Here is a 72,089-nt window from a genome sequence, read left to right on the forward strand (position 1 = left end):
AGGCGGAGATGGTGTGGACAGAGGTAGAGGTAGCTTCTAGATCATGGCTCATGGCCACACCCCTGAGGCTCAGGTTCTTGGGGCATCCAACCTGCTCACACCACGTAGTTGTTTGAGGATGGTGTCAGAGGCCCAGTGACACAGGTGTCTGCTGGCAGGCTCCTCAGGTGGAGGGACATTTCAGCTAAAGGCAGAGGTCTTCGGAGGAACTCTCACACCCGGGGTAATGAAAGGACAGAACGTGTTTGAAGCTAGCATTTGCCATGATATGAATCAAGGCCTGTTTGTAGCAAGTTATTGCTATGAATGGAGAACAGCCTCTTGTGTGTTTCCCTAGAGAAATTAGCAGTTAAAATCATTAAAACTCTTTATAAGAGTCTATTGGGTCGTCATCTGGGGCCCCAAGAAGTAGGGGTGAGGTGGGGAGTTGAGATGGTGGCCCTCTGCTTCCTAAAGGAGCTGGGTGATGGGCAGTGGCAAAGGCTGGAGCCCAAGGGGGCCCCAGGGGGAGACCCTGACACGAGTGCCCCCACCTCTGCTGCTTTGGCACAGGGAAATCCTAGGCCCTCACGGCACCGGTACTTGCATCTCTTTGACAGCATTCCCTCCCTTCCTGTTCTCTTCATCTCACTGAACTAGTTCTTAGCTCCCCAGTCCACTGATGGCTCAATTACCTCTCTCAGCCCTTCTCATCTTCACCCCCCCTGAGATGCTACACCCACCCTATCACTGACCCCATCTTGTCATCCTCAATCCCATCACCCTTTGCTTCCCATCCCACTTGGCATGCAAAACCCCGGCCTATGCCAGGGCTAAAGAGCTCTGTGGAAAAAAAGCTGTATGACTAGCCTGCACAACCCTGCCTGAGGTCACCTGTAGCCCCCTCCATGCTTCCCGCCAATCCCAGGCTCCACCTTTCTCTGCCAGCATTGGGCCCCCGAGATACTGCTTAACACTTGAGAAGCACCTTATACCACTATATCAAGGCTTCACAGCCAACACTGGCACCAGTGCCCCACTTTTCCACATGAGAAAACTGAAGGTCACACACCCCTGGGCACACCTCTAGCCCAGGCTATAAGGCTTATGCTGCCTTGCCATAGGGGAGAACACTGTCCACTACATCACAATGAGGGAAGCACCACGCTCAGTGCTCAGCAGTCCATTTTAACAATGACAAGCTAAGACTCAGGAGGAAGGAGGGGAAAGTATCTACAGAATTTTCAGCAGAGAACCCTCTTCTCCCTCACAATGAAGGGGATCAGAGTATCAAGAACATAATCTACTTTTCGGTAACAAGATAAATTCTGCAGCCATACTGCCTGGATTCCAATCCTGGCTGCACTGCCACTTCCTAAGTATGAGACCTTGGGCAGGTCACCTAACTTCTCTGAGCTGGCTTCCTCGCCTGTAAAACAAGACAGAATTCCTACCTTGCAGAATCACATGCACATTACATGATTATACAAATACTTATTTATTAAGCATGGCAACCGATTGGCATGCAAGAAAAGCAACATCCAAGAAAACCATTCAACAAACAGCAATTATTTTTATCTCTAGCACCAAAGATAGTATATTACCCACCGCAAAAGCCAAGACTTTAGAATTAGACTTGAGCACCAGATCCTCTTTCTAGTTGTATAACATTGAACAAATACCCACCTCCACGAGTCTGTGTCCTAGGGAAAAATGAATACCCACACTTCACAGGGTTGTTGTGTGGGTTTAAAATGATGCCTCTAAAGTATCTGGCATATAGAACAGGTTAACTACGGTTATTACAACAGTCTGAGAAATTATGAGACAAGCCTATCCAGGAACACTCAAAAGTAGACTGGTGGGAAGGGAGACTGAGGTCAAAGTGGTCTGCAACCAACCAGGCCTGTGAATGGTGGGGGCGGGTGGGGGGCGGCTATTGGATATTCCCTGATAAGACATGCTGGACAGTCTGCCTTCAGGCTTGTGCTTCTTGGCACCAGCTGCTGCTACAGTTCTATGCCCATTTCTCAACCCTTTAGCTCCTGCCACAGTGAGTCAGTGACTCCTGAGAACTGAAGGCCCTGTGATTGGAGCCCAGCTTCCCAACTCGCCACACCAGAGGGCTCAGAGAGGTCCGTGATGTGCGCAGTCACCTGGTGGGCTTGCAGCCACCTCAGGTGGGATTCAGGTCTTCAGACTTGTCCAGCATCCTTTCCAATGTTTTTACTGCATTTTTGTGGTTGTTGGGGATTGAAACTGCACTCTAGGGAGGGGAGAGGGGTGACACCGGGAGAGGCCAGGGGCCTATTCCTCAGGGGAGTGGGCACCAAGAGGTTCTCCAGAGAGCAAGGGAAACGTGAGGTGACCCGTGTGTCCCCAGAGGACACCAGCCTACGGCAAGCGTGGAGGCCGGGTCAGTGTCCAACACCTCAGAGCTGTCAGGAGGGTGCTATATTGGTGTTTTAGGTTGTGTGCTTACCAAGGAATGCCCTGGTTCAACAATCCTAGTGCATGGCCCGGCACGGAATGCCAAGTGGGGAACAGCTGCCACTATTCTCAAAGCACCAGATGCCACAGATCAGGGATAAACAAGGACCGCACCTTTATCCAACACAAAACCCAGTGGAGTGGAACATGTTTCCAGAGTAGAAGCTAAACATTTATGGGCAGATCCAAACAGCGGTTTGGCCACACACAGTAACAGTGATGTCATGTGCGTGTAACAGAGCACAATGACTGCCAGAGCACACACGCAGACTGTCAAGAGCAACTGTGTTTTCCTCGTGTGGCTCACCAGATATGAGCTTTAAAAGGGATGCACAGGGGGGAATGGGGAGTGACAGCTTAAGGGTCCTGGGTTTCTTTTTAGGGTAATGAAAACATTCTGGAACTAGGCAGCAGTGACAGTTGCCCATTTTAAATGTACTAAATGCCACTCATGTAAATTTTACCACAGTAAAAAGAAAGATACTTTAATTACTGGCCTCAAATATAAGTCAGAGCCATCACAGGCAGGAGTAACAAGCACTGAAACAGGTGCAGGGAGAAAACCAGAGTTCGAAATTCACACCTTAATGTCGCACGCGGTGGCACACTGCCAAACCACCAAGTGGCTGCAGAGGGGCATCAGAGGATGTGATGACTATTTATTAAACATACTGCCTGCCTGTGTTCATAGCTTGGTTACAAGCTGGTGTCACCTTTATACCACCTTCAGTATGTTTTTTGCTATTAAAACATGAAGAAAACTTGCTTTACCTGCAAAGTTTATTGCATAGAGCACACATATGAAGGTTTAACAGTGTTTCAACACGTGAAATTTGCGCAGAAAAATATCAGAAACACGTTTTGTTACAATGATTGTCTCTGCCTTTTATATAAAAGAGATTGTGTATATAAAGTTTTAAAATCTAAGGCACCAAGCTCTGATCTATAACAAAGATAACAGTACTCTGAATAGCAAAGAACTAGGGAATCAGAAAGAATAACTACTTCCTTTTACTAATTCAAGACTGGTGGCTACAAAGGAAGATGGGCCTGCTTCATTTGTGACCCACCAGAAAACTCATTAGCATTAGGACAACTAATCTGAATTCAAGTTTTAGTCAATCATTTAAGCATGATTCAGTGGATTTCAGGAAACATATACCCTGTGTACACATGTGTATATACATGTGTGCATGTCCACTGTGTACGTGCTGTGCCTATCTACAGTGGGGACCGAAGAAAAACATTGCTCCTTTACACACTTGCAGCTAGTGGCTAGAGAAAGGCAAACCAATTTTGGTTCCACATCTCAAGCCTGAGTGTATACTGAACGGCAGGCCTGGAGAACATAAGCAGAAAAAGATTATACATGGTAAACATGCAGAGGAATTGAACAAACCCCATCAGACAACAGCCAAATACTGTCTTATGTACACAATAAAAATAACAAATTTTTATAAACCTCAATATGTACTTCCAAAATGAAATGCTGACAAAAGCAGGAAAGATGAAAAAAAAAAATTACACCTTCTAGGACCGCCAGCATTTGAAGGTAACCAGTGTCTGTGCCCAGGACTGGCAGACTATGGCAGTTAGAAACAAACATACATTAACGATAAAATGTGATTTACTCTATCTTGCAACTTTCTGTATTTGTATATTAAGAACAATCCAACAAACCTTGTGTGAGGAATCTTGAGACCCTTAAGACCCATTATGTTCTCTACCAGACTGAATGTGAGTTTTTACTGCTAAATTAAAGCAACTGTTGGGGCTTCCCTAGTGGCTCAGCGGTAAAGAATCTGCCTGCCAATCCAGGAGACATGAGTTTGATCCCTGGGTCGGGAAGATCCCCTGGAGAAGGGAATGGTAACCCACTCCAATATTCTTGCCTGGGAAATCTCATGGACAGAGGAGCCTGGTGGGCTACAGTCCATAGGGTTGGAAAGAGTCAGATACGACTCAGCAACTAAATAACAAAAACAAATTAATTGTTAAATGCAGTAAACATGATTTTAAGATTTCAAATAGGTACTGACAAAAAACTTTTGTTTTGGTGTAAGATTCTCTTAGCATTTTATATATGCTTAAGAGTGAACATTTTACAAAGACACACTTGATACACAAATGTGTTGGCACGAAAATACAAGAATGACAGACAATGGAGATTTTTACAGCAAAATGACTCTTTACTCAGAACCCTTGCTTATGGGCAAAACTCAAGATGATATGAGCATCTTCTGAGATATGTTAAGATGATATTTTTTTCTGAGAGTCATTTTCTTTGCTGGGTTGATGCAGAAAGCAGACAAATTCTAAAAAGTGGGCCCAGAGGTCAAAATCCAGAGTGGAGAATGGATTCTCTTCTAGGCTGGAAAAGGTTTACATATCTGAACAGAGGGAAAAAGAAAAGAAAGGTTTATTAGTGAAGATACTGGTTCCATACCAAGTGGATCCTCGCCCCACACTGAGGCTGGCCTGGGACCCTCAGCAGCAGGCCCTCCACCCCAAGTTGCTGCCATACTGGTGCTCTTATAAATGCTCCCCAACCTCCAAATGGGTCGAAGCTGCCTCTCAATTTCAAACAGAGCTTCTCAAGGAAAGAAAAACCTAGGCCTTTTGGTTTTGGATACACAAACTGAGGGAATAATTCCAAAAAATTCACCAACCCTCTGTCCTAAATTGGAGAAGGCAATGGCAAAGCACTGCAGTATCCTTGCCTGGAGAATTCCATGTACAGAGGAGCCTGGCGGGGTACAGTCCATGGGGTTGCAAGAGTTGAACATGACTTGCAATGGCACCCCACTCCAGCACTCTTGCCTGGAAAATCCCACAGACTGAGGAGCCTGGTGGGCCACAGTCCATGGGGTCTCTAAGAGTTGAACACGACTGAGCGACTTTACTTTCACTTTTCACTTTCATGCATTGCAGAAGGAAATGGCAACCCACTCCAGTGTTCTTGCCTGGAGAATCCCAGGGACGGGGGAGCCTGGTGGGCTGCCATCTATGGGGTCGCACAGAGTCGGACACGACTGAAGTGACTTAGCAGCAGCAGCAGCAACTATACCACCGCCACCGCCGCCCTAAATGACCTGAGTGCTGAAGAGCAGCCAGTGGATCAGGAGTGCAGAGGAGTCCACTGTTTGAAACGAACCTACTCTGTATATTAACAATTGGTCATGTCATGAATGTTCTCGAAACTAACCAATGGGGGGCTCTTCAACCTAGCTTTAGACCCACCACTGTCTTCTCCCTCGCCTCCAAAGTTACATGGTGCCAAGCTCTGGCACAGCTGGAAACAGAGGAGGGTTGTGGAAATGGGTGAAGGCCTTACCTGATGGAGCAGGCACAGATTGGCTCCTGTTTTTGTTGTCTACGGGTGGCTGGTGTTTCAGGCAGGATGTCATGGAGCCTCTCGGCTGGAGTTTTGGGCTCTCAGGAGGGAAACTGGACCCAGGTGGTTTTGCCTCTCTTGAGAAGTCGATAATTTGGTCGCATACCCACTTCTGTGCCTCTGAACGGGAACTCTTGGTAGGTTCCACAGTGCTGCTGATTTCCACCTTTCCAGTTTTTGCTGCTCGGTTGGTTGGTCTTTTGGTGGAGGATCTGGAAAGAGATATTTGGTTATAATCCTGACTGTCCCCAAACCAAGGCTTTGCCTGACAGAAGCTTTATTATTTTAATACACTAAAACTCATATTCAGAGGATAACTGTGGTCCACAAAATTGATGATAGAAATAACTGAAGTTTAGAAGAGTTTAACCTTCAAGTCAAATTTAGCTAGATCATGAATTATCTGAGTTGTTTGGTCTCTGGGATTTAAAAAAAAATCAGTTTCCCCTTCTGAAATGGTGGTATTTATGGCAGAAATTGTAATGTCACTTTCAAGGTTACGCTATAAAATGGCTCCCAGATATCTTTCCTCAGTGGCAAATAACACTCTTTTTCAGGCAATCACCCAATGAGCCTTCCTTTCTAAGAATTTGGTCCTGTTCTTCTGACCTTACCTCTGACCCTCAGTTTCCCAAATGTACAATGACGACTTTAACATCATGCCCAGAGTTGCAATGGGAATTTAGACAGATAAAATGTCTGTTACACTGCAGTCACTCAACGTCCCCTTCCCTGATTGTATGAGACAACACTAACCAGTGTGAATAAAAACTCAGAATGGAATCAGGTATTTCTGGGTTGAATTTACGTTCTGCCCTTGAACTGTGGGATGCTGGGTTGAATAAGGCTCATAATCTCTCCATTTCTGTTTTCTTTCATTAAAAAATAATTTTGTTTATTTTTTAGATGTGCTGGAATCTGTTGCTACACGGGCTTTTCTCTAGTTGTGGGGAGCAAGGGCCACACCCTAGTAGTTGTGGCAAGTGGGGCTCATTAGTTGTGGCTTCCAGGCTCTAGAGCACAGGTTCAATAATTGTGGTGCCTGGGCTTCGTTGTTCCAGGGTTAAGGGGGATCTGCCAGATCAAGGATCAAACCTACGTCTCCTGCACTGGCAGGTGGATTCTTCACCACTGAGCCACCAGGGAAGCCCATGCCTCAGTCTTCGAGTCTGTAAGGAGGGGGATGCTCATCCTTACTGAGTTTGTTCCTTTAAGTAGAGCACTTGACATAGCGTTTGGGACAAACTAAGAGTGCAGTCAGTAATCTTGTGCATCATTCTAAGGATGCCAATCATAACCCCTCCCAGGTGTATTCTGATAAACTCATTGAGTGACTCACCTGGTACTCTCTGTCTGATTCAAAGGGTCTTTCATTCCTTTTGGTCCAAAGGTTTTCATGTCAGTATTTAAAAATGCTTTTGTCTCTTTATGGATGTGGCTAGAAGTCACATCTAAAAACTTGCTAGTGTTCTTCACATGTTTAAAATGTGTTTTTGGTTTTGTGGATGAATCCATGCCATTTATAGTAGCTAGAGGTAAAAAAAAAAAAAGGCAGCAAGATTAAAATTGGAGTTTCAACAATAAAGACAAGCAAAGTGAAGGCTGTGAGCCTGCCAGTCTGGGCAAGGGATGTCTACCTGAAGACAGGAGTTGTCTGGAGGCAGGACTCTGGGGAGGCAGGGTCAGAGCAAAAGCCCACTGTGCCCTGAAAGCACCAAGGGCCACCTTGAAGGAACGTGCCCTCTCTCCTCTGCCAGCAAGTCATGATGGCTAGAGGGCAGGACAGCTCCGTGCTTCTTGTCCCTCTTTCTGGTGACCCTCTCATTTTAGTCTCACCTCTGATCTTAACCTTTGTCAATGGCCTAAGGCCCAGCCTACCCCTCTGCTGCTCCTGTTCCTGTTCTAATGACATTCTGGCCTAACTCCTTTTAGTGCAACCAGCATGTGGCAGCACCACCATCTGCTCATGTCTGGCACCCCATTGGCCCCAGTAGCTAGCAGGGTTCCCATGTGCCTGATACCCACTAAGGCATAAAGGGTGGACCAACTGTGTTTTTTCAAATGCCATTACTGTGGTTCACACTCACCTGGGAATGAGACTCAACAATGTACCTTAGGGGCACTGTAATGCCAGGATCCTCATTTTCTCTCTGTGAGGCAGGGAGTGGCATTCTACCTATGGTCAGTCATGAATGCCACACGGGGTCCTAAACTGTGAGATGCTAGTAAGCCTCACACTGAGCTGAGAAAGAGCTGCCATCTACAGTCTCTCAGCACAAAACAAAAGAACAGTTGTCGTAGCAGCTAATATTTATTGAGAGTTTACTATGTGTCAAGCACCATTCTTAGTACTTCGGGATCTCACTGCAATCTCATGCCCACCCCAGGAGAATAATATTAGCTTCCCCCTTTTCAGATAGGAAAACTGAACACAGAGAGGTTAAGTAACTTGCTCAAAGTCAAACAGCTCACAAGCAGAGGAAGTCTGGATGAACCTAGACAGTCTAGCTCCTAAATGGTGACGAATACAACTCAAAGGGAAGGCCTTGTGGCACAATGGTAGCATGTCTGACTCCAGATCAGAAGGTTGCGTGTTCAAATCACGTCGGGGTCACAGTGTTATTTTGAACTTCCCTGGTGGCTCAGAGGGTAGAGTCCGCTTGCAATGCGGGAGGCCTGGGTTCGATCCCTGGGTGGGGAAGATCCCCTGGAGAAGGAAATGGCACCCCACTCCAGTACTCTTGCCTGGAAAATCCCATGGACAGAGAAGCCTGGTAGGCTACAGTCCATAGGGTCGCAAAGAGTCAGACACGACTGAGTGACTTTACTTCAGAACTCAAAAGGCAAGCAAACCTGATGGACGCATGTCATCAAAGGAATCACTGTCACTTTCTGCCTCGTCCTCATCATCTGCCTCGTCCTCCTCATATGCATCACCGCTCAATGTTTCTGTAGCCTGCAACGAGAGAAGAAAGTCAAGACTGCATCTACCATTCAATCATCCTGACAGTTATTTCAGAGAAGACAGATTTCATGCCTGGATTGATTGCTAACTTTTGTCATTTCAATTAAAAGGTAAAAAAGGAATCTAACCTCTTTAGCCCCAAGAATCTACAAAGGACAGGACAGGTGACCCAAGTTGTGTCTTTCAGCTACAGAAAGACAGCCAAAAATGGTAGACTTCCCTGAATGAGAGCCAAGGGACAACAGCTCTGGGATGGTGTAAAGGCTCTGCCTCCTTGGAGCCCTAAGCTCAAGTGGGTACCATGGCTAAAATGTTCTTGGCTGCTGCTTGAGGCAGGACTTCTCAAGTCAATGTGCTACCTGCTCTCTGAGAGGGTAACTGCCATCACTTTTCAGAAATGACGTTTCTATTCTAAATTTTCATGATGTGAATGACCACAACTAGGCAATTTTAAATAGGCAACATAGTTTTGTAGCTCAGATGGTGAAGAACAAAGAATCTGGGGATAAAAAGACCTGTTGTTTAGTTTTAAGTTGTATCTGACTCTTTCACAAGCCCAGGACTGTAGCCTGCCAGGCTCCTCTGTCCTTGGGATTCTCCAGGCATGAATACTGGAGTAGGTTGCCATTTCCTCCAGGAGATCTTCCTCACCCAGGGGCTGAACCCATATCCTGCATTGGCAGGCAGATTCTTTACCAGTGAGCCACCAAGGAAGCCCCCCAAAAGATCTGAGAAGAATGCAAACCATCAAAAGACAAGACATTGGGGGAGGGATAAACAAATACTTATGAGAGACCCTGAAAGCACTAACCATAAAAGAAAAAACAATGCTAAATCTGAGTTCATTAAAATAAGCTTCAGTTCATCAAAGGACATTATGAGAGTGTGAGGCAAACTATAGCCTGGGGGCTGATACCTGCAGTACAGATATCCAAGGGGCTCAGAAGCAGACCTTGTAAATTCTCCCACAGATCAGTAGGAAAAATGCGAGTGACTGAATAGAAACAGGGGCAAAGGACTTGAAAAGACACTTCACCAAAGTGAATCCCCAAATGGCCAATATGGGACTCAACTCCATTAGTCATTCAAAAATATTGATAAAATTCCACGATGTGAAATATCAAGAACATCTATGTAGCAGCAAACAGCAATAAGAAAAGATAAGCCACAAACTGAGAGAAGGTATCTGCAACACATACAAGCAAGAAAGGAGAAGTATCTAGAACATTTAAAGAACTACCAATGAGTAAGAAAAAGATAAGTCAGCCAGAAAGTTTTGGGCAAAAGACTAAACAAAGGATTCCACACAAGAAAAAACATGAAAGCTAACTAAAGATGGGAAAAAACATGCTCAATCTTTTTAATAATCAGGGAAATGTGAAATGTTATTTCATTAGCACCAGAGACTGGCAAAAATTAAAAAGTTGGCAAGAATGTAAAACAACAGGAATTGTTATACACTGCTGGTAGGAACACACGGACTACCTTTGAGGCATTCGAATCTGGCTTTCTCGTCCGCTTCATAATTTCCTCAATTCTCTATTTTTTTAAAAAATAAAATTCAAACATGAAAACATTAAAAACAAAACACTGGTCCTGAAGAAGTTGATTATTTCTGTGTTCCAGAAGCAGACAATACTGCTGTCTGTGCCAAAGTCAATGCAAGATGTTGGGCCAGCAGCTGGGTGGGCACTTTCCTCCAAGCCCAGTTTCACGGTCGGTCATCTAGAAAACACTCTGAATGGTGACAAGTGTACTTGTTACCCTAACGCAGAAATCCAAATGACTTCTCACTCCTGATTTTGCCAGTGTGGAAATTTATTACTAGACCAAGCACATATCATTGCAAACCAATCAGAACTTGTGAACATGATTTTTGTCTCAACAGATCATGAGTGAAGCTGATGTTAATGAAAAGAATGCATCTCAACAATGCAATGCTGTCACGGGTTGTGTTACTAGAAAGAGCACACGCAGAAGGCTAAGAGTTCCCTTCTTCCCTGAAGGTAAGGAGAGCTCTAGCTCTCTGGCCTCCTCAAGGTGACTGATCTCCTGACAGAGAGGCTGGGAAGTCCCTCACCCTGGTCTGAGGTGTTCCTTACTCCCAGATGAGACACATGGGTTATACAAATTGCAGTCCAACCTTACAAAGAGCCTGCATCTTGGCCTCTCTTAGAAGCCCCCACCTTCTGCTTCTTCAAGCTCAGTTATTGCAATTTCCAGTCCAGTTTAGAAAAAACTCAAACTTCTACCAACCCCTACCATGACCCAAGGGATTCTGTTCAAAGGAACTTTGTTCCCAGCGGTTTGCTGTACAGAGCCATCCCTGTGATGGTCATCAGTGGTCCACAAGGAAGAGCTATGGTTATTAAGAGGAGCCCATTCTAGGGAGAAGGGGTCAGATCCCAAGATGAGAAAGTATAGAGGAAAAACATCCCCAGCTAGCATATCACTTGTCATTTTTAAAAACATAGTTTGGAATCATGTGTCCAACATTGTTTCAAACAAAGAATCAAATCCCCCCAACAGAGAGGAGGCATACCTTTTTTCTTTCTAATCTCTCCTGCAGATTCTGTAACATAATCCTCTCATGCTCCTTCTTGCGTTTGTCAGCCTCCTCCTGAGCTTTTATTTTGGCGTCACTTTTCTAGGAAATTTGTATAAAAATATCATTGACTCTCAATATATCTGAATGACAACAGTGCAACAGTAAGATGTTACCCAAAATAAAATGTAACCTTTGGATTGAGAGTACTCATATATATAACATTCATGGATCATCAGTTTTCAAAGTGTTAGCAAAAATGTACAGAACTAGGCTAACTATTATGGCTAGAGATTTAGAAGGCATGTTAATCCCCTTCAGGACCTCAAGGTTGTCAGACCACTATCATTTTGAAATATGTGACTGTGTAGTCTTCCACTGACACAGGTACCAGGAGCCAAGTCTTATACTTCAAAAGCACCAAGAGGATTCTTACAGATACTTTCTCAAGGAATGCAAATGCATAGTCATTTATGAAACATATAACTGATTTTGATAAGTGATACACTAAAACTGTTATATAAATTAGCTATAATAATAATTTATGCTGAATATTGTCTGAGCTCAGTTTGGGGATTTATTTACTAGGTGATTTAACTTACAGTAGTGAGACATTCTAATTGGTGAATTGCTGAGGCATGCATAATTTTCAACTGATCTGTTGGGGGGTGGTGCAGGTATGTCACCACAGAATGCAGGATTAGGAAATATCACACAGGATATTTAATCTCTGTGAGCACTGTGGATTTCTTGACGCCAACCTGTAATATTATTTATGTAGATAAACTAGAGGACTACTAATCTGTAATCTGCTGCTTTCATTTCACCTGGAAAACATTCCAAGATTCTGCTAATGGTAATGGAGGACTGACAGCAACACTGGGTAAAAGCTAGACTGTAAGGTAAAAATGCAACCAGAGCATGCAGCATCTGGTCATTTTCTTTCTTGGATAAACAGACTTTTGCTTTGGGTTTCTATTGAATTTTACAATCTGGTTCTCAAGGAGAGCCAGCAAACCTGGAATTCTACTTTTTGGTCTTCTTGTTCCTGACTTTCTTTCTTCTTCATCTCCTTTGGTTGTTGCCCATCTCCAAATTTTGAAAACTCGTCTTCTTGACCTTCATCCACTTTCTTTGCTACATCTTTTATTTTCCTGATGAAAATGAAATTAAATAATAATTCTTTTTATGTGCAGTTTTATAGTGAAGCTGCTTGTGTATAGTAATACAATTTATATTTACACCAGATTCCCTACATTTTCTTTGTTATTCCACAGGATGTGCATAATTTCACCTATTTAAATAGGGGGAACTAGCCCTTAGGAGAAGAAAAAGATTTTTATCAAGTAGCATCTTAAAATACAAATGCGCACATACGCACACACATATAACCACTCCTTCTTAACTGTGCTAGATGTATGCTCACATCTGATCTCACATGGGGGTGTGAGAGAGGAAATTTACAGAAGGGTCTGGTGGTGCTCAGAGGAGGAAAGTTCAATCAAAATGACTGGTATTCAGGGCTTTTAAAATGTGAAACTAGCTCTGTTTACATGAACTAATAAATAATATTCTTCAAGTTACAGGGTTTTTTGCTATTCAAAATGTCTCTTCCTTTCTCCCAAACCCATATAAGGTACATGGAAAGGATATGATTGTGATTCAAAAATAATAGTTAAAAACAACATCAGTTATTATTCTTTGCAGGTTGTGGACAGAGGTTTACATTACAGGGACCCAAATCAAATGGACTTCAAGATCAAAGATCAAGAAACCTTTAGACTGCAGTAGCCCACAACTGTATATGACATTTGCAGCCCACAGGTCATTGGAAACCCAGTAAAACATAAGGAAGTATCTTTTCCAAGTTTACAAATTTTGGGGGATAACTTTTTCATTTCAAACTTACAAAAAAGTTTCAAGCAAAGTTGCTTTACCAGTTACCATCTCTATGTGTGTGTATATGTTATTTTTTATGAACTGTTTAAGGACTGAATTCTGAACTGAAAAGATTATATAAAGAATGTCACTGGCAGGACACATCAAAAGGTAAACTGCTTGTGATTATGGATGACTTTGTTTTTTGCTTCTTGTGTTTTTTAGTTTCCTATTACACACACATGTTAACTTTTAAGAAAGAATTGTCATTTTAAAAACCTTTAAAAAGAAGACTGTCACTGGGACAAATAGCAAATTGAATTGTATGTTGACCCTGGATTAGAAAATAAAATAATAAATTTCCTGATTTTAGTTATTAATACCTTGGTTACATCAGAGAATGCTTTTCTTCTTAGAAAGTATACAGGGAAGTATTTAGGAGGAAAGGGTCATGATGCATGCAACTTATTCATAAACAAGTTTACAAATTCTAAAGTTATAAAGGATGTTTGAAATAAAGAAAGGGGCTGACACCAGTGAATGCCAATAGAAACAGTCTTGGGTGATCACTCAGGTGCTACTGTGAGAGCGAGGCCCTTAACGTGAAGGCAGATCTCTTTCTGCATCTTTACAGCACACCTCAAGAGCACGTGACACACGGAGACTAAAGAGGAACACATACTCATCTACACTAGCGTCCTGTCTGCTTGAAATGTTCCCCACGTTGATTCACATTGAAGAAAAAGTCAGTTCTCCTTGAGAATTTATATACATCTAACTTAAAGATAAAGTATGACTTTCAGAATTGGGGTCCCAACCAAGATTTACTGTATAGAAAGGATGATTCTGTGCCAACCTTTGTTCCATCTCTTTTTGTAGTCTTTCTTCTTCTTTTTGCTCATGAGCAAGGCGTCGTTTTTCTGCCAAAATTTTTGTTGCCTCCTCAGCATTCTTAGGTCCTGGTGTGCCTTTATGACCAGACTCTAGTTTAAATTAACATGCAAAACAGTTAAGTTTAGGGAACTTACTGCCTCTATGTCCAACAAAGAGGTGCAAGACAATGTACAATGTTTAAAAAAAAATCAACAACAGTATGTCCATGATATAAAATGTATAAATAAACTATAAGTGATTTATGTAACAGCTTTTGTTCAAAAGCCCAATTCCTATGCCCTCATGGCCAACCCAAGCCACCAACAGAAATACCATTTTGTTAACTTTTAACAACTACTTGTCCCCAAAAGAAATAATGTGTTCCTGTTTTGGCTTAGCTGTTTTGAGATACCTGACTAAATTACCTCTATGGAAAAAAAGATTAAGATATACTGAATATGAAGGAAGATAAGCTTATACTCAGTCCAAATGAGGTATAAATCTTCTTTTTTTTTCTTTTTTGGCCATGGTACACAGCTTGGGGGATCTTAGTTTCCCAACCAGGGAATGAACCCAGCAGTGAAAGCACCGAGTCTTTAAGCACTGGACTGCCAGGGAATTCCCTGAAGTGTACAAATCTTAAGTCAATTAAACAAAAATATATTCAGCATACATTCTGAAAATTGTGCATCATTTTTATTAAATAAATATTATTTCACTAAGTGTTGATAACAGTATGTTAATATATTTGGTTGATCATAAAGTGGCTAACTGTGGATAACCAAAGAAACCAAGACTATCAGTAAAATAAGGCGACCACATGGAGTTCATGTGACAAATTTGTTTTAAATAAACTACATATGAAAATGAGGATTTTAAGAAATCAGGAATAAATAAACCGTAATAAAAAGACTGTTTCTGTTACAAAGAATTCACTGTGTAATTCCTTCAAAAAGCAAAATTCATGAGTGTATTTAAAATTAAGCAATGCCGGTGGATCATAGAAAAAGCAAGGAAATTCCAGAAAAACACCTACTTCTGCTTCATTGACCATGCTAAAACCTTTGACTGTCTGGATCACAACAAACTGTGGAAAATTCTTATAAATCAATTATATTTCAAAAAAAAAAAAACAAACCAGAAACAGACTCCCAGACATAGAAAACAAACTTATGGTTACCAAAGGGGAAGGCAGAGGGGAAGGGATAAATTAGGAGTTTGGGATTAGCAGATACACCCTACTATATACAAAATAAACAGTAAGGTCCTACTTGACTGCTTGCTTTCACTGCTGGGTTCACTCTCTGGTTGGGGAACTAAGATCCCCCAAGCTGTGCAGCATGGCCAAAAAAGAAAAATAAAAGATTTATACCTCATTTGGACTGAGCATAAGCACAGGGAATTATATTTAGTATAATAACCTATAATAGAAAAGAATACGAAAAAGAATATCTATATATGTGTATCTGAATCATTTTGCTGTTCACCATAAAATAACATAAAATTTTAAATCAACTACACTTCAATTAAAAAAAAAGAATGCATGTGATAGTCAAAAAACCAGTATGGTATTTTTTGTAACCCACATACTGACCTGACACATGTTATGCTCTATGCATAAGAACTACCCTACAGCTCCTGATGGAAACCTGCTCAGCCACAAATGGCTGGATGCGCTGTCTCCAAGGATGGAAAATACCTAAGGGCCATCCACTATCAGAGCTGGAAGGAACTGCAGGGACCACCTAGACCGTGACATTCATCCAACCCATCTGTATACACTAAACATCAGTTCCAAAAATGGGGCTAAATCAGAAGTTGCGGCAAGAAAAAACAAGCATTGTGCCAGTGTGACTGGTGCAATGCTCTTTAATGAAAGTTTGCTTCCTATAGTTCTCTGCACTGGGGAATAAAATAACAATGACAGTTCCCAAACTACCTTGAGATTTTCTGGTTGCTGAAATGAACTTGTTAGTGAAGGAACTCACCTTCACAGATCATATCCTCTTGGCTTGCAGCCTCAGAGTTGTTAATGGTGTTAGAAACGGCTTTGCTTTTCATTCCCATAGTACCTAATGCATTTTGTGCAAATACGGTACGCTGCGTAGGAATTACTTTATAGGAAAAACAAAACTGTGTCGATTGTTTTGACGTGCCAGGTGAAGGTGATGAGGGGCAATTCTTTTGAATTTGCCTACTGGGAAAAAAACAGTTAATGGAGGAAGTCTGGTATGACTTTATAATATATATGTGTTGATTTTTACTGTACCATTTCACACACTATAATGTCTTGACATCATGATATGATATTTTATAATAGAGAAAAGGTAAATCCATTTTTAAAGGCTTTTCCCTTTATATTTGTTACCATGCATACTACATTATTTATGAAACACTGATGCGAGGTTTATCCTGGTAAAACATATATCAGGAACAGCTGCAAATAAGCTACTTACCTAGCACTGGTGGGAGATGGTGGACACCACCTTCTTGTAGGAGATGACGACCATCTATAACACGGTATCTGCGATGGTGGTACACGCTTCTTAGTAATAGGGTTTGAGGGCTGTTCATCGCTTTCTGATTTCTGAACAAATCAATACAATCATATAAAAAAGTTACTAGTATTACCTTTTGCGGCTGCCCTTTCAAAAGAAAAAAATTCTGAATAAAATGCTTCTAAAATCCCAATTCTCCTTTCATGCATGAGACTTAGGTACAGACATTCATTCTTCCAGACTAACATTTTATATTGTACAATTCAAACAGGTCATAGAAATAATTTAAAAGAATTCTTTTACTTCAAAACTTAATTTTATTTGTAAATCCTAATTGAGCTCTGTGATAGTTCTCAAAACATTCCTTCAGAGTTTAGAAACATAATTCATATAAACCACTATATTTTATCCCTTCTATTAAAAATTATCTATTATTCCAGCTTTAGGGGGAAACTCTGAGACAACGAGTATCAGATAATTTTAAATCATTAAAGTGAATATATTTTATCATAGAATGCTGTATGTTGTGAACTCTGACCCATCATCATCTATACAACAAAAAATAATAGATTTTAATAGAAAATCTGTCAATGAAAGGCACTTGTCGAACCTGTGGAAAATCTTTCACTTTACCTTGGAAGATATTTCCACGGTCACCTCGGGGGAGGTCTCCAGGGGCACCTCCACACTTGCCTCAGAAGGCCCTTTCGTGGTCTCCTTGGGGAGCACCTCCACATTCTCCTCTGGGAGTGCATCCATGCTTGCCTCTGAGAATGCTTCTACACTCTCCTTGGGGGATGTTTCCACACTCTCCTCAGGGAGTGTTTCCATGCTCGCCTTGGGAGATATGTCCACACTAGCCTCAGATGATGCTTCCGTGCTCACCTCCTGGGACGAGTCCATGCTCACTTCAGGAGATGGGCTGACACTCACATCTGGGGATGAGTCCATGCTCACCTCCAGGGATGGATCCACATGTGCTTCAAAGGGTAAGTCCTCACTTGTCTCAGGTGATGTTTCCACATTTACAGAGGGTCCTTCCATATTCACTTCTGGTAGTGCTTCCACACTCACCTTGGGGGGTGCTTCCATGCTCTCCTCCGGGAGCGCACCCACGATCACCTTGGGGGGTTCTTTCATGCTCTCCTCCACGAGTACGTCCACGCTCACCTTGGGGGGTGCTTTCATGCTCTCCTCCGGGAGCGCACCCACGCTCACCTTGGGGTGTTCTTTCATGCTCTCCTCCGGGAGCGCACCCACGCTCACCTTGGGGTGTTCTTTGATGCTCTCCTCCAGGAGCGCACCCACGCTCACCTTGGGGGGTTCTTCCATGCTCTCCTCCGCGATTGCTTCCACGCTCACCTTGGGGGATTCTTCCATGCTCTCCTCCGCGAGCGCACCCACGCTCACCTTGGGAGGTTCTTCTATGCTCTCCTCCGGGAGCGCACCCACGCTCACCTTGGGGGGTTCTTCCATGCTCTCCTCCGGGAGCGCATCCACGCTCACCTTGGGGGGTTCTTCCATGCTCTCCTCCGGGAGCGCATCCACGCTCACCTTGGGGGGTTCTTCCATGCTCTCCGCGACTGCTTCCACGCTCACCTTGGGGGATTCTTCCATGCTCTCCTCCGGGAGCGCACCCACTCTCACCTTGGGGGGTTCTTCCATGCTCTCCTCCGGGAGCGCACCCACGCTCACCTTGGGGGGTTCTTCCATGCTCTCCTCCGCAAGCGCACCCACTCTCACCTTGGGGGGTTCTTCCATGCTCTCCTCCAGGAGCGCACCCACGCTCACCTTGGGGGGTTCTTCCATGCTCTCCTCCGCGAGCGCACCCACGCTCACCTTGGGGGGTTCTTCCATGCTCTCCTCCGGGAGCGCATCCACGCTCACCTTGGGGTGTTCTTTCATGCTCTCCTCCGGGAGCGCACCCATGCTCACCTTGGGGGGTTCTTCCATGCTCTCCTCCAGGAGCGCACCCACGCTCACCTTGGGGGGTTCTTCCATGCTCTCCTCCGCGAGCGCACCCACGCTCACCTTGGGGGGTTCTTCCATGCTCTCCTCCGGGAGCGCACCCACGCTCACCTTGGGGTGTTCTTTCATGCTCTCCTCCGGGAGCGCACCCATGCTCACCTTGGGGGGTTCTTCCATGCTCTCCTCCGGGAGCGCACCCACGCTCACCTTGGGGGATTCTTCCATGCTCTCCTCCGCGAGCGCACCCACGCTCACCTTGGGGGGTTCTTCCATGCTCTCCTCCGGGAGCGCACCCACGCTCACCTTGGGGGGTTCTTCCATGCTCTCCTCCGCGAGTGCACCCACGCTCACCTTGGGGGGTTCTTCCATGCTCTCCTCCGGGAGCGCACCCACGCTCACCTTGGGGGATTCTTCCATGCTCTCCTCCGGGAGCGCACCCACGCTCACCTTGGGGGGTTCTTCCATGCTCTCCTCTGCGACTGCTTCCACGCTCACCTTGGGGGATTCTTCCATGCTCTCCTCCGGGAGCGCACCCACGCTCACCTTGGGGGGTTCTTCCATGCTCTCCTCCGTGATTGCTTCCACGCTCACCTTGGGGGATTCTTCCACGCTCTCCTCTGGGAGCGCACCCACGCTCACCTTGGGGGGTTCTTCCATGCTCTCCTCCACGATTGCTTCCACGCTCACCTTGGGGGGTGCTTTCATGCTCTCCTCCGGGAGCGCACCCACGCTCACCTTGGGGTGTTCTTCCATGCTCTCCTCCGCGAGCACACCCACGCTCACCTTGGGGGGTTCTTCCATGCTCTCCTCCAGGAGCGCACCCACGCTCACCTTGGGGGGCTCTTCCATGCTCTCCTCCGGGAGCGCACCCACGCTCACCTTGGGGGGTTCTTCCATGCTCTCCTCCGCGAGCGCACCCACTCTCACCTTGGAGGGTTCTTCCATGCTCTCCTCCAGGAGCGCACCCACGCTCACCTTGGGGGGTTCTTCCATGCTCTCCTCCGCGAGCGCACCCACGCTCACCTTGGGGGGTTCTTCCATGCTCTCCTCCGGGAGCGCATCCACGCTCACCTTGGGGGGTTCTTCCATGCTCTCCTCCATGATTGCTTCCACGCTCACCTTGGGGGATTCTTCCATGCTCTCCTCCGCGAGTGCACCCACGCTCACTTTGGGGGGTTCTTCCATGCTCTCCTCCGCGAGTGCACCCACGCTCACTTTGGGGGGTTCTTCCATGCTCTCCTCCGGGAGCGCACCCACGCTCACCTTGGGGTGTTCTTCCATGCTCTCCTCCGCCAGTGCACCCACGCTCACCTTGGGGGGTTCTTCCATGCTCTCCTCCGGGAGCGCACCCACGCTCACCTTGGGGGGTTCTTCCATGCTCTCCTCTGCGACTGCTTCCACGCTCACCTTGGGGGATTCTTCCATGCTCTCCTCCGGGAGCGCACCCACGCTCACCTTGGGGGGTTCTTCCATGCTCTCCTCCGTGATTGCTTCCATGCTCACCTTGGGGGATTCTTCCACGCTCTCCTCCGGGAGCGCACCCACGCTCACCTTGGGGGGTTCTTCCATGCTCTCCTCCGGGAGCGCACCCACGCTCACCTTGGGGGGTTCTTTCATGCTCTCCTCCGGGAGCGCACCCACGCTCACCTTGGGGTGTTCTTCCATGCTCTCCTCCGGGAGCACACCCACGCTCACCTTGGGGGGTTCTTCCATGCTCTCCTCCAGGAGCGCACCCACGCTCACCTTGGGGGGTTCTTCCATGCTCTCCTCTGGGAGCGCACCCACGCTCACCTTGGGGGGTTCTTCCATGCTCTCCTCCAGGAGCGCACCCACGCTCACCTTGGGGGGTTCTTTCATGCTCTCCTCCGGGAGCGCACCCACGCTCACCTTGTGGGGTTCTTCCATGCTCTCCTCCAGGAGCGCACCCACGCTCACCTTGGGGTGTTCTTCCATGCTCTCCTCCGCGAGTGCACCCACGCTCACCTTGGGGGGTTCTTCCATGCTCGCCTCCGGGAGTGCATCCACATTCACGGCAGGGTGTTCCTTCATGCTCGCCTCCAAGAGCGTTTCCACACTCACCTTGGGGTGTTTTTTCATGCTCTCCTCCGGGAACGCTTCCACACTCACTTCCAGGGGTGCTTCCACGTTCACCTGGGGGGATTCATCCAAGCTTGCCTTGGTGAGTGCTTCAACTCTCACCTCAGGGGGCACTTCCACACTTGCCTTGGGGGCGACTCCCACACTAGTCTTGGAAGGTATTTCTACCTTCTCCTGGAAAGGCATCACCGCTGTTGACTGGGGAGGCACTATGGCACTCTTCAATTCATCACTGCTAGGCCTAAGCAGGGGCATGTTTACATACTGGATTACACTGTGGATGCCTGTGGATAAATGAGAACAGAGTGAAATTCCCCACAGGTAGAAATTTGACAAGATGGAAATGTACCATTAGCAGTATAAAAACAAAATCAGAGTCATTTATTAGGAAATCACAGGGATTACACACCATACAGAAATGTTTAGTGAAATGGATCACAGACACAAGACAGAAACATCTCAGAGTTGGTACTTCAGAGGCACCACCACTAAAAGAGAGGCGTTGTGAAAGCAACAGAGCTCTCTAGATGAAAATAAGATGCTTCTCCAAAGCTGATGTCTGCAATAAGCATTTCTATTTTAACCACACTATAGTTCAAAATGATTTTCATAGACAATTACAAAACCTTGGACACTTATAAAAAGTAATCTAAACAAAGTCACCAGGGCCACACTCTATACATGATTATTTTAAGATAGAGTATAAACAAGAGCATTTTCTCACCCATACTAAAAACTGTAGTAAGACAGTAATCAGAATTGGAGGAGGAAATGGCAACCCACTCCAGTATTCTTGCCTGGAAAATTCCATGGACAGAGGAGCCCCATGGGCTACAGTCTATGGGTTGCAAAGGGTCAGACATGACTGAGCAACTAACACACAGTAATCAGAATGGGCTGGATCTCCAAGGTCTCTTCCAGTTTTAACAATCTAAATATTTTTAGCCTAAGAAATATATATTTTGAATCTAAACAAAAGCAGGTTATGATTATACTTTATTAAAAATATATGAATGCAAATATTCAGTTATCAGTGAGTACTGGAATAATAGGAAATTACATTAAAGTTTTTTACACTAAATATTTATTGGTTTAAATATTTATTACTTTAAAATAAACTCTTTTTTTGTGGGCCTAACCATGCAGCTTGTGGGATCTTGGTTCCCTGAACACAGATTAAACCCACAGCCTGGGCAGTGAGAGTGCAGTATCCCAACCACTGGACTGCCAGGGAAGCCCCTAAATATTTTTAAAAAGGTATTTGATGGTGGCTTTTTAAAGACTTGGTAAATATACCAAAAAGACTCAGCTATTTTTCAGTTCCTCACTTTTGGCAGAGAAAGCATTTTACTTACATACCTATGTGCCTAATCACTTTTTTAACACTGACAGTTTGTGCTACAGAAAATAAAAGTATAATAACTAGATTTCTAATAGCTAAAGAAATTTAAGACAAACCATTGAGATTTTTGATGGGAGTAACATATTTTTTAAAATAATTAGAATTCTAATTAGAAAAGGCAGAGGAACCAGAGATCAAACTGCCAACACTCACCAGATCACAGAAAAAGCAAGAGAATTCCAGAAAAAACACCTACTTCTGCTTCAGTGACTACACTAAAACCTTTGACTGTGTGGATCACAACAAACTATGGAAAACTCTTAAAGAGATGGGAATACTAGACCACCTTACCTGCCTCCTGAGAAACCTGTATGCAGGTCAAGAATCAGCAGTTAGAACCAGACATGGAACAATGGACTCATTCCAAATAGGAAAAGGAGAACATCAAGGCTGTATATTGTCATCCTGCTTATTTAACTTCTATGCAGAGTACATCACGCTAAAGGCTAGGCTGAATGAAGCACAAGCTGGAATTAAGACTGCAGGCAGAAATATCAATAACCTCAGATATGCAGATGATATCACTCTTATGGCAGAAAGTAAAGAGGAACTAAAGAGCTTCTGGATGAAAGTGAAAGAGAAGAGCGAAAATGCTGGCTTAAAACATTCAAAAAACAAAGATCATGGCATCTGCTCCCATCACTTCATGGCAAACAGATGGGGAAACAATGCAAACGGTGACACATTTTATTTTCTTGGGCTCCAAAATCACTGCAGATGGTGACTGAAGCCACAAAATTAAGATACTTGCTCTTTGGAAGAAAAGCTATGACAAACCTAGACAGCATATTAAAAAGCAGAGACATTTACTTTGCCGACAAAAGTCCATATAGTCAAAGTTAGTTTTTCTCGTAGTCATGTATGGATGTGAGAGTTGGACCATAAAGAAAGCATCAGTCTGACTGATGTCCAAAAAGGACACTTTTGTTGGGATGAGCACACAACCGATTAAATAAATAAAATTGATGCTTTTGAACTGTGGTGTCAGAGAAGACTCTTGAGAGACCCTTGGACTGCAAGGAAATCAAATCAGTCAATCCTAAAGGAATCAATCCTGAATATTCATTGGAAGGACTGATGCCGAAACTGAAGTTCCAATACTTTGGCCACCTGATGTGAAGAACTGACTCATTAGAGAAGACCCTGATGCTGGGGAAGACTAAAGGCAGGAGAAGGGGATGACAGAGGATGAGATAGTTGGATGGCATCACCAACTCGATGAACATGAGTTTGAGCCAGCTCTGGGAGTTGGTGACAGACAGGGAACCCTGGCGTGCTACAGTTCATGGGGTTGCAAAAAGTCAGACATGACTAAGCAACTAAACTGAACTGAACCGAATTAGAATACCTCACAATACACTGGAGAGAGATGGGCAGAAAATAATTTGACACACATACAACTAGGCAGAAGCAAAGTCAGGAATTCGAATCAGGAGAAATAAAGCTGCACTACAACAAAGTCTATGATAGCACTTTGGTTCACTAATCATATGGATGTTAACCGAAAAACAAGGAAAGGGGGCGGGATATATTCTGGAAAGGAAAAAGTGGAGGAAAAAAGGAGAAAAAGGATGGGAACAATGCATTAGAGCTCTCTATGACTGAGGACTTACTACTCAGAGGCATATTTAACACGATATGTCACCCATAACCCTGGAAATCTGTTTTACCAACAATCTTCTTTTAAACATTTTTTTTTACATGGACCATGTTTAAAGTCTTTACTGAATTTGTTACAATATTCCTTCTGTTTTATGTTTCGGTTTTTTTAGCCACAAGGCATGTGGGATTTTTAGCTCCCTGAACAGGGATCAAACCTGGACCCCCTGCATTGGAAGGCAAAGTGTTAAACACTGGACTGCCAGGGAAGTCCCTATTTTACTAACAATCTTTATGTTCTTAATTAAAAGCTAAAGAGCCACTCAATGTTATTCTTCCACATTTTAAGAAAAAAAGAAGGTTGGCTTTTTCTCTTGATATTATTTAGGTTTTCCTATGTACTTAAAATCCAGCCCTTTTTATAATACTGTGATATATTTAAGCACAGGTCAAGAAACCCACAGTTTTAAAATTTAAAAAAACCATCTCATCCTATAAATTACCCTGATAACTACTCCACCATGCTTGCCATCGTAAAATAAATATATAACATAAAATGTTGTGCAGACTCACTAATTTGCAAAGTATTGATTCAAATTATTTTTATGCCTTTCTGTAAAAACTTAAGTGATACAACCTAACTTTTTAAGCACAAATGCTAACATTTTCAGGCACTCTATCCTATGCTTATTACCTGGATTATTGCTATTAAACTACTAATGAAGCAGTACTTTTGTTCCTGGCTACTGACACTTTTGTTGGGATGAGCATGCAACCAATTAAAGTATTCTCCCAAAGAGAGGTATATAGCTAACAAACTAAATGATCAGAACAAACAGAAAGGACTCAGTTTGAGGTTTCACAAATAAATGAAGAAAGCAAGAAAGAGCAATGTGAACTGCTCTAAATGATAAGTATCCCAACCTAAAAGCAGAGGCAATTGAGAACCACACATACATAACAGGACCAAACACTGCCACCTGATGGGACTGCACTGTTAGGGAAGATAAGACCTGAATAGACAGGCAAAGGCCCAGCATACCACAATAATCCCAATGCGGGGATCCAGGTAATGTATCTATTACCATACCCAATGTATGGAGTCTCTATGGAGAAACTCACATGTGGAGAAAAAAGTTGTAAATGACAAAAGCACTCTGACATATTTCTTCAGATATATGTCACTGACAGTCACATTTGTCAAGTTCATTGCCACTAGCTCCCAGGGACTGAGTGAATTAAGTAAATCTTGCTGTAAATAGGAAAGGAAAGTCGCTCAGTCGTGTCCAACTCTTTGCGACCCCATGGACTGAGAAGCCTGGTAGGCTACAGTCCATGGGATTTTCCAGGCAAGAGTATTGGAGTGGGTTGCCATTTCCTTCTCCAAAAGTGAAAGTCGCTCAGTCACGTCCGACTCTTTGCAACCCCATGGACTATACAGTCCATGGAATTCTCCAGGCCAGAACACTGGAGTGGGTGCCTTTTCCTTCTCCAGGGGATCTTCCCAACCCAGGGATCAAACCCAGGTCTCCCTCATTGCCGGCGGATTCTTTACCGGCTGAGCGCTTGCTCCAATAAACTTTTAAGTTCATGAAGATCCCTGCCACAATGACATTTGTTTTAACAGGATGTGACCTGAATCCTCTGTAAGTGAACAATTTGTTATGAAACAAAAAGGAACAATCATGTTTAATAGGGAAAACTTAAGGGAAAGGTGTCAGAAACAACTTTAAATAAACAAGTAGTTCAGTAATAATTTTGAAATCTTGTGTGTAATGATCAACAGTGAATACACCCCCAAAGGATAGACGTGGATTATGCTGTGAAGCAGCAAAGCTCTGAAGTTCAAAATGTGGCCAGTAATTTAGAGCTTCCCGGTGGCTCAGAGGTTAAAGCATCTGCCTCCAATGCAGGAGACCCAGGTTCGATCCCTGGGTCGGGAAGATCCCCTGGAGAAAGAAATGGTAACCCACTCCAGTATTCTTGCCTGGAGAATCCCATGGACAGAGAAGCCTGGTAGGCTACAGTCCATGGGGTCGCAAAGAGTCGGACACAACTGAGCGACTTCACTTTCCTTTTATTTTCTATAAACGAACTAATGAAATGTTCGAAGGAATGAAGTGCTTCAGGACAAATCTATCTATACCAGCATTCTATGGTTTGATTCTCTGCTTCATGGCAGAATTATATATTTTATTGTTGTTTGACACTTAATGAGAACTAGACCTTCCAATAAAATTCAGTTTTGGGAAAAAGAAAAAAAAATAATAAAGAGATTCTTCTAGCTTCAGTCAAATAAGCATGTCACCAAAGTATATTTTTTAGTTAAAGAAGGGATATTTTAGCTTCCAATGTTTTGGAATGGCTTCTCAAGCAGCTGAATGTTGACATAAATAGAACACATTTAAACCACCAGTTAAGACTGGCACTTAGAAATAACTAACCAGGTCGTTTTTCTTCCACTTGTTCTGTTTCTGTAGATGAATGTAGTCCGCTACATCTTCTATTCAAAGATGAACTTCGTCTCTTTTCTGGTGTTTCTGGAGATCAAAGGCAAAGAAATAATACTCTTTAAGAAAATTAGGAAAACATTTTGGCCATGCCACATAGTATGTGGGATCTTAGTTCCCCAACCAGAGATTGAACCCGCACCCCCTGCATTAGAAGCATGGAGTCTTAACCAGTGGACTGCCAGAGAAGTCCAGGAACATTACTATTTACAAGCTGTTTAAACAGCTTCCTTCAGGAGTGAGCCACTCCTTTTTTCCCAACATTTTTTTAATCTTCTCTACTCTTCCTTGTAAGAATTTTTTTAAATTTCAAGAATTATGAAGAGATTCTACATGCCCAAAGTTAAAACCAGGTTACTCTTTAAGTTAAGTGACGTCTATCACTAAACTAATTTATACACTTTAGTTTTAATGAGTTTTATTTTTTTGGCTGCGCTGCATGGCTTGCAGGATCTTAGTTCCCCAAAGATTGAACCCCAGGCCAAAGAGGTGAAAGCATCGAGTCCTAACCACCAGACTGTCAAGGAATTCTCTCAACTAGTATTTTTTAAATAAAAATAATAACTAATATTTGGCACAGATGTCTCAATGTTAGCAACCCAAACTAGTCATATGGGAAAATAATCCCTTTTGTGTAGACACTTCCACTTCACTTTAAATATTCCAGCTCAGAATACTGATGGAAGTCTGTTTAAAGAAGAACCTTTTGGGGAATTCCCTGGCAGTTCATGAGTTAGGACTCTGTGCTGTCACTGCCAAGAGTTCAATCCCTGGTCAGGGAACAAAGATCCCACAAGCCGAGTGGCCAAAAGAAGAAAACAAGAATTCTTTTGGGGAGCTATAGATTAAAGTAAATGCTGATAATGTAGCATCATTTGAAAATTCTAGAATTGATAATGTAATTGCATAGCACAATCCATAGAAATGTAATCAATTCGATCATATGATGAGATCACCTATCCCTTACTATCACATTGCAAGAAATGACAAAATAGTGTGAAGTTATGGTAAGTCAGCACTGAGTAGAAAAAAACAGATTATTTGAATCAGTTACGATTTAAAGAAAGGTTATTTAGGAACTTCCTGGTGATTAAGGCTGTATTTTCACTACAGAGGCGTGGGTTTGATCCTCAGGCAGGGAACTAAGATCCTGCATGCTGCACACACAGCAGAGCGAAACATATTTTTTTTTAATTAAAATATAAAGCAAGCTATTTAAAATATCACAGGTTAGATTATGAACTTCATTTGAGTTTGAAATGTTCATCTCTCTGGATTGAACAGGTTTTATTTCAGTTTGAAGGGATTTTACAAAGGTAAGCCAGTGAAAATATTGATTTTATTTTCCATGGAATCATTAATTACAGCATTAATCATTTCAGAGTGTGTAATATACTATAAAGCAAGTTATTTCATAAAGTATCTTCCACATATACCTTCTTGGATTAAAAACAAGTGAAGATATCATTTAAAAAATTACTTGGAATTGTTTCTTCAGTGCAATTTAACTCATTACTAACTTGAAAGTCATCACCTGTCCCTTTTCTTTAAATGTTTCACTAATACAGCACATACACATATTAATGAAAACACACTAGCGTTGGCTCACTATAATAAAAATGTAAGAAATGTCTGTGGAGAAATCTTTGCTAATTCCTCTAATCAGTTAGATAGTAAAACAGGGTCAACACTTACGAAACAATTAAAATAAAATGAAAGTATACAAATATGACATTGCAATGAATGTTATCTAATTTTTCTAAAGGATTGAATTTGTGAATAATAAATTAATTTTATTATATGATAAGCAAGGTGCTAGAGAAAATCTTCCCTTGGCTATATGTAAAAGTGCTCTGGAAAAGCATACTAAGGTTAATGATGGAAAGTGGATCAACTTCTGTTGGACTATTTATTATAAGAGAAAATGAGATGCGTCAAAACTGTCAAAGAACGAAAGATCTCTCAAGTTCATTGTTGAAAATTTTAAGAGTTCTAAAAGTACAAATGATGTAATTTAAGTATAAACAAAACAAAAAATCCTTTTTCAACATATATTTAGACAAAAATGGAAATCTTTCCCACTAAGTTAATCACCGCTACAATTAACTAATTATATGCTTTAAATGATATCCAGAATCTTTTTCCACACTGGAATTTTAGAGCAATCAGCATGCTCAAAAAAATGCTCAGACATCTAATAACACAAAAGAAACATTTTTAATTCAAACTATAATTATGCCTTTGTTTCAATTCACAAGGTAAAAAATTGTATATCTTTTCTACAGCCAAGGTTGGGGGAATGAAGTGGAATATGTTTGCCATGTCTTTTTCCTGCAAAGATCATGTCTGTTTTTTTCTCTGGAAAGAAAAAGGATTTTTTTTGATGGGTATAGTTATCTAATCCATCTCAACTATCAGCGAGAAGCACCATGTAGTATAAGCCAGATATGGTCACTAACACACTCAGGTCAAGATTTAAAAAAAAAAAATAAGGAATGCTAGGGAATTCCCTGGTGCTCCAGTCGTTAGAACTCCACACTTTCACTGCCAAGGGTGCATGTTCAATTCCTGGTCAAGAAACTAAGGAGTGCTAATTAAAAGGGCAAACACCAGGAGCAAAATGTATTTTAAGTATCTGCAGTAGATAAGTTTTATTTTATTTTAAAGAGCACTGCATTACCTCTACAAAGAGTTGTCAAGTACAGCTTAGAAATACTCTCTCATTAACACTGTTAAAAACCACTTTATTTGCTTTGGGGAAAAACACAGACTTGTTAGTGGAATGTACAGTTTAAAACCGTTTAAAACCATGATCGAATGACCAAAAAATTATGATCAGATGATGAAATTATAAACCACAGAAGAGCAGGGTGGAATGGAAATCACTGAATTTCTTGGGGTCATAATTATAAAACAGGAAGGTAACTTGCTTGTCAACTTTACATATATTGAAGCAGATCAACCTGTCCACTGCTATATATATACTATTATTTTTCTTAAATTAGGTAATATTCATGAAACTTAATGGAAATTGAATGGACTACTCTAGTTTCTGGAAAAATGGATTTCAGTTTTAGGTTAGACAGAATATGGATTAATTCTAAAATAAATTATTCTGTCACTTAATGGCAATGTCTTTGGGTCAAAATATATTTCATAGCTGTTGGGCTACCTGAGCCCAACAAACCCATCTGATACCATTAGTACACAAACCAAGAAACAAGGGGCTTCTCTGGCGGCACAGTGGTGGAGAGTCTGCCTGCCAATGCAGGGGACATGGATTAGATTCCTGATCTGGAAGGATCCCACATGCTTTGGAGCAACTAAATACGTGTGCCACAATTACTGAGCCCATGCTCTGGAGCCTGGGGAACTACAACTACTGAGCCCATGTGCCACAGCTACTGAAGCCCATGCGCCTAGGGTTCATCTCTACAACAAGGGAAGCCACCACAATGAGGGGCCTATGCACTGCAACGAGAGCGTAGCCTCTACTCACTGAAACTAGAGAAAAGCCCAAGAAGCAACAAAGACCCAGCCAAAAATTTTTTTTAATTTAAAAAAAGAAACATATTTATACTGATGAAAATACAAAAAAGTAATCACCATCTCTACTGCAAAACAACGCGGTGCTCTTCTAAAATAAATCTAAATATCCTATGATCTAAAGAGTACGTGGTACTGTAGGAATACATATAAAGACTTGATTTCACTGGTTTGAAACTCAGTAAAATACATGAAATAAATACTTACTCTTGGCAACAGAATTTTGAAGACCAGTAGATGACATTTTTCTATGTAATCCACAAGTCCCCTGCTCAAGCTTTTCAGTAGATGTAGAGTGTTTGTTGACTGAGAAAAGATACAAGATTTACTGTACTCATATTTAAAAAAGCATCATTAGCTGAAACAAGATGAGCTCATGATGTACTTATACAGAGCATAAACATGTATTAATTAGGTACGCAATGCTCACTGTCGATCATTCCTTATAAATTATGGAAATTTAACTTACATTTTATGCAATTGCTTAGAATTATATCCACACATAGGAAAAATTATAATACATCATTAGTAAACAGGGCAATTTATTTTTTAAAATATGCACTGGACAAAGGTGTGCAAAGCTTATCAATTATTATTCATTTTTACACAGATTACAAGTTTAAATGGTAAGATTTTGGATATACTGTATAAAATAAAATTATAAAATTTCACCTGTTTCTTTGGCAATCTCACACGACACAAATTTAAATGCATGGCAAAGAATACATGGCAGTGTTTTCACTTAGGATACAAAGCTGAAAACCCATTGAAAATGCAACCTTATACTAACAGCTAATATTTACATGTGAAAATGAATAAACTTAAAAGTTTAGCAATTGTATTAATTACCGGTCTTATTTTGGGAATTTACTGTTGTATAGCCTCCCCATGACCATCTCTTTTGATGGTCAATGCGGCTGGTCCTTTCCAGTGTACGATGAAGGACGGCTTTGAATTTCTCCTATTTAAAATAAAAGCCAATAAATGCTTACGTATGTATTATATTCACTAGTACAATTCTGATCTATCAGTTATAAAATACCCCTACCACCAAATTTTTTAATCAGGCAAAATTTTTTTTATAAAGGAGAAAAGTTAAAATTGGAAACATCTCAGGTATGAATCCATACCTTCCCAACTAAGTAGGTTTTAATCTTACGGATATGAATCGAGAAACTGACCATGCTTCCCTCTTTGCTTGTATCATTAGGAAATTTAGAAATAAAGGTGTAGCTTATTCCAGCAACTATACAAGGACTGAGTAGTATGCTTTGATGTATGCTAATCATACCTTATGTTTTATTATTTTCTTACTTTAATTCCCCCTTCTGCTTGATTCCCTCAAACATTTATTTTCTCATCTGGTTGTGGTATATAGTTTTTAAAATATACCTTAAATTCTTTGTAGAATGAGGCAGGATAAAAAATCAACTAATACATATAAGTGAAACTATGCCAGATCATCTATTATATCCACATTTCTAACTTCTTAAATCCTGGTGTTAACTAATCAAATTTTTAAAAAGAGGTGTGTTTGTCTTGACCTCAGCTTTAGTCTAAACCGCGCAGGATAACAGGTCTGCGAATGCAAATGCTACACAATGGCAAAACTGCGCCACTGTCAGAAATGAGATGCAGTTTTCTATTCCTCATCTCTGTGCTGTGACGTACCATGGACTACACTCGCGTAAGCAAATCAACCTCAGGGCCAGAAAGTTTTCTATTCTTCCCTGACAACAACTGCTTCATAGCAACATCATCCTCACAATGTTCCCACAGTTTAGAGGGTGAACATATTAGGAAAATGGAGCCAGCCATATCCTCTGAGGAGAAAAGCAACTGCAATTTTAAAATGAAACTTATCTAACGACAATATTTTAAATTATATTTTCTAACAGAAAGGAAGTTGTTCTAAATTACTTAGACACCCCAGAAGTATAATAAAGATTAAAAAGAGAATATTCTTGCATTATTAAAACCTCTCTCCTAAGCTCTCTTGTGGTGTTTCCAGATGTGCTGACCCTCCATGCTCTTTCAGGTTCCTTCTGGCACCTGTGGCTCATGTGCAAGCTCCTGTCCTCTTTCCCATGTGCCCTCGTCCACACTCGCCCCTCCTCACCACCACTGAGTCTGAGGTTTTACCCTGCTCTACTGAATCATTCTCTTTTTCTGTATGCAGCCTCCTCAGTGATGATCGGTCCCTGCTCTGTCTAGGGCTCTCCCGCACGGAGCTTTCTCCTGGTCTTCTGGGTTCTTGTCTGGCGCTCTCTCCCTGGCTCCCACCCTGTCTACACTGCCATTTTGTTGCTTCTTCCTTCCCTGTGTTCTCTCTCAGGTTCCTTTTTTCCTAAGATGGTCTTATCTACTCACAGTCCTTGGGGCTCTCCCTCTGTCCTCCAAGGACCTTTCCTGACCCAACAGTTTCCTATTTTACTCTCTTTGGTTCTGTCTTTATTAAGTTCAGTCTCTCTGGCCTTCACTCTTCTTCACCACAGAGAAGTAGTTTTAAGGAGACATTTCACAGAGGAAGATAGAGTGATACAAGTTCTGAATGAGAATTCATTAAATACTGGAATGTGGGGGAAAAGACAGAGAAGGTGCTAGTGAACCATGGACAGGGAAGAAACACCACAGGAGTAACCCTAAACAAGATTCACCGATGGGATAAGGAGTTGGGGGGGGTGGGGGCGGTGAGGCATTTTCAAGAGCCAACTGTGTGTAAAAGTTAGGAAGAAAAGTGAGCACCAGAGAAAGATACAGAGAAGAGGGCTCTTGGGAGAGAAATGGAAACAAAGGGAAAAGGAAAGAAAAAATATTTTAAAATTAGAGCAACAGGAAAAAAAAAAAGACAGGGAGAGGATAAAAACCCACACACTGAGAGAACCATGGCAGAGATGGGAGCAAAAAGGAGGGAGAAGCTAAGACAAAGAAAGTAGAAAGAAAAAGGGGGTGCTACTGGAGAAAAAGGGCCAGAGTCAGACAAAGAGCCTCAGGGACACTTGAGGGGCACTGGGACAAAGAGAAAGAGAGAATGACAGTGAAGAATAGGATGGAACATGCCAATTCCAAAGGAGCCAAGGACACTCATTAAAGATCTGCAACAACCTACAGGAGAAAAACTTGGTGTCAGAGAGAATCCTACAAATTGAGACAGCTAACCAGATGCCCACAGAGGAACAGCCAAAGGCAAACTGACTGAAGAGGGACAGGGAGGGAAAGAGAGGGCAGGACAAAGGTAGTGACTCGTATCAACAGAGTGCCAAAGACACCCAGAGTCCAGATAGGAAGAGAGCAAGGCCACAAGAGGACCAAGAAAGGAACAATAAGGGGAGAGCGAGAGAGAGCAAACAAAAGGGAGGCAGGGAACCATGGGAGAGTGGAAGGCTCTGATCCGGCTGGGCTCTGCCACTCACACAATGAGTGGAGTGGTGAGAAGCAGACCAGTCAGGGGCAGAGGGGCCCTACCAGAGAGGGCCTGATAGTGGACGGGTGAATACTAGGCAATGGGACAACACCTTTGGAAGGAGAGAAAGCGCCTCAGAACAAAGCCCAGGCTGCAGGCACCCTGCAGGCACATAGGGCTCTCTCCCTGGATGCGCAAGGCTCGTCTTCACCTCAGTTACTAAGCCTAAACTCAGGCCTCAGAGCAGGATGGGGCAAGAGGCGCTAATGTTTAAGCAAAGACCAAAGAAGAACTGGTACTGGTTCCAGAATAATCGGGATCAGTTACAATAAAAGCACAGAAGGGCTAAGAAAAAAGTACTGCAGAACCAGGCAACACAGTGTATCATCTGATTAACAAAGAAGAAAAACACGTACCCTTTCTTCCTCTAATATTTCGTTTCTTTTTTTTTCTGCAGATATTCTCCGTTGTTCATCTTTTTCTTTCTGTTCCCTCAGCTTTCGCTGTTTTTCTTCCATCTGTTTTTCATATACAATCTTAGACTTTCTTTCTTTTTCAAGTAGCTGTGTCTCTTTATTAGCTGAAATATTCCAAATGCAAGGTAAGAGCCAAGAAAATGTTTAAGTTTTCCACATTACAGAGAAGGAAAGTTAAAGTATTTTATTCTCTTTCTTAAAAATAACATAACCTGTGCTAATAACTAAAGATTTATTATATAAATGACCAGAGATGGCCACGAAAGAATCATTTCCACTGGGTGTTCATTTAACTCCTGAGAACTGAATTGGCTTAAATGACTCTCCTATCCAAACTAAAATTCCAAATTCAAAACAAATATTTTCTTTCATGTGATGTTTCTGCTGACTTGAGCTGAAGTCAAACCCCATCAGATTAATATGCTGTACATTAAAATAAGAATTAAAAAACACATGGCCAGAATATATGGCTTTTTTCCTTCTAATACGAAACTTATTTTTAAAGGCCTCATCTAAACAGAACATATTAAGCATGCCAATTTGACCTTCATGGGCTTAGGCACATACCATATTACTGACCAGCGTGTTTTCCTACATTCAAATTTCCTCTCACTAAAGCCTGGAGAGCATCCATGCAGTTGTAAAAATACTCTTCTAAAGAGCTACAGGAAGAAACTGCTCCTCACCAAAACAGACAACTGCTATTCCATTTGAATGAAGGTGAGCACTAGTTCTGCAGTGGATTTACAGGGCCAAATGAGGAAAATACACAGCTGAAAAAGCATTCTCTCAAGATTATGGTTCTTTTAGAAAAGAATATTATTTTTTAATATAAATTTATTTATTTTAATTGGAGGATTCTTAGATCTTAATTAATACAAAGTCACACTTGAGAAAGTATAGCAATCAGTGAAAGATACCATATCTATGGTAAAACTTAGCAAATTCATTTATGTTTTTGGCCATGCCATGGCTTGTGGGATCTTGGTTCCCAAATCTGGGATTGAACCCCAGGCCTCCGGCAGTGAAAACACAGGGTTAACCACTGGACCTCCAGGGAATTCCTTCATTTTTGTTTTCAGAGTCATTTTTACTGAAATTCCCATTTTGCTTGTTTCTACAAATGCTGAAAAAATGTTCATACTTTAGTTTTCAGAAAATTAAAGCTAACAGAAACTACTATTTCAAAAATAAAACAATTAGGCCAAATATTTTTCACAGATCTTCTTTATCTCAATTTAGTATATGCTTTTAATCCAATATAACACATAAAGTAAAAAGACAGTAACACATACTGTATAACATATACTATTAAGAAAAGATTAAAAAGTAAAACCACTTTGAAAATATGTAACCTTAATGTAAAATTTATTCATTTTGATTTTTTTTAAGTCTAAAATATACCATCATCCTGATTCATTTTGCTGTACAGTATAAATTGATGCAACATTATAAAATAACTATACTCTAATAAAAATTAATTTTAAAAATACCATCATCTTGTCTTTTTTTCTCTTCTCTCCGCTCCTTTGCTAATCTTTGTTTTATGTCATTTTTAAGCACAGAGCCATCTATTACTAAAAAAAAGAAAAGAAAATAATTAGATATTAATAGGATATCAAACTTAAAGGATATAACACTTTGACATCTATCAAAGTACTCTAGAAATTATACCTGGCTTAAATGGTGATTTTATATTTGAAGGCTGGGGCAGAAGAGAACTAAAGCTACCTTGACTTCGTCTTTCTTCAGCAATGGCATTAGCAGCAGCAACTAAAATACAGAGAGATAAAGGAAAGGGATTAAATATTAAGAAGACAAACAGCTAATCCAGAGGTGGCAAACTGTATCTTGAGAATAAAGGATAGCATCTCTTCTAGAAAGCATGACAGATGACTCTGGGTCAGCAAAGACATACTGAATACCTATGATGTTCAACAATAATTCAACAAAGAATTAACACTGTTTACTGTAGACACACCAGCCTATCTGTGCACAGAGTTGTCAGTGGAAGCAGCAGCATGAGCTGGTGGGTGAATCAGAGCTAATGAGTAACAGATCTCAAAAATGCCTAGGAAAACTGAGTGGGCAAGGATTCGGAAAAAATGTTTCGCCATGAATTGGGCGAATTTAAAAAAAGATTTGGAGTTTATGGGTTTGAACTTGGAAGCAAAAGTGTCAACAGTGAGAGCCTCAAAGATTGGGCCCAATATTAAGGAGAACATTTATAAATTACCTTGATCAGGGGCTATCTACCCTGGCTCCCCAGTAGAGTCACCCAAATTGTTTAAAAAAAAAAAAATTAGCAATGCTTTCCCCTCCCCATTTCCACTCTCTGAGTGTGGGGCCCAGGCCTTTGCAGTTGCTAAAAGCTCTATTCTGATGCACAGTGAAGGTGGAGAAACACTCAAAGAAGTTCCAATGGGATGGTATTTTTCGAGGTAGGAAAATATCAAGTTAATAAATATTAATTAACACATCTTGTCTAAACAGGTAGAAAATGGTAAATAAACTTCAATAAGGGTGAAGTATAAAAGAGTGTGGGAGCAAAATTTGAGGGAAAGTAAGAAAAACTAAAATTGTGGATGATACCAAAACAAGTTATTGGGGAATTCCTGAACTCTTTCCATATATGACTGTAGAAAATGCCTCACAGTAGCAGGCATCTTCAGGAAGGAGCTGGAAAATAATACTGAAAACTCTCTTCTACCCTAGTATAAAAACACAGGAAACATGCCCCTGTGATACTGCATACAATTCTGGTCTCTACATATCAAGAAAAACGTAGAACAGTTGAAGATGGGCAGTTAAATAAGAGACTAGAGGGCCTGTGGTTGTACTCAGGATGAATGGGCTGAGATGTTACTTGCCACTGATGAAAGATATCTGGGAGCCATTTTACAGAGTAACCTTGAAAGTGACACAACTGCTGCCATAGATACCACCATTTCAAAAGGGGAAACGATTTTTTTTTTAATCCCAGAGACCAAACAGCTCAGATAATCCACGATCTAGCTAAATTTGAATTGAAGATTAGACTCTTCAACTTCTTCAGTAATTTATCAATTTTGTGGACCACAATTATTCTCTGAATTTCAGTCCTGGTGTACTAAGAAAATTCTTATATAGTCTATAAGTTAAATAAACCATCCTACACACCCCCCTTCCACTCACATTTCTATGTGAGCATAGAGAAAACCACTGTTGCTTTTGCATATTCAGTTTTCCTGTTTAAAAGACGTAAGGAAAGTCCATATATTTTGGCACAATTTAGTTGGCCATAAGGACAATTTCCCTCAAAATGTACAATTTTACCAGATTTAAAGATCTTATTAATCACAAGTAAACTTAAAAGTAGTTGTGGCAATAATGAACCACACCATATACAGGTTATAATATCAAATCTAATTTGTTTTTTGGCTGCACAGGGTGGTTTGCGGGATCTCAGTTCTCTGACCAGGGAATTGATTCCAGGTCATGGCAGTGAAAGTGCCAAGTCCTAACCATTAGACAATCAGGAAACATCCCTCAAATCTGATTTTTAGACCCTTACTTCCAAATTCCTACTGACAAGAAATACATTCACCAAAAGGACAGGCTCTAAAAATGTCCAGACACTAGGGGAAAGCCTCCATGTCTGGAGTTAACAAAATGAACATTTCATTCAACTCTATTCAATGAGGAATTTAACAGGTGCAATAGAGTATTTCTATAGCTCTTATACTAATTCTAAACTCCAAATTAAAGTTAAAAGTTACTTTCTGCCTGGAGATTAAATAAGAAAACATGTAGATTTTACTACTAAAACTGAATTATGAATCTTAATCTGTATTTCCAAAAAATTGCCATAATGAATAATGTATATCACTTCACCATTTATGAAGTTGTTTTCATTTATTACCTCATTTAATTCTCATAATAATCCTATAAAGTGGGTATTATTTTCTTCATTCTTTACAGATAAGCAAACTGAAGCTAAATACAACTTTCCCAGATCACACAGATAGGAACTGGTAAAGCCAGAACTTACTTCAATTGTAACTTTACTTTGAAATATTGCACAAATATGAAGGACCAGACTGTATAAAACCCACATCAACCTTTATATGACTTATTTTAATACTCCTACTTCAGCTAATTTTAAGGTTACTTCTTTTTAAAATACCATAATGAAGGAATTAAGATCTAAATGTATACAACTTATTCAACAATAAGTAAATGAAATATATGGGTTTTGGTATAAAACATACTTTGGAAATACAGCAATGGAAATTATTTTAAAATAAAGCATTTACCTTTTTTTTTTAAAAAAAAAGCTGTGGTTAAGAAAAGCCTAAGTTTAAAGAAAATGTGTAAAAAGCAATACAAAAAGAAAACGATTCTCTCTTTTTTTTTTTGGTGGCACCTCAAGGCTTGTGGCAATTTAGTTCCCCAACCAGGGATTGAACCCTCAGCAGTGACAGCAGAGTCCTAACCCCTGGACCACCAGGGAACTCTGCCGTTCTCCTTCTACGAGGAGAAAATAAAAATCATTCCAGCTATCTAACCCAATAAAAGCCTCAGAATAAAATGAACCAAAAATAGGTGCCACTAGAATGCTAAAGTTAAAGAATGTTTTACACTTGATAGATTTTTAAAAGATATCATTGAAATTTTGAGGCCCCTTCTGGACATAAAGCATTTTAGGTCATTACTGACTTCAACATAGTAGAAAATTTCTGCTTCTCTCCTAAACCTCTTTCCTCAACACACACAAAATCTGTGTCATAAGGGCTCTGCTCTACTACAGCAAGCAAAATGCAAGAAAGGAAGAACATTTTTCTAAGACAGTTATTTCAAGGATGGTAATAATCTTCCTAAATCTGCACCCAAGCATGATCACCCCAAAATGTTTAACCTTATGAGATATCAATGATAAATATTCATCCCAATACTTACTAGCAATTCTACACTGTCTGCCACAATTGTTGTTCTTGACATCACAGAGTTCCACATAAAATCTATAGCCCCACCTCTCCATGACCTTTCTTCAGTACTAACTGGAAACATTAAATCACATAAACTAGTGAAACAGTATGTCTTATTCCTTAGCAAAGGGCATAGATTGCAAAAAAAAAAAAATGATTGAAAGGTTTTTAAAAAATTATTTTAAGAAGGGCTATGGTTGTGGCAAGAAACAAGCATACCATGAAACCAAATTGCTACAGATAAACGAATACAGCGCTATTCACTGTTGTTTCGGTAACAGAATAAAAAGAGGTAAATTGCTACAAGTCTTGAGCTCCTGCTGGATGCAGCCTTCAAAGCGTAGGCTGCCAGTGGTATCTAGCAGCAGACTGTCTTCCAGCAACCCCATCCCTGAGCCTTCCCACACAGCTGCTGGCCCAGTCCTGGATCCACCCTTCTTCAAAGCTGAGTAGTTTGGAGTGGTGTGGTCCCCTGCAGATCTGTTCCACCCACACGAAGGCTCTCTGTTCATGGCCTTATTACTTGAAGTTTGCATGTTATTAGGCCAGGGAGAGAGTGAGAAAATATTAAGAAAAAAAAAAGAAACCAAAGAAATTTGCAATCAGGGAACAACAAAAATAAAGGGGATTCAAGGAATTTTGCCTAAAACAGCAACAAAGTTTACTCACTGTTATTTGTTTAAGAGAAAAGTAGCAATTGCCACAAAGTGGCAGCACATTTCATTGACCCTTTGTCCCCTTCAGGAAAATACTGTGACCATGAAGAAAGTTCTTTCTAATCAAGGTGATCCTCTGAAAACCCTAATATGTGATGTTTTCATTCCTAATATGAAATGGGCAGCAAACATGTCAACTAGGGCTCTGGGTTAAGCCTTTTTTATTTTGCTTTCAAGTTTTTGGTTTGAAATACTGTGAATTCCAACCAACTGTCCCATGTAAAATTTTAAAAATACTTTGCAATGTTCAATATAAAAATACGTTGGGGGGGGGTCGGTTAACTAGAATGCTGGTTAATTTAAATCAGTGAAATAAGTCAATGTCAGAGAACCTTAGGTGCCAATAAACAATAAAACAATCTTAATTTATTGCAAACTCTCCCCGTAGGTGAACCATAATAAGCTAAAGACAGAAGAGTTTTTCTCCCTGTGCAATAATGAAAGTGTATTTGCTGCTGACATAGTCTCTGGGGAGTTAACTCAAAGCGTTCTGAAGTAACATAAACCCAATTGCAGCCAGTCTAAATTAATTTCTTAACTGTAAATGGAAAATTCCCGAAGGACTTCAATAAAATCAATAAGACTGTTTTACTCAAGGTCATATAGGAGGAAACTAGCTCGAGAACTAAAAGCAACCTCCCACAAGCAATATATACTAGCTCAAGAACTGGAGCAGTCTCCTGGGCTAAGCCATGCGCTACCAAATTTTACAAAATAAACGATTTGGGAGAAAAATTTCTTTGGTGATAAGACCAGTTTAAAAGAAAGCACCCAGAAGCGCTGAGTTTCGTTCAGTTCAGCCTAGGGTCTGCAAGACATCCCACGGAAGGTGACATCCTGGCGATCACGTGCTACAGGAGGCAAGCCAAGAGGAGCGGGGGATGGGGGCAAGTCTCATTCCAAATTTCAAATCAAGACCCTCAAGGCCCCCTCCTTACAGGGACCTTAACCAGATCCTAACCAGGAGGGTGCGGGAGGTCAAGCCTCCGGAGAGCCCTGGGTTCCGACCATGGTAAACGAAGAAAGCTCGAGCGTCGAGGGCTCAGGGGAATCTCCAGGGCTGCCCGGAGCCGAGAGGGCCGTCCCGGCGCCCGCCGCCCCCGAAAGGCAGGCGGGGCTCGGGGTTGTCCTCGGGCTCCCGGGTGCCAGGCGCCCGCCCTCACGCCCCAGTAGCGCCCGTTAGTTCTCTCGCGCCCCGCCCGCCGGAGGGGGTGCGGCCGTCGGCAGTGGCAGTTGGACCGCGGGCTGAAGGGCTTGGGCTGGTCTCCCCTCCCGCCCGCGTCCCCTCTCGGCGACCCGTCCCGTCCCGGGGCGCTCCGACGGGGGTGAGGGGAGGACCCGACGGCGCGCGAGGCGACTCCGGAGTAAAGTTCTCCCGCTCCGACGGTCCCCGAAGCCGCGGGAAGCCCGCGTCCCGCACGGGCCCGGGCACTCCCGGGAGCCGCCGGCCCGCTCACCCATTCGTTCGCGCAGTCCCCTCAAGGATGTGCCGCCGCCGGCGCGCTCCGCCATCTTCGGAGCAGCCGAGCCGGGAGCCGCTACAGGCGCTGGGGCCCCAGTGCGCAGGCTCTCGCGCGGCCGCTGCGGGGCCGAGGCCGTGGCGTCGTCGGGGGGCGGGAAGGGGCGTGGCCCAAAGGGCCGCCGCGCCCACCTCGGACCCGCGACCCGTCAGCGCTGCCTTCTGCGCACCAAGTTGTGAGCCGCTGGGCGGCGACGACCAGGGGTAAAGAAAGACACCTTCTTCTACTTCCCCTGCTCTCCCCGCACTGTGCGTCCTGGAGGCCGGCCGATAATCAGCCGGCCATCCAACATTCCTTTTTTCCTCACTTTACCTAGCAACGCAGTAACATTCTTTCCTTCATTCGTTTGTTCACTTATGGAGGTCTTCTTGAGTGCCTCCTTGGTGCGCTTGCATCATGAGTTTGCTAATCTTTGAAACACGACGGAAAGGCCCAGGTTGGGGGAAGAGATAGGTTCCTGTGAGGCTCTAGGGGGCTTGATCACAAGGAAAGATTTTCTTAAAACCGTGTAGAATAACTCGTGACACTGTTAGGTCTCAACGTTGTGTGAATTATCTTTAGAGTGTCTTTAGGTCTTTAACGTGAAGTCGAGGACTTATTGATGTTAATCACTCCAGATACATAATTATATATTACATATATAATATTCATAAACAATTCCTATCCGGAATGCAGAAAGATCTAAAAAATATTTAAGAAAAAGGCAATTCCCCCCAAAGTGAGCAAAAGGCATAAGCAAGCCTTTCACAGGAGAGAAAACACAAATGGCAATAAGCATAAAAAAAAAAAGATTCTCAAACTCTTAAGCACTCAAGAGGACACAAGTGAAAACCACAAGATATCATGTTACACCTATAGATTTGGCAAAAATTTAAGAGTGGAAAAAAAGTGTTGGTGAAGATGTAATTTAATATTGGTGAAGAAAAATAATACTGTAAATCAACTAGACTTCAGTTTGGAAAAATACTAGTGTGTGTTTTTTGGGGGGCAGGGGGCCAGGGATCGTTTGGCACTATAGTACCTGAAGCCCTGCTCCTACTTGTATAGAGACACCAGTGTTCTGCATGATATACATAATGGTAGCCATGATTATTAAGACACACATGATTAGGGCACAAGCAAAGCACATATACCTACACAGAAATTCAACTTTGATGAATTTATCTGGAACTTCACAAACAAGTCTCTTTTAATCTATAGATAAACCTTTCTTTTTCTTCAACATCTTTGACAGATCACTGTGAAACATTCAGTAGGTGAGTCATTCAACAAAAGCTTTTATGACCACCTATCCTGTGCCTGACTGGTTGGCTAGAAAGAGACAGGGAAGATCCTCTTAGATGTGTCTTTGGGGCTACAGCAGCTCCCTAAGGAGCCCCCGCAGGACTGTCTGTACGTTTCTCAGAAAAATTTTGGAACTGAAGACTGCCATCTTGGGGAGATTGAGTGTGTTCTGGAGCCAACTCACTCAGAGCTGGGAAACAACCCAGGCCACTTAACTTCTCTCCACCCCTGTTTGGAAAGCCTATGTATGTTCCCCAGTGAGCAAAAAAAAAAAAAAAAAAAAAAAACCCTGAATTCCTGCTATTTCTTTCCTACTTGGCTATTTTTTCCCTTAAACCTGACACCAGCAGGAAAAATATTCAGAAACTCTCATACTAGGTCTAGGAATTGTCACTTTTTTCTACTAATACATTGAATTCACATGTAATAAACACTCAGTGCACTTATCAAGTCTAACAAATTTGCATTGAAACTGATACCATCACAGCCCTATGGGAAGAGTTCTAAGCTTCACAGCCATGAGACAACTGTCCCTTTGCATCCTAGACTACCTGTCAGATTCATCCGTCATATACACAGCAGAGTCAGGGTTCGGGTTTTTTGTTCTCCTCTCATTTCTGACTCTTGTCTCACATCTATTGCCGCTTGGCCATGATACAGGGGGAAGAGTGATGCTTCATTCTGAACTCATCTCTTCCAATTCTACTAACACGTTTTCTTCCCTTTCCCTAAATCTGCACTTTTCTTCTCTCTAAGTTATAGGCTCACCTCAGGCTCTGGTCATTTCTTGCTTGGTTGATGGCAGCTTTCCCAGCTCCGAATTCCTACTGCAGCACATTGCCCCGACCGCCCCAATCTCAATGATCCTTCAGTCCCCCTTTCCCACTGCCCCCTTTCCCGTTCCCTTTGCACTGAGGACCAGGGTGACCTTGCTTTTTTTTGGGATGTGGTGGGGGACTGATTCTCATGTCCTGAGATAACCAGGGTGGGGGTCATGAGCTTCTGAGGAGAGGAAGAAGAGGCCAGCATTGTCATTCAGATCAGACAAACATGGGAAGGGCATCATGGTGGTGGTGCAATCTGCGAGGAGCAGTAGCTGCATCTTAGAGGCTTACTTATTGTTACTTAGTAACAGATGTCATTTGTCCAATACTTATACATTGGCAGGCACAGTGCTTATGGTTCTACATGGATTATTTCATCTAATTCTTGTACCACTTCATGATGCAGCTTCTGTTATCCCCTCATTTTACAGATAAGGAAAGAGTTACCCTCCCCCGGGTTAGCACAGTTAGCAAGTGGCAGAGCCAGGATTCAAGGCCATGTATATCTAGTACTTCTTCCACTGTGTCTTCTAATTTACCAGATGATGAGCCCTAGTCCACTTTTAATTCCTAGCCCATGTCTTCACTTCTCCACTGATGCAGTCCCCACACTCAGCCTATTATTTTTTCTGGCTCAGCCTTGTGGCACATGAGATCTTAGTTTCCCCATCAGGACCAGGGATGGAACCTGAGCCCCTGCATTGGAAGCTCTGAGAGTCTTAACCACTGGACTACCAGAGAAGTCCCTAGACATGCACTTTTTATCACTAGTGAGGTCTTCCTAAAACTAAATCTTTTAACTCAAGTACCACTATGACAGTCTCTTAAGTCTTTAATAAGATGGACACAAACTATTCAATAAGAAACCATTGAAAATGGATGTTTACTATATATCTAGCAATAGAGATAAATATGACTTCTCTTAAGCAGCCTTTCTTCTAGAAAGGCTCAGGTGAGACTGTAAATGCCAGGTACTCAGGGCTGACTTTAAAATGTATGTGTAAAGGAAAATGTGCCATATCTATTTCACTGTTTATCCTGCAATGAATATTTTTTGAATGAATGAAAGAGTACTGAAAGCCTCCACAGTACTGAAGGAGGAAGAAACAAAAATATTTTCAATGGCTACTGGGGTGTTGAAAAGGTCTAGACTTAAAATTATTAAAGGGCAAGAAAATGTCCTTGTTTTTTTTTTTTTTTTTTTTTTTTGCTTGACTTCAAATAAAGTAGAGCAAACATGGGCTGTGTCTTCTCATTCTAAATACAGGGCCTGTAATATAAAGGGAGCTTCAGGGGATGCCAAAAAGCATAAAATATCAAGGAATGCCCTTTAAAGACACTTTGGAATTTCTAAAAGAGTTAAAACTTGGTAAAATCCAGATGGGAGAGAAGGAGAGGAAAAGAGGAGTTGAGATGGTTTATTAAACACAGATTGCTGGGCCCCATTCCCAGAGTTTCTGATTCTATAAGTGTGATTAACTGTATAACATATACCACCAAGGAAATGTACCGAATGTCCAGTGTGATGTCAAGTTCAGCCTGAGTGGTTAATATCATTACACTTTGATGATGATCTATATTTAAAAATTTTAATCCAGATCTAGCATCATCATCACACTTTGATGATGACAAATATTAAAAATTCAAATACAAATCTAGTGTCATGTACCTCCTGATACTTGACATTTGTTCACTAAGGGCAGGCAAATGCTTTGCTCTAGGGTTCACTGAAAGCCAAGGTCTGGCCAAGGCCTTGCGGTGAGCATTACAATGGAGGGAGGAACGTCACAGACCCTGAGCTGCCAGGCAAGGAAGCCTGAGAGCATTTTGTACCACAATTTCCTGAGACAGAGTGTGGTGGTACAGCACATTGAATAGACAGTTTTCCTTCTCATTCCCACCCTCACCCCCATAGGATAGTTCACCCATATCACACATTCATACCTACATTTGAAAAGGAGCTAACACAGGTATTGGGAAGGTAAAGAAATCCAGATCACACACAGGAAGTGAAATGCACAAGAATCTCCTCTCCTTGCCACCCAAGAAGAAAGTTTCCCAGGGTCAGAAAAAGGACTAAACAATTCTGTCCCTAACTCTGGCTCTCCTTGAGAATCTCTTTGCAAAACTCAATTGTTTGTCACTGGGCTGATACTCTTGGGGAGTGAGAAGCTTGCCTGTAAGCCTCATTGTTTTTTCATGGCCAGCTTACAGATCGCTTTAGAGAATGTGTACTCTTAGAGACAAAAGGGCCTGAGAGGGCAAAGGGGAACTTCTGTGCACATGCTTTGAGGCACGTGGGTCTGTGGGGATGCACACGTGGGCAGCCAAGAGCTGAAGCAGGCTTCCAACGGGTTGTCATCTCTCTATGCAGCTGGGCTGAAAAATTCAGTAACATAGAAGAAAGCTTAAGAGTCAGCTGGACATCCAAGCCCTTGAAAAGAAAATCCTCCAGAATTTTCAAAGTGTTGGGATAGATGGGGGGGAAGAAAGGAAAAGAGCAGATTATCTCTGAGGCCAAATAAATAGAATATCTTTCCCTGCTCTCAGGAAAGACACATTCCCTTGACATTGCTTTTCTTTAGTTTTTAGATATTAGTGTCGCGGACAGATCACGGAATGTGAGAGCTGAGAAGGAACATCAAGGCCACTACATTGAGTCCTCTTATTTTCCCCTGAGGCTCAGAGAGGCTTGCTGATGCAAGTTCCCACAGCTGACGGAACTCAGGTCTCCCAGCACCCTATCTAATGAACTTTCCTCTGCACACCCGTGAAAGGCTGTCCACACAATCTTTTAGAAGAAGGAAAAAAAAAGTGAGAACTGCTGACCCAGTGCTAGGAACCACTATGTAATCCAGCTGGAATTTGACCTATATCCTCCCAATGAAACTGAAACGGACATGGGAGGGAAACAGATGGAGATCCCGCTAAGCTATGAAAGACACACTTAAAGGATGTTGAACAACGGTTATTTTTGTGAAGGAACCAGTGAGCTGGCTCCTACCTGCTGCTCCACATAATTCTCACTACATCCTCACAGGAACCCTATTCAGCAACAGCAAAACCAGGCAAACATTTGGGCTCAAGCCGATCTCTTGATCTCTACTCTTCTCCCCCACCCTCACCCCGCCTCACAGAAGCATGATTCGAATTCAGGATAATCTGACTCTAGATTTCTCTCGAGTTTTCCAGAGGTGTTAGGAGCCAGAATAGGAGAGAGCCACCCAAAACAGTGCCTGGTGGTCTATGCTGTGGCTTAAGGAGTGGCCAAGAATGCATGCTAAGTCGCTTCACTTGTGTCCAACTCTTTGCGACCCCATGGACAGTAGCCCACCAGGCTCCTCTGTCCATGGGATTCTTCAGGCAAGAATACTGGAGTGGATTGCCATGCCCTTCTCCAGGGGATCTTCCTGACCCAGGGATTGAACCCATGTCTCTTATGTCTCCTGCATTGGCAGCAGGTTCTTTACCACTGAGCCACCTGGGAATCCCAAAAGAGTGGCCATATTCAGCTGTTACTTGAATCTGGAGGTGGGGATAGAGGAGATGATCAAGTACCAGCCAAGCCAGAGAGGCTTCATGGAAGAAGCAGCTTTTAAAACCAGGCTTTATAAATGGTGACTATTTATTGGATAGTAAATTCATATATGTGTTACCCTCAGAACCCTGTGCAGTGCTCTGTGGAGGGTTTGTGTTCAATATGTTTTTGTTGTTGTCAATATTATTATGCCTGGAGATAATTCAACTGAAACATACCCAGGAGGAATTATTCAGTCTTCTGGATCTACCCAGTTCTTTTCTTTCTTTGGGAGGAGGAGCCTGGATGCCAAATTCTGGTTCCTTCTGGATGTGCCTACCCTGGGAAACTGCTGAAGAGGCTGACTTCAGAAAGAAAATGTGAGAAATAAAGCACTGATTTCAATTTCAGTTCTGTAGAAATATTTGGGCAGCCTGCTTGATGGTGTTTTTATGATTAAAAATGACCCCATGTGTGCACTTAACAGGAACGTGGGCCACAGCAGGCCTGGCATATGCTTTTTCCCATCTCCATATGTTTCATTTATATCTTAATCCTCAGCCTGCTGGGAAAGAACTGGGTAACATGGCACTTTGAGGACCACTTTCAGTTGGTCTCATGCGATTTTCATAGCCTATGGTATTCACACATCCTCCACTGTGAGTTGGAATCTGGCCCCAGGCCTGTGGCATCGCCATAGGGCTGACTGCAGGGGAAAGAAAATTCTAAATGTGATAGGACTTTGTTCACATGTGAGTCAGGGATGTGTTTGCTCTGTTTAAAGAAGGGGGAATGATATTTGAAGCAAATTCGTTCAGGGAGAAATGCTGCCATTATATATAAACATTCGAAATTTAGTGACTGACTGGCTGGCTACCTTGTGAAGTCCCCAAACTTGCCTTTTGCCCACTGTCACCTGGTCGTTCATCAGTAGAGAATCTGCCTACAATGCAGGATTCCCAGGGAGATGCGAGTTCGATCCCTAGGTTGGGAAGATCCCTTGAAAAGGGCATGGTAACCCACTCCAGTATTCTTGCCTGGAGATTCCAATGGACAGAGGAGACTGGAGGGCTACAGTCCATGGGGTTGCAAAGAGTTGGACACAACTGAAGCAACTTAACATGCATGCACGTCTGGTAAAAAGAGCATGGACTTTGGAGCTCAAAATGTCTGGGCTTGCTTCCCAGTCCTGCCATGTAAAGACTCTTTGATCCTGCGCTTAGGTTTCCTCATCTGTAAAATGAGGATGATAACAATTGCTTAAAACTGTTTTATAAATCTTGAAATCACTTGATGTAAAGCATCAGATGTTCAGTATATAGTATGAAGTAGATATAAAGTAGTTAGTAATAATAATAGCTAATATTAGTAATAATAACAATAGCTATAATAGTAATAACAATAGCTAATATTTCAGAGGCATGCATTATGTGCCAAGCTTTGAGTTACGCACTTTTTTCCCACGTTGGCCCACTTAGTTTGACAATAATTCTATGAGGTCAGAAGAATTATGCCCTAAAATGCCTAATGCTATTAATCATGACGATATACAATACAGCTCAGATTGGAATAATCTCACGCTTTCTAATCCTGCTTTTTCTCCCTCATCTGCCCTCACACCTCCCCATCCTCCTCCGCACTGAGTTTTCATTTGAGTCCAGCACGCTGGAGTTGTCTCACCAGGGGAGAATTAACACAGGAGGCCAAGAGCACAAGTATTTTGCAATCCAAATGCTGGAAGAAGGCTTTGCAGTCAGAGATAAGAGATCAAATTTTCATGCAAAGAATACTAATTGTGTGGAACTATCTAACAAAGGGGCTTGTTTGCGGGGGAGGGGGGCGGGGAACAAACATGAGAGTCATTCAGAAATCTCCTTTTAAATCAGAATACTGGAGCTTCACAGAAGGCCGGGACTCTTTGTGTTCTTGCTACCACCCTCCTTCCGCCTCTGCTTCCCTCAGCTGTTGGGGGGGGGCGGGGAAGCGGGGTCAAGGTAGGGCCTTTTCCCTTCAGGTGTCAAGAATCCAGCCGTCCCCTCCCCAAGCCCCTCTTCCGGTGGGGAAGGCACGAACACATAGATGGCTGTCACTAGGATGCTTGCAGTCCCCTCTTAACAAATGGAAACGGCCTGGTTGGAAGTTAGCACTTGCAAGAAGAGAGGATCTCCCCTGAGGGTAGGCTAAAGCTAAAGCAGCCTCAGATGAGAATCAGCCTCGGAAGCTCATACTCAGCCTCAGCGGTTTATCGCAAAGAGGGAAGCACATTGGCCTTGAAGGTCTACAAGGGGTTAACCCAGTCACGTGGCTAAACATACCGCCCGGTCCACCTCCGCTGGCCCGGCAGACACCCGCGGGAAGTGCTGCCTCCGGCGTGAGAGGCTTATTTAAATGCTAACTGAAGACAAAGCAGAATCTATTTTCCCTTTGGCCTCCAGGAAGCCACAGCAGAGAATTTCAACATTTTTCACTAACACTGTCTCAGCCTGGTCCCAAATTCTTTCTGACTACGTCTCCCCCTCCCTGCCACTTCTGCCAAATTTCTGGGTGTGTGTGGTCGAAAAGAAGCACAGTCAGCCGGGTCCCCAGAATTCATGGAAATATGACAGAGAGTAATGTAACATTTTGTATTATGTCTAGTTTTAAAATAAAAAAGTCCTGTTTTTCTCCAGTGACATTTTACATCACACTCCAAGACAATCTGTTGTGAAGGGACAATTTGGGGAAAGGCCAAAGATGGAAAACTCAAACTGGGACTCTTTGGATACCTCGAAGACACTCAGTTTCTGGAACTTAGAGATTTAAAATTTAGTTAGCTGTCCTCTCCCATCTTAAAAGGAAGGCCACTTGGAGAGACTGACTTGTCCAAGGTCACACAGCTAGTAAACGGCAGAGCTCTATATGGTAAAGTTTTCAAGATGCTGTTATACACAATCCAAATTATCACCACAGCAGGGGGCATTTTTGTGTGTTGAAATTGACCAGCTGATGAGCTGTCAGGAGGATTAAAATAACATCTGCAAATTGGCATGCACAGTTGCTAAGGCAAATGAAATTAAAAGGTTCTATGCATTACACATTTTCTTTCCTTGATATTTATGTCCACATACATTTTGAGTTTACAGAGTTGTAATGTTTGTGTCTATATCACATCTTGATCTCTTTTTTTCACTTAACACAGACCCCATACTTACCATTTTAATGCTTAAAGAACATTCCATCTGGTCCATACTCTACTTTTTTTTTTTTTTAACATGCTACCATTATTGAACGTTTGGGTGGTTTCTAGCATTTCCCCATTATATATAGCTAGTCTTGGAACAACCTTGTACAGCTTGCCACCCTCCCACCCACCGTGGTCCTTTTTAGCTGGTTTCTTTGGAAAATGTTTTCGAAAACGGAATGAGGCATATAAAGAGCTTTCAAAGCAGATTGCTCTCTAGAGACATAGCACCAGTTTACTGTGTTTGTGTGTCATCAATGATGGCACACTATGGCAGTCAGAAAAAAAAAGTGGTTTAACTCTTCTGTCTGGGCATAGAAAAGGAACTTGGGAGTTCTTGGCTGAAACTTCCTAGCCTGGCCTTGCATACTCCACCCTTCAGCCCTTGGCAGTGTTATTGATTTTCTGGCCTTTTCCTAACTTCCTGCTTCTGCACAGAGTCTTGGAGCAGAAGTGAGCATGCTAATACAGAAGAGGATGAACAGTTCTGTATCAATAAGTGGCAAAAATCTAAGAAAAGCAACATACAGAAGTTGACTGCCTCAAGTGCTTCACCAAATGAAATGTTGGTGATTCACTTGTAAATTTCCATCTCGGACAAAAAGGTGATTTTGGTTTCAAAGATTAGTTGGTAAGAAAAGCCTGCCATTTCAGAGAAAAATCCCACTGTGGATCTATGTATGCATGTGTTTGATTTGACCATTTGGCCCAGTGGACTTGAGATATCTGTTCTGACTTGTGTCACAAATTATCAATGATTTAACAGTTTACATATTTTGAGTGCTGAAGACCTTGGCTTCCATGCATCATCTCATTTAGTCATCATAACTACCACAATCATCCTCCTTTTCCGGATGAGGAAACTGAGGCTTAGAAAGATTACCTTTCCCACAGTCACACACCTAGGAAGCGCAAGAGCTGTGATAAGAACTCAGGTCTGATTCTAAGGTCTTTTTGTGCTTGATCGCGTCCTGCCTCTTATACTCTCATTTATGAGATGGGGACATACCTGCCATACTTACTCCAGTGTTGTTTCAAGGATCAAATGAGAGAAAAACCCCAAAGTGCTTTGCAAAGAGTAAACAAAACATTGTATAGATGTATAGGCATTTTATGAATGAGAGGTGTGGTCATCACTTGGATTTAATTCAGCTACTGTGGACTAGATCTGATAGATAGATAGAGTGCCTGATGAACTATGGAATGAGGTTCCTGACATTGTAAAGGAGACAGGGATCAAGACCATCCCCATGGAAAAGAAATGCAAAAAAGCAAAATGGCTGTCTGGGGAGGCCTTACAAATAGCTGTGAAAAGAAGAGAAGCTAAAAGCAAAGGAGAAAAGGAAAGATATAAGCATCTGAATGCGGAGTTCCAAAGAACAGCAAGAAGAGATAAGAAAGCCTTCCTCAGCAATCAATGCAAAGAAATAGAGGAAAACAACAGAATGGGAAAGACTAGAGATCTCTTCAAGAAAATTAGAGATACCAAGGGAACATTTCATGCAAAGATGGGCTCGATAGAGGACAGAAATGGTATGGACCTAACAGAAGCAGAAGATATAAAGAAGAGGTGGCAAGAATACACAGGAGAACGGTACAAAAAAGAGCTTCACGACCAAGATAATCACGATGGTATGATCGCTCACCTAGAGCCAGACATCCTGGAATGTGAAGTCAAGTGGGCCTTAGAAAGCATCACTACGAACAAAGCTAGTGGAGGTGATGGAATTCCAGTTGAGCTCTTTCAAATCCTGCAAGATGATGCTGTGAAAGTGCTGCACTCAATATGCCAGCACATTTGGAAAACTCAGCAGTGGCCACAGGACTGGAAAAGGTCAGTTTTCATTCCAATCCCAAAGAAAGGCAATGCCAAAGAATGTTCAAACTACCGCACAATTGCACTCATCTCACACGGTAGTAAAGTAATGCTCAAAATTCTCCAAGCCAGGCTTCAGCAATACGTGAACCGTGAACTTCCAGATGTTCAAGCTGGTTTTAGAAAAGGCAGAGGAACCAGAGATCAAATTGCCAACATTCACTGGATCATGGAAAAAGCAAGAGAGTTCCAGAAAAACATCTATTTCTGCTTTATTGACTATGCCAATGCCTTTGACTGTGTGGCTCACAATAAACTGTGGAAAATTCTGAAAGAGATGGGAATACCAGACCACCTGACCTGCCTCTTGAGAAACCTATATGCAGGTCAGGAAGCAACAGTTAGAACTGGACACGGAACAACAGACTGGTTCCAAAGAGGAAAAGGAGTATGACAAGTCTGTATATTGTCACCCTGCTTATTTAACTTCTATGCAGAGTACATCATGAGAAACTGCTAGTCTGGAAGAAGCACAAGCAGGAATCAAGATTGCTGGGAGAAATATCTATAACCTCAGATATGCAGATGACAGCACTCTTATGGCAGAAAGTGAGAGGAACTAAAAAGCCTCTTGATGAAAGTGAAAGAGGAGAGTGAAAAAGTTGGCTTAAAGCTCAACATTCAGAAAGCGAAGATTATGGCATCTGGTCCCATCACTTCACTTAATGGGAAATAGATGTGGAAATAGTGGAAACGGTGTCAGACTTTATTTTTCTGGGCTCCAAAATCACTGCAGATGGTGACTGCAGCCATGAAATTAAAAGACATTTACTCCTTGGAAGGAAAGTTATGACCAACCTAGATAGCATATTCAAAAGGAGAGATGTTACTTTGCCAACAAAGGCCCGTCTAGTCAAGGCTATGGTTTTTCCAGTGGTCATGTATGGATGTGAGAGTTGGACTGTGAAGAAAGCTGAGTGCCAAAGAATTGATGCTTTTGAAGTGTGGTGTTGGAGAAGACTCTTGAGAGTCCCTTGGACTGCAGGGAGATCCAACTAGTCCATTCTAAAGGAGATCAGCCCTGGGATTTCTTTGGAAGGAATGATGCTAAAGCTGAAACTCCAGTACTTTGGCCACCTCATGCGAAGAGTTGACTCATTGGAAAAAACTCTGATACTGGGAGTGATTGGGGGCAGGAGGGAAAGGGGATGACGGAGAATGAGATGGCTGGAAGGCATCACCAACTCGATGGACGTGGGTTTGAGTGAACTCCGGGAGATGGTGATGGACAGGGAGGCCTGGCATGCAGTGATTTATGGGGTCACAAAGAGTCAGACATGACTGAGCGATGAACTGAACTGAACTGAACTGTGATGCTCTAGGCTTCCCTGGTGGCTCAGACAGTAAACCATCTGCCTGCAATACGGGATACCCTGGTTCGATCCCTGGGTTGGGAAGATCCTCTGGAGAAGGAAATGGTAACCCACTCCAGTACTCTTGCCTGTAAAATCCCATGGACAGAGGAGCCTGGTAGGTTACAGTCCATGGGGTTGCAGAGTCAGACACAACTGAGCGACTTCACTTGGTCATGGTGATGCTCTAGGATTCTAACCTGGCGCAGCTCTAGGCTTTTGGGAGAAACTCAGTCGTTTCTATTTTAAGAACAATTTCTGGGAAATGGGTCCTTGATTTCAGTTACACTGTGATATTTTCAAATGCAGTGCTCCCCATTGATAGAACTATCAGGAGAAAGACTTACCTCTGCCAGTGCCATTGCTCCCGATTATGGAGTGATCCATGTTTCAAAAGTAGTTTGGTGGACTAGATGAGATTGTGGTCCTCACCTGGTTCAGGTTTTATTGGCATGGATGAATCATGAAGCTGGTGAGTAAGTGAAGGAGTGGCTGTGTCCCTGAGGGAGAAACCAGGAGTTAGGCACAGTTCACCTTAATACCTGAGCCAGAGACCAACCATTGAGAGGATGTTAGCCCTCAAAGAGGCCTTAGATAGCTTCTCATCCGACACTGATCCCTTCCATTTCTTATTTCCTGAATTGAGTTTTATTGTTTTTATTTAAAAGGTATGCACTGTCCCTATGGGAAAAGATAAGGAACATTGTGTAAGTCATATATTGTATTAGACTCTGATGGGAAATTGTGGAACAAGATGCCTTTGGGCATACCTGCTTGTGATACACCTGTGTGACACATTTGCCTGTCTGTGACATGCCTTCCTGAGTGTGCTGTGCCCCCTGGTTTCTTACATACAGGGTTTCTAATTGTAATAAAACCCTATTAAGTAGATACTATTATTATGCCCATATTACAGATGAAGAACTCAATCTGCCCCAGGATACATAGCTTCTAAATGAAACTAACAGCATATTGACCTCCCAAAAGAAGGAAAGAAGACCTGGGGACTGAGACTCAGGAGACTTGAGTTCTAGTTCTTAAGATGCCACTACCTACCTGGGTGACCTCACCCAAGTCACTCCAGTCCTGTTCCATCCTCTACAAATTAAAGGATCCTACTCCCTGTGGCTTTGGTTCTTTTCTACCTTTACATTTTGTGTTTTTAGAATCTGTGCCATTATTGATTATTACTTATAATTGAAATGAAACCTGTTTAGTTGCTCAGAAAAGTAGAACTATAAATACTAAGTATCAAGGTCCCAGATCCAACACATAGATAAGAGTGAACATGGTAGAAATGACATCAGAAAAGACACTATTTGGCAAGGCTGAGTGTTGATGCCATCTAGTGGGGAAAAGGAGCATGGCTTCCAGGCAAGGCCCTCTCCTGTACTAACATAGGGGAAAGCCAGCAGAAATCATCCAATTGACCAGTAACATGGGATTTCACAGATATGTTAAATCTTACAAGGTTTCTAAAAGTCAATTACTTTTATTTTGACCAAATTGATATTGGGAGAATTGCTTTTCTGGGCATTATTATTAATTAGATGTGATATTGGGTGTATGCTGGGTCCTTTCCCATGGTGCTCTCTCTCTCTCTCTCTCAGTTGGAATCCCAGAACCCTAGAAGGTCTGAGAAGGAATCCTCAGATAATTTTTAGGGTAACCCATTTTATTGGACAGAAAAAATATTTTGATCAAGGCACACAGGTAGTTGACATAAGCAGGGTGACTTCAGACTGGTCCCAGAACTCTAAAAATTGATCTGATAAAACCCAGTCTCAGGAAATTAAAAGACACTTGCTCCTTGGAAGGAAAGTTATGACCAACCTAGACAGCATATTAAAAAGCAGAGACATTACTTTGCCAATAAAGGTCCGTCTAGTCAAGGCTATGGTTTTTCCAGTAGTCATGTACTGATGTGAGAGTTGGACTATAAAGAAAGCTGAGCACCGAAGAACTGATGCTTTTGAACTGTGGTTTTGGAGAAGACTCTTGAGAGTCCCTTGGACTGCAAGGAGATCCAACCAGTCAATCCTAAAGGAAATCAGTCCTGAATATTCATTGGAAGGACTGATGCTGAAGCTGAAGTTCCAATACTTTGGCCACCTGATGCAAAGAGCTAGCTGACTCATTTGAAAAGACCCTGATGCTGGAAAAGATTGGAAGTGGGAGGAGAAGGGGACGACAGAGGATGAGATGGTTGGATGGTGTCACCGACTCAATGGACAGGAGTTTGAATAAACTCCGGGAGTTAGTTGGCAATGGACAGGGAGGCCTGGCTTGCTGCGATTCATGGGGTCACAAAGAGTCGGACATGACTGAGCGACTGAACTGAAAATCCACTCTAAATAGGCAAGATTAGATATTTGTAAAATCACTTTCAGAGGTGAGAAGAGGTGGCAAGAATACACAGGAGAACGGTACAAAAAAGAGCTTCACGACCAAGATAATCAGATGGTGTGATCACTCACCTAGAGCCAGACATCCTGGAATGTGAAGTCAAGTGGGCCTTAGAAAGCATCACTACGAACAAAGCTAGTGGAGGTGATGGAATTCCAGTTGAGCTCTTTCAAATCCTGCAAGATGATGCTGTGAAAGTGCTGCACTCAATATGCCAGCACATTTGGAAAACTCAGCAGTGGCCACAGGACTGGAAAAGGTCAGTTTTCATTCCAATCCCAAAGAAAGGCAATGCCAAAGAATGTTCAAACTACCGCACAATTGCACTCATCTCACACGGTAGTAAAGTAATGCTCAAAATTCTCCAAGCCAGGCTTCAGCAATACGTGAACCGTGAACTTCCAGATGTTCAAGCTGGTTTTAGAAAAGGCAGAGGAACCAGAGATCAAATTGCCAACATTCACTGGATCATGGAAAAAGCAAGAGAGTTCCAGAAAAACATCTATTTCTGCTTTATTGACTATGCCAAAGCCTTTCACTGTGTAGATCACAATAAACTGTGGAAAATTCTGAAAGAGATGGGAATACCAGACCACCTGACCTGCCTCTTGAGAAACCTATATGCAGGTCAGGAAGCACCAGTTAGAACTGGACATGGAACAACAGACTGGTTCCAAATAGGAAAAGGAGTACGTCAAGGCTGTATATTGTCACCCTGCTTATTTAACTTCTATGCAGAGTACATCATGAGAAACGCTGGGCTGGAAGAAGCACAAGCAGGAATCAAGATTGCTGGGAGAAATATCTATAACCTCAGATATGCAGATGACAGCACCCTTATGGCAGAAAGTGAGAGGAACTAAAAAGCCTCTTGATGAAAGTGAAAGAGGAGAGTGAAAAAGTTGGCTTAAAGCTCAATGTTCAGAAAACTAAGATCATGACATCCAGTCCCATCACTTCATGGGAAATAGATGTGGAAACAGTGTCAGACTTTATTTTGGGGGGCTCCAAAATCACTGCAGATTGCAGCCATGAAATTTAAAGACACTTACTCCTTGGAAGGAAAGTTATGACCAACCTAGATAGCATATTCAAAAGCAGAGACATTACTTTGCCAACAAAGGTCCTCTAGTCAAGGCTATAGTTTTTCCAGTGGTCATGTATGGATGTGAGAGTTGGACTGTGAAGAAAGCTGAGCGCCGAAGAATTGATGCTTTTGAACTGTGGTGTTGGAGAAGACTCTTGAGAGTCCCTTGGACTGCAAGGAGGTCCCACCAGTCCATTCTAAAGGAGATCAGCCCTGGGTGTTCTTTGGAAGGAATGATGCTAAAGCTGAAGCTCCAGTACTTTGGCCATCTCATGCGAAGTGTTGACTCATTCAAAAGACTGTGATGCTGGGAGGGATTTGGGGCAGGAGGAGAAGGGGACAACAGATGATGAGATGGCTGGATGGCATCACAGACTCAATGCACATGAGTTTGGGTGAACTCCGGGTGTTGGTGATGGACAGGGAGGCCTGGCGTGCTGTAATTCATGGGGTCGCAAAGATTCGGACACGACTTAGCGACTGAACTGAACTGAACTGAATCAATGATATTTGCATATTAAAGAATGCCTGCCCTTTCTGGTGGGAAGGAATGGGTGTCTCACAAAAACCAGAAGGCAGAGACCCTGAGGGGAGCTTTAGGCACTAGAAGGCGCTCTAACTGCAGGGAGAGAGGGAAGGCTGTCTCCCTAGGGCTCCTAGGAACCCCCTGTCAAGGATCTCATCTTCCGGAGAGGCAGTCCCATCCTTGGGGGAGCGACCATAGCTCCCAGTGGACTAGGTGTAATCTTACCTTTTCCGCTCCTTGCAGGAAAGAATATCAGAAGTGAGCATGAAAGCAAAAGTGATTGCTGGATAACTTGCTTCTGCTAGAATGTATTTTTAAAAAGTCGATTTGCAACAAACTTACAGCCCCTAATTCTAGTGGCCCGCATACTGTTGTAATTATCCTCTGCACAGTCAACCACCTTTAATCATGATGATGACAACGATGATGGCTGACATCATCAAGTGTATCCAAATAAAGGCCTTTGCCTTTATTGTATCATTTAGATCTGGCAAAAGCCCCATGAGGTATTAATTAGGATCCTCATTTCACAACAGACTAAGCTGACGCTCAGAGAGCAGTTTCCCCAGAGTCCCAAGGCTCCCCTGACTACTTCAGCCCTTAATCACAACCCTATACACCTCTTCCCTGAGAACTTGGATAGGAGTCCCTTCTCGACACGTAGACCCCATTGTAAACGTGTGCAGAGTAATCCAGCAATTCTCTTCCGGGAATTGGTCCAGCTGCTTGGTAGGCTATTTGCCTGTAGGGGGAGAGATTACCTTGGGAAAACATTTTCCCTAATTTCCAACAAATTGCTTGCTGGTTGGAAGTGGAGGGGGAGATCTATTCAGGAATATAGGTAATTAAGGGGAAGAACTTTTGATTGTCTGTTGTTCAGTTCATCAGAACAATTGCTTAACACAGACTGTTATGAACTGACTGTATAGTTAAGTGATTCAAACCTTCCTTCCTCTCTCACACAAAGGTCCCTTCAGTAATCAACAAGCATGCACAGTTATTCACGAAAAGGGATGGACTTCCTTCCAGTGTTTGTTGTCAAATATGAGCCTGTCTTCCTCCCATTAAATTATCAATTAGGTAAAGACTTTCTATGAAGAAGAATCTATCATCTATCGTCCCACTTCTTCCCACTTTTGATCTTTTTTGTTTGTTTGTTTCTTATGCTAAGAATACATGCAAGAGCTTATATAACATTTTATGCTGCCTCTCTACAGTTTTTTGCTTTTAAGGCAGATAATAATAAACAAGCACATTTAGAAAAGGTCAACAGGAAACGGTTGAACAGAAGCTGAGAAGGCTGTTAAAAAAGAGGAAGTGAGCTGAGGACTATAGACAACTTTGTGTCAGGAGGGTCATCCAAAAAGAAAAGGCTTAAAAAAAAAGAGGCCACACCTCTTGCCTGGTCTCCACACAGCAAGTCTAGACTATCAGCAGAATTTTTAGCTGTTTCCTGAAATAAGCCCAAGCTGCCAGTAGACTGACCACAAGTTGCCTCCAGGGCTAAAGACTGTGTCTTTTATAATCAGTAAATTCCCTCAGATTGCCTACGCTAGTTTTGGTGTGTTTTAGATATTCAGTAAATACTTAATGAGTCAAATTGGACTGTAATCAGATTACAGGCTTCAAGAATCAGGGTGCTTTTATTGGTGAAACAGCTAAAGAAATGAAAAACTACAGACTTCCTTTCAGAGTATGAAGGGGAGACTGTATGGTAGTAAATGCACTCATCTCACTGTATATGAATCATAATTGTAAAAATGCAGCCAGCAGGGCATATGGAAAGTTTTTCAGGACTTGTCACAGCTGCCTTCAAATTTAGCTGTCTACTTTCACTGTACAATTCACTGAAATAATTATTTGATTAAAAAAAAACATGGTGTGTGTGTTGTTTAATCTGAAGAAGCTAGTATTGAAAATAATTTTTAGGATTTGGGCAATTTTTACCACCAGAAGTCTGAGGTCACTTACATGGTGTGATGTATGAGAAAATCTCAAAGATATCCCTTTCTCTTCCTAGGTCTCCCAAGCTTTTCTCCTCATGCTTGAGACTGCTACCTAAAATCCTGAGCGGGGGAGGTAGTCTTGTCTCTGGATGACATCTGTTAAAATCATGTATTTGGGAAGAAGGGAGGAGAAACCATCTTGAAAGAGAGCAATTATTATGTGCCAAGCATAATACTGGCACATATGCACATGAAAAGGTACTCAAGCCTCATTAGTCATTAGGGACATTCAGATTAAAGCCATAGTGAGATACTACTATGTACGAATCAGGATGGCTAAAACAAAAAGCAAAACTAAAAACTGATTCACTCAGGGAATTCACTGGCAGTCCACTGGTTGAGACTCCACATGCCACGTGGCCAAAAAGAGTCAGGATCCTTTGCCTTCTGTAACTATCCAAAAAGAAATAAATGTTTAAAATGAAGCAAAACTGATAGTATCAAATGCTGACAAGGATTCAGAATATTGCTGATGAGATGAGATATCTTTGAGGAAACAGGATGAAAATGTGGAATAATTTGGTCTCTTGTCTAGAATGGAGATTTCTGTGTTGTTGTTGGGGGCTACCATGAAGTATTGTTATAAGCAGAGGGAGCAGCTCTGTACAGCAGTGACCAAGTGTTATGTGGTGACAAAAATCATTCTTAAGGAAAATGAAGAACCCTAGATGAAGACTAAGCTAATGACCTTAGCCTGAAGCCTGGTCCAAAGAGGGGGCATTTATTTGATATTTTTTTTCTATTAAAATTCCACGGTCTCCAGGGGTTAGCCTAATCAGTGCTCCCTCCAATGAGTGCATCACACTGCCTTTTAATCCTCAGGTTTATGTACAGATTTGCTGTGTCCTGAATTATTCCCAGCACCCTGAGCTTCCCAGGACTGGTGAAGGTTGGAGAACATCTCTTGACAAGGGGATGCATGTGATCACAGGATTTACAGTACCTTTCACTATCAGGACTAATTGCTTCCCCTCATTGATGGCTTTGGCTTTCATTTGAGCAAGAGTAGGGTACTTCCACATCCAAGGTTAAGAGAAACTCGAATAAGACGGTAGGTGTTGCAAGAGGGCATCAGAGGGCAGACACACTGAAACCATAATCACAGAAAACTAGTCAATCTAATCACATGGACCACAGCCTTGTCTAACTCAATGAAACTAAGCCATGCCAAGTGAGGCCACCCAAGACGGGCGGGTCATGGTGGAGAGGTCTGACAGAATGTGGTCCACTGGAGAAGGGAATGGCAAACCACTTCAGTATTCTTGCCTTGAGAACCCCATGAACAGTATGAACAGGCAAAATGATAGGATACTGAAAGAGCAACTCCCCAGGTCAGTAGGTGCCTGATATGCTACTGGAGATCAGTGGAGAAATAACTCCAGAAAGAATGAAGGGATGGAGCCAAAGCAAAAACAATACCCAGTTGTGGATGTGACTGGTGATAGAAGCAAGGTCCGATGCTGTAAAGAGCAATATTGCATAGGAACCTGGCATGTCAGGTCCATGAATCAAGGCAAATTGGAAGTGGTCAAACAGGAGATGGCAAGAGTGAAGGTCGACATTCTAGGAATCAGCGAACTAAAATGGAGTGGAATGGGTGAATTTAACTCAGATGACCATTATATCTACTACTGTGGGCAGGAATCCCTCAGAAGAAATGGAGTAGCTATCATGGTCAACAAAAGAATCCGAAATGCAGTACTTGGATGTAATCTCAAAAACAACAGAATGATCTCTGTTCATTTCCAAGGCAAACCATTCAATATCAAGGTAATCCAAGTCTATGCCCCAACCAGTAGTGCTGAAGAAGCTGAAGTTGAATGGTTCTATGAAGACCTACAAGAACTTTTAGAACTAACACCCAAAAAAGATGTCCTTTTCATTATAGGGGACTGGAATGCAAAAGTAGGAAGTCAAGAAACACCTGGAGTAACAGGCAAATTTGGCCTTGGAATACGGAATGAAGCAGGGCAAAGGCTAATAGAGCTGTGCCAAGAAAATGCACTGGTCATAGCAAACACCCTCTCCCAACAACACAAGAGAAGACTCTACACATGGACATCACCAGATGGTCAACACCGAAATCAGATTGAGTATATTCTTTGCAGCCAAAGATGAAGAAGCTCTATACAGTCAGCAAAAATAAGACTGGGAGCTACTATGGCTCAGATCATGAACTCCTTTTTGCCAAATTCAGACTTAAATTGAAGAAAGTAGGGAAGACCACTAGACCATTCAGGTATGACCTAAATCAAATCCCTTATGACTATACAGTGGAAGTGGCAAATAGGTTCAGGGGACTAGATCTGATAGACAGAGTACCTGATGAACTATGGACTGAGGTCCGTGACATTGTACAGGAGACAGGGATCAAGTCCATCCCCATGGAAAAGAAATGCAAAAACCAAAATGGCTGTCTGGGGAGGCCTTACAAATAGCTGTGAAAAGAAGAGAAGCGAAAAGCAAAGGAGAAAAGGAAAGATATAAGCATCTGAATGCAGAGTTCCAAAGAACAGCAAGAAGAGATAAGAAGACAGGTTTATGTACTCAATGGTTTTATTCCTCAATGGTCAATGCAAAGAAATAGAGGAAAACAACAGAATGGGAAAGACTAGAGATCTCTTTAAGAAAATTATAGATACCAAGGGAACATTTCATGAAAAGATGGGCTCAATAAAGGACAGAAATGGTATGGACCTAACAGAAGCAGAAGATATTAAGAAGAGGTGGCAAGAATACACAGAAGAACTATACAAAAAAGATCTTCATGACCAAGATAATCATGATGGTGTGATCACTAATCTAGAGCCAGACATCCTGGAATGCAAAGTCAAGTGGGCCTTAGGAAGCATCACTACGAACAAAACTAGTGGAGGTGATGGAATTCCAGTTGAGTTCTTTCAAATCCTGCAAGATGATGCTGTGAAAGTGCTGCACTCAATATGCTAGCAAATTTGGAAAACTCAGCAGTGGCCACAGGACTGGAAAAGGTCAGTTTTCATCCCAATCCCAAAGAAAGGCAATGCCAAAGAATGCTCAAACTACCACTCAATTGCACTCATCTCACATGCTAGTAAAGTAATGCTCAAAATTCTCCAAGCCAGGCTTCAGCAATACGTGAACCGTGAACTTCCAGATGTTCAAGCTGGTTTTCGAACAGGCAGAGGAACCAGAGATCAAATTGCCAACATCCGCTGGATCATGGAAAAAGCAAGAGAGTTCCAGAAAAACATCTATTTCTGCTTTATTGACTATGCCAATGCCTTTGACTGTGTGGCTCACAATAAACTGTGGAAATTTCTTCAAGAGATGGGAATACCAGACCACCTGACCTGCCTCTTGAGAAACCTGTGTGCAGGTCAGGAAGAAACAGTTAGAACTGGACATGAAACAACAGACTGGTTCCAAACAGGAAAAGGAGTACGTCAAGTCTGTATAATGTCACCCTGCTTATTTAACTTCTATGCAGAGTACATCATGAGAAACCCTGGGCTGGAAGAAGCACAAGCAGGAATCAAGATTGCCGGGAGAAATATCAATAACCTCAGATATGCAGATGACACCAGCCTTATGGCAGAAAGTGAAGAGGAACTAAAAAGCCTCTTGATGAAAGTGAAAGAGGAGAGTGAAAAAGTTGGCTTAAAGCTCAACATTCAGAAAACGAAGATCATGGCATCTGGTCCCATCACTTCATGGGAAATAGATGGGGAAACAGTGGAAACAGTGTCAGACTTTATTTTGGGGGGGCTCCAAAATCACTGCAGATGGTGATTGCAGCCATGAAATTAAAAGATGCTTACTCCTTGGAAGGAAAGTTATGACCAACCTAGACAGCATATTCAAAAGGAGAGTTGTTACTTTGCCAACAAAGGCCCGTCTAGTCAAGGCTATGGTTTTTCTAGTGGTCATGTATGGATGTGAGAGTTGAACTGTGAAGAAAGCTGAGTGCCGAAGAAATGATGCTTTTGAAGTGTGGTGTTGGAGAAGACTCTTGAGAGTCCCTTGGACTGCAAGGAGATCTAACCTGTCCATTCTAAAGAAGATCAGCCCTGGGTGTTCTTTGGAAGGAATGATGCTAAAGCTGAAACTCCAGTACTTTGGACACCTCATATGAAGAGTTGACTCACTGGAAAAGACCCTGTTGCTGGGAGGGATTGGGGGCAGGAGGAGAAGGGGATGACAGAGGATGAATTGGCTGGATGGCATTAACAACTCGATGGACATGAGTTTGGGTGAACTTCACGAGTTGGTGATCGACAGGGAGTCCTGCCATGCTGCAATTCACGGGGTCGCAAAGAGTCAGACATGACTGAGCGACTGAACTGAACTGAGGGTACTTCCCTGGTTCTGTCATTTCCCTGACAACTAAGAAGGTTGTTGAGGCTACCTGCTTATCTCCACCTGACTCAAATCACCTTCCTGGCATGGGAGCTCTGGGTAGCTCTGGGTACTAGACAGATGTTGTCACGGTTGTGTATGCCTGACTACCTGCCAATATGGTTAAAGCAAGCAAATAAATATGCTCTCTGCCTTTTACCTCTGGAAGGAACCTGTCTGGAGCTAACTGAAGTAGAGAGCATCAAGTAATCTAAATAAATACGCATTGTGTTACACAGAGCAACTAAATCAAGCTGAAGAGTACTCTGAAGTGGTGACTACTATATATAAGCAAGAGTCTGTGTTATGACATGCCTGGATTGTTCATGTGGAGATCATTTCCTTGGAATGGAAAATGGCAGATGATTGTACAATCAATGGGTTTGCCATCTAGTTGATTTTATTCCAGTTACTTTGGCTAAATACCATTGATCAGAAAACAATTCATATGACTGTGGTCATTTCTAATTGTTCTGACAGAACTGAGGACTTTTTCAGCCATAGAAACAGACTGTTTTTGTACGGTTTTGATATTTAGGAATTTGGAACCCCTTCCCTTTATAAAGGATTCAAAAGTTCCATCCTTTTTCTAAAAATAAAACATGTATCTGCCTAAAGGCTGAAAGTTTGTTACCTATTTGTATAATGAAATCAGTAAACTCTCTGAAAATGATCTTGTTTTTCACTTCAAGTCTTGTATCATCTTGTGAAGTGAAGTGAAGTGAAAATCGCTCAGTTGTGTCCGACTTTTTGTGACCCCATGGACTAAACAGTCCATGGAATTCTCTAGGCCAGAATACTGGAGTGGGGAGCCTTTCCCTTCTCCAGGGGATATTCCCAACCCAGGGATCGAACCCAGGTCTCCCACATTGCAGGTGGATTCTTTACCAGCTGAGCCACAAGGGTAATATTTTGGGGGTGATTTTAATATCTATATCCTGTCTCCATCTAGAACATTCTATAACTCCCAGTATCTTACAGGGGCTTGTTCAAATGAGGGGCCCTGACATTTACTGGAAGCTTTATTAGCTTCTTTTAGCTTTATAGTAAAAATCACTCTACAGAGCATCTATCTTAGCCTCGAGTTATTTAAATCATTAAGGTGTGAATTAATATCTATCTCTCCTAGTAGACTGAGTTCTGAGAGAACAGAGACTTTGTCTAACTTTGCTGACCATCAAATCTTTAGTATTTAGTGTGGTGTCTGGAGTAGGAACAGGTTCTCACTAAATATCTATTTGTCCAGCACAGTGTCTCATGGGACCTGAGGCAGGGCTGAACGAAACAGCAGAAAGAAGCCCTAGCCTTCTCAAACTTGCTGTAGGCAGAACGCCAACCCCCAAATAGCTGAGATTTAATCAACGGGATCTGGGCAGATTTCTGAGTGGGGGAATGAGGAAGGAAGGAAGTCACATGCTTAGGTTGGACTAGACTGGCCTAGACTAGGAAGCCAGGGGTATTATGTGAGTGGGGCGGTACCTGTCACCCACTAGTGCCTCCCTCTAAGTCTCATCAGGGATGAGCAGGAGGCTGTTCCTCAGAGCAAATAAAAGGGAAAAGGCACAAGGAATCAGAAAGCAGTCAGAGTGCATCACTAGAATGGCCTAAGTAATAGTCATAAGAACCGCCATTTACCAAGCTTCAGGCAAATGCTCAATATTTTCCCAGATAGTATCTCATGTCTTCCTCATCACTGGTCTCTAAGAGGGATCTCATCTACATTTCATGCTGTGGAAACTAGGGCTCAAGTTTGTCTGCAGTGCAGCAGCATTCCCAAGCAAGTCCAAGTCCCTCTATGCCTGGTCTTTCTGAGTTCAGAGCCAGAACTCTGTTTGAACCACTATTCACTGAAAGAAGAATCTAGAAACACGCAGAGCCTCCTGTGAGTGAAAGTGAAAGTAGCTGCCAGAGTACACTTGGGTCAGCTGCTGGACAACCAGACAGACAGGTTTCTTGCCATGTGGGAGCAGGGTTTGGTTTGAGTTGTAACTAGGGCTGGAAGCAGGGTGGTATTGAGGAAGGACTGCTGCTGCTAAGTCGCTTCAGTCGTGTCCGACTCTGTGCGACCCCATAGGTGGCAGCCCACCGGGCTCCCCTGTCCCTGGGATACTCCAGGCAAGAACACTGTAGTGGGTTGCCATTTCCTTCTCCAATGCATAAAAGTGAAAAGTGAAAGTGAAGTCACTCAGTCGTGTCTGACTCTTCGAGACCCCAAGGACTGCAGCCTACCAGGCTCCTCCATCCATGGGATTTTCCAGGCAAGAGTATTGGAGTGGGGTGCCATTGCCTTCTCCGCAGGAAGGACTAGGCCAAAACAATTAAAGGAAAATATCCAGCACCTAGGAGAGCTCCCTGTTTGCTTCTCAGCGGGGTAAAGCTGGCTGTCTCATTTGCTCAAAGTTTCCCTAGGTCAAGCAATCTATTCAGTGTGGTCACTGGGTGGCCTGAGCTGCCACTGTGCGCAACTCATAAGTGGGAGCTCTGTGTTAAGATGAGACATGAGCCCAACTTCTAAGTTGTAGCCCTCTGAACCCGGTCCTTGCCCTGAATTCTTGAGCAATGGAAACAGCAGTGACAGCTGTGGAAACAAGCAACCTTGCTCATCTTGGCATTGAGTTATAGAGTACATCATCATTACAGAGGGAATCAGTAACATCTGTCTTTCTTGGCCCTTATTTAACTTATTCTAGTTGTGAAACCTCTCCATGTTCCCACTCTCTAACTACTGTAAATGATGCAAAAGGGGAGTGAGAGACTGAAAGAGGGAAGGAGAATTAATTTACCACTGGGTGAAATGAAAATGTACTGAAGTGTAATGGAATTTCATTAACTTTGGAAACTATGATGAATGCTGTCCAAATAATTCTTACTAATGCATAATTCACAGCTGAAAATAGAGCCAAACTCTCCTAAAAAGCACATCCACTTATGCCCCCAAATTAATTTGGTGTGTTATTCAGAATGGTTGACAGGATAAAAGATCTACTATGAAATGTAATCATCTATTAAGATTGGGAATCTATGAACCTTTCTAGTTTAGGAGAAGATGGTAGCTGATAACAAGTGGCATCTTGAGAGGCAGACACCCACAGTCCTCATTCTCATAATTTGACTCTCCCCAAAGACATCATTTTAGACATAACGAGAGAGAAGATAGGATGAGCTTTGAGATCTCCATAGCAACCATGGCCCAATTCATATATATCCCCAAAGCAAATTAAAATCAATTTCAAAAGATTCAAATGGGGTTAGGAAAAGGCCTATACCTTTTCTGACTGGAAATGTTTTTACATTATATGTTTATAGAGTATATAAATTATATAGACCATATAGTATATGCATTTACATATAACTACACAGAAAGATTTAAAAATTCCTTTCCCATTTTGTGTAATAGTATCTATCCTGTTCCATAAACTCTCAACTGACATTTATCTCTTAACATCTTAAGACATAATAATCCCTCATTAAAACTCGCTTATGCTTTTTGTATACTCAGGAGAGTGGTAATGGGAGAGAGACCTTTTCACCTTTAGATTTAACACAAACCCCCACGTGGTTGGCAAAGAGTAACTCTTATTAAGTAGGAGGGCAGCTATTGGTCCAGCTCCCATCAATGGGAATATGTAGATTCAGAGGCCAGTTGACACCTGACAATGGAGGCGTCATGGCTTCCCCCCCTCACCATGTGTCCCTTCAGCCAATTAGAGAGAACCTTGGTCAGACACGTGCTTAGTAATGTCAGCAATGGCTTCTGGAACCCTCTGAACTCCTTTCCCAAAGTAGACTGCACTAGAGGTGGAAGTATAATGAAGGAGCACTACTTCCAAGATCAACTCTATTTGTCTTAAAGGCCAGATCTTATGATTTGGGGTGCTGAAGTGGTAAATAAGCAGAAGGACTGCTGATACAGAGTATGTGACTAAGTAAGAAGCAGCTTTGGGGCCAGCTTCCGCCAATGGGAGATCTTTGTTTGAGAGGTCAACAACACCTCACATTGGAGGCTACATGGCTCCTCCCCCTCCCATAGCTCCTTTCAACCACTCAGAGAGTACCCTAGAGTTGATGTTTGAATAGTGATGTTGGTGATAACTTCTCCTACCCTCTCAACTCCTTCCCGTAGGGCAGGGTGCAGAGTATGGAAATGGAAATGTCATGAGGGTAGCACTATCTTCTAGGGCCAACCCTAGTTCTTCTCAAAGATCAGAAACTACGATCTGAAATTCTGGGGTAAGATGCCAGCACATGGCTGCTGATAAAAAGACTGTGAAGACAAGGAGGGTAGCCATTGGGCAAGCTTCCACCAATAGGTGACCTTAGTTTGAGAGGTCTTAGAAGATTGGCCTTGGAAGATGGTTGCCCCCCAAGACACACCCACTTTCATTCTCCGGACCTAGTGCTAGGAAAAGGACTTGAAAGGGTACAAGAAAATATTCCTGATATCACTATACACATGTGAACACAAGGTGCTCTCTGATTGGCTGAGGGACTCAAGGGGTGTGGGGAGGAGCCTTGACACTTGACACCTCCATTGTGAGGCATTGATGGCCTCTCAAACTAAGGTCTGTCAATGGTGGAGGCTGACCAATGGATGACTCTTACTTAATCGCAAACTCTATATCAACAGCCAAGCTGCTTGATTTGATGGCAGCACCCCAGGTGACAGGCCATTAGTAGTAATAGAGTTGGCCTTGGAAAGTAGTAGTCCCCCTGGACACCCACTTTCATTCTGCAGACCTAGTCCTAGGAAAAGGACTTGACAGGGTAGCAGAAGCCATCCTTGACATCACTATTCATATGTCAGCACAAGGTGCCCTCTGATTGGCTAAGGAACCCACAGAGAGGGAGGGAGAAGGAAAGAGGAGCCATGATGGAGGCTTTAACTGTCTCACAAACCAAAATTTCCCATTAGTGGAAGCTGGCCAATGGCTTATCTCCTACTTAATCACGTGTTCAAATTAGAAATCAGTGTTCTTGCTTTCCACCTCAGTGCCCATACCACAAAAACTAGCTGTACCTAGAAGTTAGTACTCCCCCATAACACTTGCATCTTCACACAATGCTCCCTACCCCAGGGGAAGGAATAGAGGGTTGTATTAGTCATCCCTGACATCACTATTCACGTGTCAGCAGAAGGTGCTCCCTGATTGACTAAAAGGCCCCATGTGAGGAAGATGAATCATGCCTCCATTGTGTGGCATCATGGCTCCTCCCCGCTCCCTCTCCACTCCACCTCACCATGGGCCCTTCAGCCACTCAGGCACATGAATAGTGATGTCAGGGAATGTATCTCTTTTCTGAACAACCTCCCTTGGGGCAAAAGTGCAAAAAGTAGTTATTTACTAGGGAGTCTCTGAAATCTCTCATGGTCCCATTTTCTCACCTTGCGTCCTTTCATATCCCTCTCCCTGCTGCTATTTTGTGATGTCACAGTCTCCCTAAGTTACAGTAACCAGGCAACCCTTGGTAAAGACAACTCTGCCCATTCCCATACCTAGGTGCACTCACACTGAGACACTACATTTACCTCATTATCCAATGTATTTTCTAAGGCACATCTAAGTTTCCCCATACTTCAGAACCTTGAAAACTTTTGAGTGATGGAGAAGCAGACATTCATTAAAGACTCTGTGATTTGTCGCTTGTTCTCCCTGTAGCCTCATCCATCTCCCAAGGCTCCTCCCCATCGTCTTTGCTCTAGGTGCTTTACCCAGACCTAGTGTAGGTGTTAGAGCTTAACCTCGGCCTGAAATGGCTGTTAACTTCATCTCCACCCACACAAAGGCCACTTATCTTTCAAAGTCCAAGTCCATTATTTCCTTTGAAGCCTACTACTCTAGTTCAAATTCTGCCTTTGCTGCTGGTTTGAATTGAGACCCAGCGTCATAACTGCATCTTTACCTTGCTCCTGGACTAGATTACCTACTTTGTCTCTTTAGCCTTTTGTGCTCTGTCTTACTTGATTTAAAATTTGTTTAGATGACTCTATTGGATGAATCCTTATAAGCTGTCTCCAACTCTTTTTGCAGCAAATAGGACAAATTAATAGTAAATAGAGTCTTGGAGAGTTTCACCTCGAAACCTTAGCTCTGTTGCTCGCTCCATGTACCCCATTCACTTTCTCTCCTACCTTGTTCTTTTCCGGGCACGTCTGCTACTGATGGGACTTGATAGATGTCAACTGCAACCCCAGGTGAGTGGATAGATGTCAGTGATTCTCTGGATGTGAGCCTAGCCGCGAAGGTGGGCTTCTGATGCCTTCCTCTAGTCTCTTCTCCAGAGTCTGAGCTCTCACTAGGAGTGACCCTGTATTTATACTCTGCCCTGCCCAGACTGCACTATTGTGTGCTAATCAACTATTATGACCTGGCCTTAACTGTGATGTACTCAGACCAGGACCAGGTTATATGTGAATATATTTTAATGACTGAATACTTTTCAAGGTAGAAGAAACATATTATTAGATAAGCACAAAGACTGATACAATAACTGTTAACCACAAAATGTTTTCCAGAATTCTATAGCTTCCAAACCTACCTCCTCTATGGTTCATAAAGAATGTGAACAGGCACTAGGAGTACTGCCTTAGCTCTTAGGTACTACTCAGAGCCCTGGGGCTTATTTCAGCCTTTGATTAGACCCCGGAACCAAGACATATCCCACTTCCTTAAGAACTGGAACAGCAGTAGCAGAACATGTGGAAACCTTACTGAGTTTAGTTCTAAGTAAACTTCATTGTTCTCCATGCTGTAAAACCTCTTGTATTTAATAAAAATAGTGCTCACCATTTTTAAGCTTGTTACCTACTTCCTATAAAGTGCTGTTGCTTTCTTCTTCAAATATCACTGTCCATTGCTGCAATGCTATAAGCCCAGCCTCTTTCCTTTGCTTAAAAAAAGAACCCCATACCCTCTGTCGAAACAAAAAATCCAACAGCAAAAAAGCATCCATTGGGACCCAGAGCAGGCTACCTCAAAATATGCTTTAATGACATATTAAATATTTTTAATAAAAGTTACTTATACATGGTCAGTGTAAGAGGGACACCCTGACCTCTTTTCTGTCTCCCTTAAAGAAGGAAATAAATCTCCTGTGAAAGGTACACATCTGACATGTACTATCAAAGACCATGCACAAAGAGCTATTAGAATAAAGGAGGGACTGGGGAAAGACTTCCCTGGAATGGGATATTTGGGCTGGGCTTTAAAGGATAAATAGGAGTCTCTAGATGGATAATCAGAGGAAAGAGCTCACTAAAAAAGGTACATGTTGCATAATTAGGAAACATAATTCATGTGTGATTCAAGGGATATGAAGGGGAGAAGAATGAAGTGACAGGGGGTGACACGCAGATGTTGATCAGATCAGAGATAACCCTTGAATGCCACACTGAGGATTTAGATTTCATTCTGTATGTACTTGGGGGTACATCATACAGTGATGATTCTAATAGATTGCCCAGAATTGTGCATTTTATACATTGCTGTCAACTTAAAACATTGAATTGACATTTTTAATAACAAAATACTATTTAAGACACTGAGGAGTCCTCACTGGAATTTCTAGCTTCCAGCTTTATGCCAGGTGGGGGGTTACTTAATCGCAAACTCTGTATCAACAGCCAAGCTGCTTGATTTGATGGCAGCACCCCAGGTGACAGGCCTTTAGTAGTAATAGAGTTGGCCTTGGAAAGTAGTAGTCCCCCTGGACACCCACTTTCATTCTGCAGACCTAGTCCTAGGAAAAGGACTTGACAGGGTAGCAGAAGCCATCCTTGACATCACTATTCATATGTCAGCACAAGGTGCCCTCTGATTGGCTAAGGAACCCACAGAGAGGGAGGGAGAAGGAAAGAGGAGCCATGATGGAGGCTTTAACTGTCTCACAAACCAAAATTTCCCATTAGTGGAAGCTGGCCAATGGCTTATCTCCTACTTAATCACGTGTTCAAATTAGAAATCAGTGTTCTTGCTTTCCACCTCAGTGCCCATACCACAAAAACTAGCTGTACCTAGAAGTTAGTACTCCCCCATAACACTTGCATCTTCACACAATGCTCCCTACCCCAGGGGAAGGAATAGAGGGTTGTATTAGTCATCCCTGACATCACTATTCACGTGTCAGCAGAAGGTGCTCCCTGATTGACTAAAAGGCCCCATGTGAGGAAGATGAATCATGCCTCCATTGTGTGGCATCATGGCTCCTCCCCGCTCCCTCTCCACTCCACCTCACCATGGGCCCTTCAGCCACTCAGGCACATGAATAGTGATGTCAGGGAATGTATCTCTTTTCTGAACAACCTCCCTTGGGGCAAAAGTGCAAAAAGTAGTTATTTACTAGGGAGTCTCTGAAATCTCTCATGGTCCCATTTTCTCACCTTGCGTCCTTTCATATCCCTCTCCCTGCTGCTATTTTGTGATGTCACAGTCTCCCTAAGTTACAGTAACCAGGCAACCCTTGGTAAAGACAACTCTGCCCATTCCCATACCTAGGTGCACTCACACTGAGACACTACATTTACCTCATTATCCAATGTATTTTCTAAGGCACATCTAAGTTTCCCCATACTTCAGAACCTTGAAAACTTTTGAGTGATGGAGAAGCAGACATTCATTAAAGACTCTGTGATTTGTCGCTTGTTCTCCCTGTAGCCTCATCCATCTCCCAAGGCTCCTCCCCATCGTCTTTGCTCTAGGTGCTTTACCCAGACCTAGTGTAGGTGTTAGAGCTTAACCTCGGCCTGAAATGGCTGTTAACTTCATCTCCACCCACACAAAGGCCACTTATC

At 42.5% G+C, this 72,089-nt stretch overlaps 1 protein-coding gene and 2 non-coding genes across 6 annotated transcripts; 2 read left to right on the plus strand and 1 right to left on the minus strand.

Annotated features, from left to right (window-relative positions):
• Nucleotides 1–4,620: 4,620 nt before the first annotated feature.
• MAP7D3 (MAP7 domain containing 3) lies at nucleotides 4,621–40,838 on the minus strand. 4 transcript variants are annotated; one of them, XM_068962325.1, is made up of 18 exons: nucleotides 40,764–40,838; nucleotides 35,298–35,396; nucleotides 35,117–35,200; nucleotides 33,564–33,727; nucleotides 30,594–30,705; nucleotides 29,952–30,050; nucleotides 26,133–26,228; nucleotides 20,670–20,971; nucleotides 16,581–16,711; nucleotides 16,113–16,321; nucleotides 14,108–14,234; nucleotides 12,392–12,527; nucleotides 11,371–11,475; nucleotides 10,314–10,367; nucleotides 8,717–8,819; nucleotides 7,203–7,392; nucleotides 5,804–6,075; nucleotides 4,621–4,859 (listed from the first exon to the last, which is right to left on the minus strand). In XM_068962325.1, exons 1-18 carry the CDS (start codon nucleotides 40,816–40,818, stop codon nucleotides 4,852–4,854), a joined length of 2,346 nt encoding a protein of 781 aa, XP_068818426.1. In that variant the 5' UTR covers nucleotides 40,819–40,838; the 3' UTR covers nucleotides 4,621–4,851. The 4 variants fall into 4 exon arrangements, with proteins under 4 accessions (XP_068818426.1, XP_068818424.1, XP_068818423.1 ...); XM_068962323.1 differs by having other exon boundaries at nucleotides 16,113–16,318; nucleotides 20,574–20,971; XM_068962322.1 differs by having other exon boundaries at nucleotides 20,574–20,971.
• Nucleotides 8,406–8,477, plus strand: TRNAW-CCA (transfer RNA tryptophan (anticodon CCA)). Its single transcript has one exon. It is a non-coding gene; the product is annotated as a tRNA-Trp (tRNA).
• Nucleotides 25,560–25,632, plus strand: TRNAW-CCA (transfer RNA tryptophan (anticodon CCA)). Its single transcript has one exon. It is a non-coding gene; the product is annotated as a tRNA-Trp (tRNA).
• Nucleotides 40,839–72,089: the final 31,251 nt, after the last annotated feature.

Source organism: Capricornis sumatraensis, chromosome X (assembly GCF_032405125.1).
Source record: "Capricornis sumatraensis isolate serow.1 chromosome X, serow.2, whole genome shotgun sequence".
Lineage (NCBI taxonomy): Eukaryota > Metazoa > Chordata > Mammalia > Artiodactyla > Bovidae > Capricornis > Capricornis sumatraensis.

Coding starts and splice junctions, on each gene's coding strand:
- MAP7D3 (XM_068962322.1), bottom strand. CDS start 40,818: ATGGCGGAGCGCGCCGGCGGCGGCACATCCTTGAGGGGACTGCGCGAA. Junction 33,728..35,116: donor GAAAAAAAGACAAGATGATG/GTATTTTTAAAA, acceptor GGAATATTTCAG/CTAATAAAGAGACACAGCTA. Junction 16,712..20,573: donor GCATGGAAGAACCCCCCAAG/GTGAGCGTGGGT, acceptor TGATTTGTTCAG/AAATCAGAAAGCGATGAACA.